The sequence below is a fragment of the Glycine soja genome, chromosome 2 (assembly GCF_004193775.1).
Source record: "Glycine soja cultivar W05 chromosome 2, ASM419377v2, whole genome shotgun sequence".
Lineage (NCBI taxonomy): Eukaryota > Viridiplantae > Streptophyta > Magnoliopsida > Fabales > Fabaceae > Glycine > Glycine soja.
This window is the reverse complement of record NC_041003.1, coordinates 31,948,216-32,020,304: the sequence shown is the minus strand read 5'-3', so window position 1 is coordinate 32,020,304 and position 72,089 is coordinate 31,948,216. Positions and strand designations below refer to the sequence as shown.

General features: G+C 35.4%; 2 protein-coding genes, 1 non-coding gene and 1 pseudogene across 8 annotated transcripts in view; 2 read left to right on the top strand and 2 right to left on the bottom strand.

Moving 5' to 3' along the window:
- The window catches only part of LOC114392543 (protein EMSY-LIKE 1-like), a 6,614-nt gene extending 2,053 nt beyond the window's left edge, over positions 1-4,561 (bottom strand). Inside the window, exons 1-8 of one of the 6 annotated variants that reach the window (XM_028353731.1) lie at positions 4,398-4,548; positions 3,565-3,702; positions 2,339-2,379; positions 2,184-2,240; positions 1,979-2,088; positions 1,752-1,872; positions 1,326-1,553; positions 861-929 (exon numbers count right to left, since the gene is read on the bottom strand). In XM_028353731.1, the coding sequence (XP_028209532.1) occupies positions 861-929; positions 1,326-1,553; positions 1,752-1,872; positions 1,979-2,088; positions 2,184-2,240; positions 2,339-2,379; positions 3,565-3,616 (678 nt within the window). In that variant the 5' untranslated portion in view covers positions 3,617-3,702; positions 4,398-4,548. Of the gene's footprint in view, positions 1-860; positions 930-1,325; positions 1,554-1,751; positions 1,873-1,978; positions 2,089-2,183; positions 2,380-3,554; positions 3,703-4,397 lie in introns of those variants that run through there. The other 5 variants (XM_028353716.1, XM_028353739.1, XM_028353723.1 and 2 more) reach the window with 5 other exon arrangements.
- Positions 4,562-22,597: 18,036 nt separating this feature from the next.
- On the bottom strand, positions 22,598-22,704 carry LOC114404555. Its single transcript, XR_003665036.1, has one exon. It is a non-coding gene; the product is annotated as a small nucleolar RNA R71 (small nucleolar RNA).
- A 30,034-nt stretch (positions 22,705-52,738) lies between these two features.
- Positions 52,739-54,157, top strand: LOC114375089. Its single transcript, XM_028332841.1, has 6 exons — positions 52,739-52,879; positions 52,957-53,224; positions 53,314-53,347; positions 53,550-53,677; positions 53,754-53,844; positions 53,944-54,157. The coding sequence occupies exons 1-6, from the start codon at positions 52,739-52,741 to the stop codon at positions 54,155-54,157; spliced, it is 876 nt and encodes a 291-aa protein (XP_028188642.1).
- Positions 54,158-56,803: 2,646 nt separating this feature from the next.
- Positions 56,804-63,024, top strand: LOC114375083 (annotated as a pseudogene).
- Positions 63,025-72,089: the final 9,065 nt, after the last annotated feature.

Below are 72,089 nucleotides of genomic sequence, written 5' to 3'. Positions count from 1 at the left end.
TCCCAATGCCCAAAGGCCCCAAATTCTCCCCTTCTCAACCCCTCTTTCTATTTATACACAGCTACTGATCTGCTAGCAAAAAATCACCCTTAATGGGTCTAATCAATTGCAACCCCATTCCCCTTCATTCAAACATAACCCCTTGTATTTCACCTAACTACTAACTGACCTATCAAAATCACTAATGGATGAAGTTGTAAACTTCATCTACCACAATCTTTGTTCAAGCAGTGTTCCTTAATCCTTGAAACAATATTACAAGCAAGACCAGAATGAGTTTTCACTTTGCATAGATAAGACAATAAATGTGGCACAAACAAGGAAGGAAAATGATCCATATCACTCTAATAAACACAAGAGAAGGTGCAAGTTAAACACCACCGAAGATAAGCTATTGGAGTATGATGGCCAGGGTACCAAGACAAGATAAAAGGAGCTAAAGGCCAATTGTAGGAACACGGATGAATGAAATAGCTTCAATGTTAAGTCATTATAACAGATAATTTGATAGAAGGATTCAAACTTCTTTTTATGAGGGACTGCTGCTGCAAATTCCATTCATCTTTCTGCTACCCTTTAATATATTCTCGGTGTCCTGCTGGTACTAAGACACATATAAAACTAGGCTTCTAAATTCATTTTAAAGGAAGGTGGTGCTAATGACCTAAAAATCATTTGCTAACTATCTATAGTCGCCATCTTTAAAAGTATTAGATTTTTTAGTCATTTCATATTATTTGATATTAATTTTTCCATTAACATATTTTTTACTAGGGCTTCACTCAATATAACTGTTAAAAGATTGAAACCTAACTAATTACTGCTCTGATATATGCAGCACAGCATAGGAAAATATATACCTCTTTGAGATCAACCCATTCCCAAGTCTCATTTACTTTATTAATATCATAAACCAAAGCATGCCGGCCCTGCAACACAATCCAAAAATTGGATGATTTTTTTGTTTGAAAAGTTATTTAAAAAAAGTCAATATAATGCTGCCATGCTCTTTCAAATTTAGGCCCTAATCGCATTTAAGCCTTTTAATTTCCATCTGGATGGAAGGGTGAATACTTTACTACATATACTTGAAGAGGTTACAGGCATTACTTTTCATTTTCTGTAATCTGTGCATTCATGGGGAAACCAAACCCCTGAAGGAAAAGGCATCTTAATGTGATAAAAAATATGATTAGACTCGTCTACACAAGTCACCTTAAACATCAAAAGACAATCAGTACAGGGAGAATTCAAAGGTCTTAACCTGGTAAAATGTAAATGTGATAATCAAAGATTTTGAGAGCTATTTTAAGATCTAAACATACATCAGCAGGGTTGTAATCAGTTACAACAGCCTCATAAAAGTGGTTATCTTCAGGCCACCGAGTCCAAACTTTCTTCCCAATCAATGGATCAAAGGCTGCTGCTTCGGTAGCAGATGCATTAGATGCAAGAGCACTAGAATTGTGATTTGCAAAATGCCTGCCTCCAGTAGGTCCAGCAGATGTATACTGTACAGACTTCACTGAAGATAAAGCAGGCAATGACTGACCCTGGTAGCAAAATTGGTGGAAATCAAATGGACATCAATATATCTTTCATTTTGTACTTCTCAAGTAAAGAATTTAAGTGCAATGCGATGATGGATTTTGGCATCTGGATCCTAAAAGCACCCCCTACAATTGAAGCACTGAATATGAACACAAAAACTGTGCTGTTAAAGTCATCACATAGTATACAAGAGGTGGTACCGAATGGGATGTCTTCTGCTTTTTTCGGGAAGCTGAAACAGTTGGACTAGGTAAAATGTCATGAAAAGTCTGAGATGTGCTGCGCCTTGCAGGTTGGTAACAGCCAGTTTGTCTCCACTCCCTGATGGCATTTTTCATTACATAACTTTATAAAAGTAGAAGCAGAAAAACTGTAGAACTAATATTTTTTTTCCTACACTGTTGCAACTATTCAAATAGTTCAATACCTAATACGGTGAATTATTTCATCAGAGTTAACCCTGGTAAGAAGCTCTCTGTGTTCATCATCTGAAACCCTCAACTCTTTTCTAAGCTCAGTTATCAAACCTTCCTTCTCCTGATGAATACAAAAAATAAAATAAGGGCGTAATCTTCAACACAGGAAAATACAAAGATAACAAAAAATACATGGAGGGAACTAAAGATATATACCCAAGTAAGAGCATCAGACTGAGCTTTGAAAGCACGCAAGACAGCAGAGTAAGCTTCCTGTTCAAGTAGATGAATTTGAGCCTCCATGTCACAATGCAATTTCAAGTGTGGAATAGAAGTTACAGAAGATTTTTCATTGCCAGTAACAATGCTACCTCTCCGAACTCTATTTTGATCTGAGGGAGAGAACCAATACCTGTAATCATTTTATGCAAAAGGAACTTGATATAAGAAACAATGATGAGATGTTTCCAATTTCCAAGTTCAAGTTTTGTTAAACAAATTGATTTCCACATTGGAAGAGAAGAGTTTATAAGTGAATGCTGGTTACACAAATTATTTCTTGATTCTAGAAACAGAGGACTCTTGACTTTTTAAATGTTCTTTTCCAATTTTGTCAATGGTCATGCACAATCAATTATCTTTCCCTCCCTCCACCTTTCCATCTATTCCATTTTCACTTTGAAGTTTATTTAACAATTTGAGCTACTCTAAAATGATTGATACTGGATTTCCAAGTTTTGACAAAGCCTAATTAACTTCGTACCCCATTGCCCAGAGGCTCTTCGTTATGCGAAGATATGGGGGAGGGATGTTGTACGCAGCCTTACCCTTGCATATGCAAAGAGGCTGTTTCCGGATTCGAACCCATGACCAACAAGTCACCAAGGCACAACTTTACCGCTGCACCAGGGCTCGCCCTCAAGTTTTGACAAAGCCTATTGTCTAAAAATATGATTCAATTTACAAGCATATGAAAAGCACTGCCAGAAAATTTGAGCAGGCTTCTATGCATTCAAAGTTCACTCACCACCTGCTTTACAATGAAAAAATGTTGATAGGGCGGAGTTCAAAAGATAAAAATATGATCCAAGAACAAGGTTCTGGAAAACATCTTTAGAAGTATCATGCATTAGGGTCGTAATAGCAGTTTGTAACTTCTAGTACCCTGCAGTATCTCAATTAAAACATATAGGAAATGATACCCAATGGCAAGTTAGCCTATCATAACCTTATTTTTATATTTAGCAGCCGTTTGTTTCAAGTTATCAAAAAAGATTCCCGGGAATGTGAACTTGGGAATATCACATTCCCATGTTTGCTACAAGTTTAGTAAAGATATTTCCATGAATAGTTGATTCCCAGGAATATGAAATACACGTTTTCTGTTACTTCTTATTCCCATGCTAAATGTTTGTTACTTCTTATTCCCATGCAAAGAGGCGGGATCCCCACTTCTTTCTTCACATTTCTTATTTCACTTTTGCTTTTATTTTTTCTAAAATTCCTAATGACAACCAAACATGTTTTATAGGAACAATATTCCCAGGCATAACATTTCTAGCAATATAATATAATTCCTGGGAATACAATATTATAACTTGAAACAAACGCCTCCTTAGTTCCTTCACGACACCTACAGCACCAGCCATAGAATTTGATCGGTCCTTTTTTCTGTCGTTAAGGTAGAAAACTGAACTGGCTCCTTATCAACTTCCTTGATCAATTAGCACACACACTGCATGCCACCAACACAAAAAAAAATGATCCCACTAAGAAATTCCTTTCCATAACCTATGCTAGCAAATTGCAATTTCATGAATTCATGTAAATATCAAGCAAATAATTCCTATTGATAGCACACTTAGTTCATGTTTTGTCCCTTCACCACCAACTAGCACAGTCTCGGTACCCCACACCACCAAAAACTGACCTCAGTAATAATTTATCCACAGTAATACAGGCTACCATGTTCTATCTTCATACATTTACAAATTAATTACATACCCAATACCAACAGAAGGGTCCCCATTTGGATTATTATCATCACAAATCTATACACATAATTGACATTAACAATTATGCACAAGCCAGAAGAAAAATCCACGCATCCTCTAACAGAATTTTGTTTCACCTTCTGAAAGTGTCAATGCAAGCAAAAGAAGAGGTTGAACTAAAACCCTAGCTGCACATTGCGTACATCAATGTCACAATACCCAATTTCAGGAAAGTCCCTAATACAAATTATCTTCAACATAAAACAACGACCAATTAAGAAACCATTGACCCCTCTCATACACAATTTCAGAATCGCTAACAAAATTAACCCAAAAAAATCAATTTTTATTCTCACAACATATCCGACAAGTGACAAGAAAAAAACCCTAAAACGTTGTTTCGATGGAGTACGAGGAAAAGGGCAGTGGGACTCACCAGTAGTGTCGGAATTTGATAGTGCGTGAAAGTTGGAGCAATGGAAGATGTGAGAGAGCGAAGAAGAAATGTTCCGAAGCGCGTTTCGGTTAGAGAAAAGTCGAAGGTTTTGGAGAAGAAAATGGGTTTTAGTTTTTAGTTTGGGAGAGAGAAAGGGACAGTGTGAGAGGGTGTTCTGTGTGTACCTCGTACGAGTTTAAATAGAAGGAAGAGTCGAGTCGAGTCGACACAAAAAGTGAATAGAGAAAGAAATAGAATCACTCTTGGTGCAAAGATTTTTATGTGTAAAGATTTTTAGTTTCTATACTATTACTTTACTAGAAATCATTTTAAATACAATTTTTAAATGAATTCTTACAAATGTCGTAAATCTTATTATATCTAATAAATTATTATTAGATGATAATGTAAAAAAATATTTATATATTTTATACATTTTAATTAAATTAAAAAATATTAGAAAAAAATATTAATTTTAATTATATAAAAAGTATTAATTTTAATTATACAATAATTTAAATTAAATGATAAATTTATTTTTTATACTATTAATGCATTTCAATTAAATTTAAATATATTTATAATTATTAATTAAAAAATATTTTAAAACATAATAAAATTAAATATGTATGTAATAAAATTTGTCATTGATTATAATATTTACTATAAATCTTTTGAATCGTATACTCTAGTTTCTAATGTGTGTTTAGAGTTCTGGTTTTCTCTCGTCATTGAAGTCTGTTAAGCTTGTTTGTGTAGTTAGTGCAAGAGTTTGTCAAGTTTTAGTGAGTGATACAGTGTGAGGTTTTGTGAGTGATACACTATGAGATTTTGTCTAATTTTGTAAGTGATACACAGAGTTTTTCTTTAAATATGGAGAATGTTATGGAAGGTCTCTCTCTGGTTGAAGAGGAGAAAGATGGTTTCGTTTTTAATTTATATGGAGGACGATAAAAGTAGTATTAATATTGATGTTGATCTATGCTTAGTGGTCCGATTTCTTACCGATAGACTTATTTGAAGTCAAATAATGAAGGATCACATGACGAGTATCTGGAAGCCAACAAAGGAAGTAGCGATAAAGGAAGTGGAAGGAGGTCTTTACCTGTTCTAATTTTTCCATAAAATGGATTTACAAAAAATTATGGTTGAAGGACCTTGGTCATTCGATAATAAATTAATTATTGATCCTTAGGAGATTGGTAGCTAATGATATTCCAAGCCAGGTTTGTATAATGTATCATTCTGGGTGCAAGTTCATAATTTGCCCAGAGGGTTTATGACAAAGGTAGTGTAAAGGTCATATAAAAGGGATTTGAAATTGCAAAAAAAAAAAAAAAAGTTTCTATTGTAAAAGGACAATTAATTAATGAAATATATAATGTATAAAAAATGTTATTAAATTAGTTACAAGAGTCATTGTTATAAAAAATAAATAAAATTATCTATACAAATAATAATAGAGTGACTAAAGATTACCTTTTTTACGCTCTTTCAATGACAAAATATTATAAATTTTATATACTCTTTAAATGAATTAAAATCTTCAACAATTAATAAATAAATAAATTTTTTAACGTGTAATAAATAAATAACTTTAAAGAATATTTAAGAGTATAATAGAAAATTATATTGATGTCAAATTAATAAAAAAAATATAAATAAATTTTAGGTTTAGTTATCATTTTTGGTACTTATAGGTGGCACATATGACATCTTTCATGAACAAGTTAAGACAACTGTGTTTGGTTTTTTTTTTCCGGTTTCACACTGCCAATTATAGTTTCATAGTAATTTTAAAAGATTTGAATGTAACTATTTCCCCTAAAAAAATTGTACTATTTTAGGGGACTTTACACAAAGAGGATCAAAAGAATTAAAGAAAAATTATAATTATAGGAATTAAAATAGAGTATCTTAAATTATAGAGACTAAAAAACAAAGTTATTATACTTATAGCGATCAAAATCATAATTAAACCTAATATATATATATATAATTTGAGTTTAATATTTATGTAAAATATTTTATATTATCAATCATAAAAAATATGATAAATATGTCTTTTAAGATTATTATTTAAAAATTAACAAATTTATCACACATCTTAATTTATAATTGAATACCAATACAAAAATCTTTTACATTATCAATACAATATAATTACTCATATAATTATATTTTGTAAAATAGTTAAAGGAAAATAGCTCATAGACGACTAAATACTAGATGACACTTACATAGAGAAAACAAATTATAAATGTAATAAGTAATATGATATAATAGTAAGGGATATTAAAATAATAGTTTATCAATAAAATGTTTTTTGGTTAAAAAATATTTCATCGAGAAAATATTATTTATTGATAAAATGTTGATATAATAAAAATTTTGGTATATCATAACTCATAGTTGAACTACCAAGACACATGAGTATTATAAATCCCTTGGTACTATATTCAAGTCCTAAAAAAAATAGTTCACTCTTAAAAAGTTTGACATAGTTGATTGAGTAATGTGTGTACTTATTGATATTTGAGTTCAATTCTTACAAATAAAAACTCTTAACTTGAGTTTATTTGGAGAGCTATATTTAATCTCTTTTTAAAATGAAAAATGATAATATGATATTAAATTTTTTAATTTTTCAATTATTCATTTGATAAGTCTTACTTCTCATCTAGTGAATCTCTATCATAATTTAGAAATAATTATTCAAAATTTATAATTTTCAATAAAATTAAGTCAATAATAAACAAATGTTAAAGAAAATATTGTTGTTAGTCCTATGTGGGGAAAATATTGGGTTTGCTACCACTACCACCCAAAAACCCCATGGCAACAGTCCTCTGATTGTTAGGGCGGTTACCATATTGCTTAGGAGGGGTCGAGTACGGTTTTCCCCGATGTTGAGGTTCATTCTTTTTGTTCTTCATTGGACCCGTACTCCTATAATAGCTTGCCCTGTCTCGAGAGTCTTCATCCCAAATTTGGCACATGTTAACCAAGAGTGGAAACTAACGAACACCCTGGTAATTCACAACTTGCTTCACTTCAGGTCGCAAGCCGTTCATAAACTTTACACATTTGGAACTTTCACCATCTCTTCCTCAAACTTGGCTGCATATTCAGCCACAATCATGTTTCCCTACTTAAGCTCCAAGAACTCTATCTCCTTCTTGTTCCTAACATCCTCAAGAAAGTATTTCTCCAAAAATACCCTCTTGAAGACATCCCAGGTCACATCTTGACCTTCAGCCTCTAGGCATTGGCGAGTATTCTCCCACCAATACTCAACTTCATCCACCAGAGTATATGTACCAAAAGCAACTTTTTCTCGATTTCCCTTATCCAATTCTGAGCACCATCAGGGTTGTATCCTCCATTGAAAGCAGAAGGATTGTTTCGTTGGAAGTGGTCCAACCCTTGGTACTCAGTAGCTCCAGCAGCTTCTCCTCTATTCGGATTCCTTATTGCTTGAGCTAAGGCTTGGAGAGCATTAGCTATCACACGAACATTCTGTCCAACCATCACTCCCTATACACCAGGAAGTGAGACATGGAAAGAATACACACAACAAAAAGAACAACACAAAAATCACAACTATCTCAAGTCCCTACTTGGTTACTTTTGAGAGTTGATGCCTCGAGAAAGTATTCCTCTAAACTAGTCCTCTCTTGAGACATTAACACTCACTTTCCATCATTTTTACTTCCTGATCCCTTGCCATATCATCCCATTGCACTTCATAATATATACAGATGGCCAGTCTGATAACTCATGACACGACATTGAAACTCATGGTAGAGCAGACATCAGGAGAACAAACATGTTATGACTACAACAATCAAATCTCTATAACTCATGGAAACACAACAAAGTGAGTAAGTTCCAATTGCAAACAACAAGCATCAAGCATTCAACAAGGCAACCACAAATTGCACAAAAAACATTGCAGACTCATAACTCACTGGCCAAAAAGGTTCGATTGGCTCTGATACCACTAATGTAACGACCCGCCTCGTCGCTACGATATCAACACTCTAAACCGCGAGAATTTCAATTTTTAAATGAAAAATCCATTAATTTGCTTATGAAAAATGAAAGTAATTTTTTTTTCTCGATATACATTCACTACACAACGCACCATTACTTAAGTGAATACATACACACACACACACACGCACACACATATATATAGGTATAGTAACTCAGTACACATCATTCACAAGATGGAAAGTAAATTTGTTCATACATATAATTAAATTTGTGATTTACATCCTCAATTCAACAAAAAGAATTATGTAACCAGCTATGGAGGAGTTGATTAACAAAACATAACTCTCTCCCAAAATAATGTTGGACAAATGACCTCAGTTATCTTAAAAGGGATAGGCTTAGAATGCAGAAGAAGCAACAATCAATTTAATAATGTTCTTTAAACATGAAAGACAAAATTGATTGCAACAAAATAAACGAGATAAGGGAAGAGAGAATGAAAACACATTTTTTATACTAGTTCGGAAAATTCCGTGCCTACGTCTAGTACCCAAGCAACCCTTGTGTTCAGGAATTCTTTACAACAAGAGACCCTCGGTCTCTTAATCCCTTTTCAAAAGTAAGAAGAAGAGAAGAATAAATCTCTCTTGAAAGAGAAAGATATTACAATTGAAGATCAATCAAGATTCCTTATTGAATATGCAAGTGTTTGACCAAGGAATCTTTTTGAGAGGATAAGACATTTCAGTTCAAAAAAACTCTCTACCAATTTCATCCCAAGGCACACATATATATAGGCCTTTGATGGCCATTCAAAATCCAAATGATAAGATGTGACTGTTGGTGATATTCCTTGAAAATCCTCTCTGGTAATCGATTACAGCATTAGTGTAATCGATTACACAGTTAATTTCTTGAACAGTTGTGACTCTTCATTTAAAATTTCAATTCCCAACGTTTAGAGTCTCTGGTAATTGATTGCATATGATGTGTAATCGATTATACACTTTCAAACCATTGGTAATCGATTACATGTATTGGTAATCGATTACATGTGCCTTGGATGACTTGAAACCTTTTGTTTTGAGGCAAGGCTTGATTTTGAAGAAATCATGAATCAAGGCTTTGTTTGTTGAAACAATCTTGTATTAATCTTGAAGCAAATGAGCCTTGTTTGATTCTTCTTTTGACATCATCAAAATCATGTATACATACATTCACATTCTCCCCCTTTTTGCTGATGACAAACATGTGATTTCTTCTCGACATCATCAAAGCTTGCATGATTTACATTCTCCCCCTTTTTGATGATGACAACCACCTGTAGGTTAGGAGCAACAAAAAAAGAAAATATCTATTTGCATATAGTTTTACTCCCCCTTGGTTTTGCAATGATTGCTTATATGAGACAATTGAAGATTTCATAGATTTCATATATAAAACATTGTCTCATAAAGAATAGATAATTTCCCTTACTATTTTATCTTCTATCTCTCCCCCTTTGTCAACATCAAAAACAAATCATGAATAGAAAGGAGAAAAATGTTATCACTTGTTGCAATGTATGAGAGTCAAGTGATACCAAAAGACATTAAAATAAACTATTTTACATCCACAAAAACACATATTCAGTATAAAACAATCAAAATAAAAAAATCATCAAAAGTAATCAATAATCAACATAACCTTCAATCATAATCATCAAAATCAATCATACTAACAAACATTGAATATCAATCAAGTAAAGTCAATCATAATAACACATCAATCAAACACAATCAAATACAATCAATCATCAAACATTTCAACCAAAAGCAATCATCAAAACACAATAAAAAACAATTATCAAAGACAATCATCAAATACAATCAAACAAATTCAATCACAATCATCAAGGACAATCTAACCTCAAGTAGAAAACAAGCATAAAAAATAATCAATCAAAGACAAGTGACATGTTGGTATCATTTGATATCACTTGTTGGGCTTGTTGATCAAGTGGCCTTTGTTGTCTCCATAAATCATATATTCACTTTTCTTGAGATTCACTTTTCTTGGGGAGAAATGTGGCCTTTGTTTGTTGTCTTCATAAATCACATATCCACTTATCTTGGGGAGAAATATGAATAAACTTTGATGCATGCCATGTGTTTGGAGAAATTGCTATCAATGTATCGACTTTGCTCTTCTCCGTTTCATAGTCTTTCATCATGATACCCAGACTTATGATTTTATTCTCTGAATCACTTGAAGAATTTATGACATTATCTTCCCAAGTGATGTATCATTTCTTTTCTTTCTTCTCTTTGAAATTCTTCTTGTCAAATTTTTCATTCTTCTTTTGAAAATAGGACAATTGAATCTCATGTGCCCAGATTGATCACATTAAGCATTTTGGGGCTAAGGAGGAATCTTCTTCTTTCTTCTTTCATCATCTTCTTTTTTCTCTAGTTTTTTTTATGTAGTTGCATTTCTCTCTACCATTGTAGGAATAAAGGAATCAAATTCAATGGCTTCCCATATCTTTAAATCTATGGCTTCTTTAAAGATCTGCATTCGGGTTTTCCAATAATGATAACCCTCACCATTGAACATAAGAGGCCTATTAATAGAATTTTCCTCAGGAAATGGAAAGTTAGATGAGGTCATATCTATTCTTGAAGTTTTTAAACTTTATACAAGAATCCTACTCTAATACCACTTGTTGGACAAATGGCCTCAGTTATCTTAAAAGGGATAGGCTTAGAATGCAGAAGAAGCAGCAATCAATTTAATAATGTTCTTTAAACATGAAAGAAAAAATTGATTGCAACAAAATAAATGAGATAAGGGAAGAGAGAATGAAAACACAGTTTTTATACTAGTTCGGAAAATTTCGTGCCTACGTCCAGTACTCAAGCAACCTACTTGAGATTTTCCACTCTCTTTGTAAAACTCCATTTACAAAGTTTGAACCACACAGGGACAACCCTTCCCTTGTGTTTAGGAATTCTTTTCAACAAGAGACCCTCGGTCTCTTAATCCCTTTTCAGAAGTAAGAAGAAGATAAGAAGAAATCTCTCTTGAAACAGAAAGATATTACAATTGAAGATCAATCAAGATTCCTTATTGAATATGCAAGTGTTTCACCAAGGAATCTTTTTGAGAGGATAAAACATTTCAGTTCAGAAAAACTCTCTACCAATTTCGTCCCAAGTCACACATATATATAGGCCTTTGATGGCCATTCAAAATCCAAATGATAAGATGTGACTGTTGACGATATTCCTTGAAAATCCTCTCTGGTAATTGATTACAGCATTAGTGTAATCGATTACACAGTTAATTTTCTTGAACAGTTGTGACTCTTCATTTAAAATTTGAATTCCCAATGTTTAGAGTCTCTGGTAATTGATTACATATGATGTGTAATCGATTACATACTATCAAACTATTGGTAATCGATTACATGTGCCTTGGATGACTTGAAACCTTTCGTTTTGAGGCAAGACTTGATCTTGAAGAAATCTTGAATCAAGGCTTTGTTTGTTGAAACAATCTTGTATTAATCTTGAACCAAATGAGCCTTGTTAGATTTTTATTTTGACATCATGAAAATCATGTATACATACATTCACAAATAATGCCAACGTCATCACATCGGCTTGGCAACTCCACAAAAGAATCTCACTTCTCATACTCTACTGTAGTCATTCTGCTCCCACAAACAAAGGTTTGTGATCATCACAGGTAACAACCACATGGTACAAAAATTACAAAGGGTGAGTTTATTATAAAAGAGATTAATAAAAAAATCAAATAACCATAATTAGTAAGAAAACATTCACAAATATCATAAGCTCACACAAACATTCATTAGTCCAACACACACTCAACAAATAGTCATCATCTGTCCATAGCTTCAATCAATCATGCTCAGTATGATGCATGCACCTGACCTCAACTCTCAAATGCAATGTGGTACTGTTCGCAACCGATAAGTATACCGGATCACACAAGTAGTATAAAACGGTAAGAACCGAGTATCGAACTCTCGGGGAACTTGCGTTATCTGGCAAGCTATTTCGATAAATAGGCGTCTGGTATAAAAATATGACTGTGGTTATGAACAGGTATTTAAACTATCTAGGCAAAAGGAAAGAAAATCATGAAAGAGAAATACTGTGTAAAGACAAGTAGAGAACACACAAAACATCATTACATAGATAGAAATATATTTACATCAAGTACCTACAAGAAAGATCCAACAGAGGATTTAGCTTTCCATCGTCCAGAAACCTCCTTTACAACAAAGAGAAGAACAAGATGAAAGACTGCAAAAACACAAGTGGTGAGGATGTCTCCTTCACCTCTAGGATCTCACAATCACTCACAAACTCATCTCAATCTCTCAAAACGACTTTCGCTTTGAACTCGTGTCTCTGCAGATCTTCACACAGCAAAATCTCTCAGAACTCTCTGGAACTTGGACCTTTCTCTCTCTAGAACTTCCTAAACATGCAAAAGCTTCAAGCCAAGGTCAGACTCTCATGCATGCAGAGGCTTCTTCAAGAAAAATGCCAAACTCCTTTTGCAAATCTGATTTCATGCTTAAATAGGTGGCCTTGTTCGTGCTCGTGTGCTTAGTGTAGATCTGGATCGCTTAGCGAGCATAAGTGGATTTTGGCTTAGCGCACTTGTTTCGCTTAGCGGATAAGCTGAAGCGGTGTGCTTGATGACCTGGAGCAGTGCGCTTAGCGAACTTGACAGCTCATCTTCTTCTAGATTCTTCCTCGCGCTTAGCCACTAAAGGTTGCACTTAGTGAATTCTCGCTAATCCAGCAGCTTCGCTTAGCGAAAAAGTGAAAAACAACATTTTGCCAAAGTTGCCTATTTAACCTGAAATTGAGAGAAATTGATTATTAAATGCACAAAACAAAAGTATAAATTATCTATTACCTATATTTAACAAAAAGTACTTATAGTATTACAAAACAACCATAAATTGGGAAAGTTGGATATAATATACACAGGTTTTATACACAAAATTTAGTCATATTCATCGACTAACAACTCCCCCAAATTTACAGTTTTGCTTGTCCTCAAGCAAAAGCGAACAACTCACTTGTCCTCGAGTGGTAAAACATGAAGTGTTTATGTATAAAGGTGTATGCATTAAAATTTATTGATTGCATGATGAGAAAGATGAAGCAATGTGTACCTATCACTTGTTTTCACAAAATATGCAGCTAGACAAATAGGAGAACAAAATGTGAACTATACAGTTAGATGAAGTTAATAATAAGACAGATATCAAGGAAAGTAGCTTAAACCACAGTCTCACAGCTACTGTTTCACTCAAGCACAAGTGTTTAAGCTATTCATTGATAACAACTAATAGGAGGTCCAATCTTTGCATTTCATCTCATGCCATCAAGTCAGAAATGTATAAACAGAATTAGAAGGACTTTCTCAAGCTTGTAGTGAGATTTGACTACTAAAAATTCATTGGTTTTTCTAGGATTCAAAAGTTTAGATTCTAAGAGAGCACAAGTCCTAGACTAATCCCAATGATCTTTTCTTGTTTTGTACAAATAGCCTTCCCACTATTCCCTTTTCTTAAGTTGTTTTCGACCTTTTTGTAACAGCACAACTTATTTTCTTTTTCTTTTTTTTAAACATACAACTTATTTGTTGTTTGTGCTGATGCTTAACCTTTTTGTTTTCATTCTAATTGACTTTTCACCCCCAAATTTAGAGTAAATTTGCCTTGAACCATATGCTCTCCTAGAATCTAAACAAGGTATTAGGAGATAATCATTTAAAGTTCAGGGTTCAATTCATGACAAATCAATAAGCTTTATACAAGGGAGCAACAGATACAAATATCATTCAAGGTAAGCTATTTGGTCAAAAGAGCTTGTGTCTATACAATTCATGGCCTTCATCATGTTCTGAGTTATACAAATCATTCTAGAATTCAGAGATTTATGCAAAGATCATTATTCACAGTTAGTAGTTCACTCACAGAGTAAGGTCACACTCTTACCGGTTTTGGTTCAAGCTTTTCTTTCACAATCAATCTGTCTACTGACTAAAAATTCTAAATGCAAGTTCACGTTCTTGTTCTTTCTTTGTCTAACATACACATTTTCTCAACTCATGAAAAGAAACACAAACTCCATCCAAATCATGCACTCAATTCAAAATAAAGACATACACCCATTTTCACAGAAAGATAAAAGTGTTTCACTACCATGTCATCAAAAATAAGTTAAACTGCTCAAAATGTTTCAGGATAAGCATACTAACTATTCATAGATAAAACTAACATGTAAATAATGTACTAAAACCATAATTATACTAATAGATCAAAAAGCACAAAAAATCAACAGGAATTTAAAGATCCTGTGATTGGTCCTGGGTGTCCTGTGTATGACCCTCTTCCTCTTCCAACAAATGAAGTACATGAGTAGCTATAGGAGAGGTGTTCGGAGACAGGACTGGGGTGGTTTGATCCTCAGGCATGGAAGGGTCTGCTGCCTGTTGTGGAGAAGTGGTATCTGCCACTGGTGCCGGAGGCTCTGGAGTGGCCTCAGGAGACTTTTCAGGAGTGGCTGCGGCTTCCTGAGTTACAACTACCCTCCTCTTCCTGATCAAGGGCTCAGGAGTGGAAGACTCTGATGACTTATCCGATGGCTGATGTGGTACCTGAGCGGCGGGATCCTCGTCGTCCCATTGAGGAGGAGGCTGAGTCCCTGGCCAGCCTACCCATTCATTAAATTGCTCTACTGTAGGGATGGAGTCTGGAGGTGCTACCAGCTGGAGACTTTGCAGCAAAATAATCTGCCCCTTATGTATGCTTCGAAGCATGGCTTCGAAACATTGAGAATCTGCAGGAGGTAGGGTAGAAGGAGCTGTTGCAATACGAGCTGGAGGAGGAGCTGCTGATGTAGAAGCTAGATGAGGAGCTGCTGATGTAGAAGCTAGATGAGGAGCTGTTGATGTAGAAGAAGCCTCAACAAGCTTTGCCCTTGGTCTTCTGGCCCCCCTAATAATAATTGTAGGATCATCAGGGTTCCAACAATTCTTCCTTATGTAGGCCAAATTAATGACCGGGCTCAAACGTTCAAAGACAAGACTGTCGGAGGCAACTCCTCTGGTCCTGCATAAAGCTGTGATAAGAGTAGGAAAACCAAGTCTTGAGGAGTTAGACTGGGCCATAGAAGTAATCTGCCCAGAAATGAGGGCTCCGACATTCATGTCCAGCTGAGTAACTAGGCCAAAGATTTACCTAGCTCGATCCACAGTCAGATTCGATGTGTGGGAGGTCAGAGCCAGGTTGGAGTAGGATAGAACACTCCAGACCTGAGCAAGGGTGGTTAGATCTTTTCTAAGGATCTTCCCTGGGTGACCCTTCAGCATTTAGAATAAACCCTCGGCTGGGTATGCACAGTGAAACCTCAATTTCTCTAATGTCAGTAGGGATCCTGCAATATCTTGAGTAGGTGGGCAAAGATTCACCCTCAGCAAGCACCACAGGTGTTTCTAGAAAGGAATTGAGGCTGTCTGCATCAATCCTTATTAAGTGGCCCCGGTTTCTGACTTGTTTAGGTGAAGGCCCCTCGAGACTGTAGAGGTTGGTGTAGAACTCCTTCACCAACGCGAGGTCAATGCTACTATCAGCTAAGTTGGTGAGGCACTTGTGAAAGTTATGCCTCTCCAGCCCGCCCTTGAATTCATCCAGCTCTGTGTGATAGATTTCCACTTTCCTTTCAGCTAATATGTGTCTTCCCAACATATTGTCAATATATCTGGTCCAGGCCTCAAAAGAGTGGAATCTTCTTGTATCATATTGAGTAGTGGGCCTTGAATTGCCACTCTTTCTTTTCCTGGAAGACATCTGCAGACAAAGGAATCAAACAATTAATCAGGACACAGATATTAAAATTTTAAAACTGAGAAATAAAACTGAAAATGACACTGGCCGCTTAGCGAGACAAAATTCACTTAGCGGGCCTTCATAAAAGACACACACCCGCTTAGCAAGATATGGGTCGCTTAGCGGGCTTCACAAAAAATGACACTGGGCTTAGCGACACAGGAGTGCCGCTTAGCAGAAAATGCTAAGTTACAGTGTCTGCAAAGTTGGCTTAGCTGGCAAGGAGCCCGTAAAGCCTAAGGTTAGCCGCATGGATTTGCGCTTAACCAAAGATAAGTTGTGCTTAGTGGCACTAAACTGAGCAAAAATTTCACTAAGTTATGGGAGCTTACTGAGTGAAGCTCACTTAGCTCAGTGGATGCCACAACCAATTGCGCTTGGCTCAGGAATGCTCAGCTTAGCGCGGCTATCACAAAAAAAAATGGTTAAGTTACCTGGGCTTAGCGATTCAGCCTCGCTTAGCCACAGGTAGTTCAGCAAGAGGATGAGTGTTCATCCTCAAAAGATGAACTCACTTAGCACGGTAAGTGTGCTTAGCAAGTTCTTCAGATAACGCTTATATACAATGAGTATTGATGAACTCGCTTAGTGCATCTTCTCGGTTAGCGAGTTCATCGCGTTTTCCAGAAAACACAGAAAACACAGCTCATTTTCTCGCACTTTTCAAGCCTCTAAAAGGCATATCAAACATGCAATGCGTGCGCCATACTCAATTCAGCATACAAGCTTACATAGCCCTAATCTTAAACTAATTCTAACAAAACATAAAAACCCTAAAAATCTAAAGCTACAATTAAAGTTTTCTACCCTAGAGTTAACACAAGAAAAAGAGAAAAAGGATCAAGGAACTTACTTGGATGGTGTATGATTGATGCTTCAAAGTAAAAAATGCACAAAGAGAGTACAAATGCAAAATGTGCAAATTTTTGGAGAGTGAGAATATAGATGCGAGGTTTCTGTAATCTGGCAAATGTGAGTGTAACTGTTGTTACACTCACTTAGGCAATTTTTTGATACTTTTGCTTAGCGGACCGTTGCGCTAAGCAAGCAACAGAGACGTTTGGTTTCTCAACCAGGCTTGCTTAGCGAACACGTGCACTTAGCCGATGTTTCAAATTTGAATTTTTTTTTGAACAGAAACTCGGCTTAGCGCCAGAGTATGTCCGCTTAGCGAGGTCTGCAGATTAGAAAAGCTATAACTCTCACTAAGCCTGGCTCTGGCCAGCTTAGCTAAAATGATGCATCCTAAGCACAGAGGAGCATGTGCTTAGCTGAGAGGTACTCGCTTAGTGCTCATATTGCTGCAATGAATCTCGCTTAGCTGCCATCATTGGCGCTTAGCTTCATCGACCTTAGTTATGGCCGTAAAGAGTTGCACTTGGCGACAATAGGTCCCACTTAGCCACGAATAAGATGTCGCTTAGCGATCAGGCTAAAGCTTAGCTGAATTCAGATGAAATTGAAGTTAGCTTAGCTCAACCTTGGCCAGCTTAGCGGACCAAATCAGCCTCAGATGCAAGGGTTGGACGCTAAGTGCGTGAGACTTGCAGCTTAGCGCATGAACAGAGATGCGCTTAGCGCGAGGCTTGCGCTTAGTGAAAGGACTATTTTTCAGAAAATGTTTTCTAAGTTATTTTTCAGTTCTTTTTCCACGAAATTAAAACCCTTATGTTAAATATTCAAAGATAGGCTGATATACTCCTATGTACAGATTATATAGCAGGTTCCAAATGATTGAATGCATGAAAGACAAAGATAACAGAAATTAAAAACTGGGTTGCCTCCCAGCAAGCGCTTCTTTAATGTGATTAGCTTGACGCATAGCTTACTACCTTCAAGGTGGCATGAAAGTCACAAAGAACACATCTTCCTTGAAGTTTCACCTTTTAGCTAGAAATTTCATGAACTTCATATAATCTGGAAGGACATTCCAAATAATTTCAAGAAAGGTGTTAGTTATTAAAGAAAGAATGACACTTAAGGTTTCCTCATGCTCTCCTTGCCTTCCTTTCTTGTCAATCAGTTGATGAGGAAGGTTATTGCTTTGGAGAATATTTTCTTGTTGGTTTTCTACTATTGAGTACTTCTCCCATTGTTGTTGTGCTTGTTCCTCATCTTTCTCCTCATCTTTTTCTCTTGACTCATGCTCTTTTACAGGGCTTTTCTTTTGAGCTTCAACCTCTACAAAGGATTTTTCTTGTCTGACCATAAATTGAGTCACTGCTTCTGCCAGCTCACCAACCTGGATTTCTACACTTTGGAGTGCTCTTTGAGTTGATTTAGTTGTTTCCATGAATTGCATCAATAATTTATCCAAATTGGATCCTCTTTCTGCTTCATTTTGATGGTAAGGTTGTAACTTTTGTCCCCCGTGAAAGTTTTCTATTGAGTAGCTCTTACCAAAATGAATTTCATGATTTTTCATTAAGTTTTGATTAGCTTTTGAGCTGGCATGGTATGCCATGAATTCCTCAAACACACTTTCAAGATTAGGAGTTCTTTCTTCTTCATATTGATTGTAAGGACTTAACTCTTGTTCCCACTCTTGATCGTGTGCCGTCAAGATATTCATTTCACCCATTAAAAAGCTCCAAATCTCATGGAACTAAATCATCTGCAGAAGATTTGCTATGTATACAAAGCACTAACAAGAGTAGCAGTCATCAAGTCAAGAGAAAAACAAACATAAAAACAAAAATTCACAAAAACAATAAAAGAATAACAAATAAAGAATAGACACCTAAAAACGAGCTAACTTCCCAAATAAAAAGAAGTTCCCCGGTAATGGCGCCAAAAACTTGTTCGCAACCGGCAAGTATACCGGATCACGCAAGTAGTATAAAATGGTAAGAACCGAGTATCAAACTCTCAGGGAACTTGTGTTATCTGGCAAGCTATTTCGATAAATAGGCTTCTAGTATGAAAATATGACTGTGGTTATGAACAGGCATTTAAACTATCTAAGCAAAAAGAAAGAAAATCATGCAAGAGAAATACTGTGTAAAGACAAGTAGAGAATGCTTTGGTCTTCCTCATAGGTTCCTGATGCTAAAAAGGATGTTCTCTATTTAACAATGCTTATGCGCTCCTATGTTGTCTCTTGGGCTGCTAGACCTTGATTCGTCATGATAGCCTAGCCTAGTCCTGATCAAGCCTCGTCCGCAGATTCCTCTTGTAAGACTAAACTCAACCAAGACCGCATTAAGACACACATACACAACTAAGTTCTTGTACCCCGATTCCTTGTGATAGCACAACAACTTAGTCCCGTACTATCAAGGACTTTAGAATCAGACCAGTTCCCACTGTTGAATGACCCTAACAAAGCATGCATCTACGTGATCAAGGTAAAAGCACACTGGAATGAAAAGCAGATAGCACAGAGAACACACAAAACATCATTACATAGATAGAAATATATTTACATAAGGAACCTACAGGGAAGATCCAACAGAGGATTTAGCTTTCCATCGTCCGGAAACCTCCTTTACAACAAAGAGAAGAACAAGATGAAAGACTGCAAAAACACAAGTGGTGAGGATGTCTCCTTCACCTCTAGGATCTCACAATCACTCACAAACTCATCTCAATCTCTCAAAACGGCTTCCGCTTCGAACTCGTGTCTCTGCAGATCTTCACACAACAAAATCTCTCAAAACTCTCTGGAACTAAGACCTTTCTCTCTCTAGAACTTCCTAAACATGCAAAAGCTTCAAGCCAAGGTCAGACTCTCATGCATGCAGAGGCTTCTTCAAGAGCAATGCCAAACTCCTTTTGCAAATCTGATTTCAGGCTTAAATAGGTGGCCTTGTTCGTGCTCGTGCGCTTAGCGCAGATCTAGATTGCTTAGCGCGTGATGTGCCATTATTTTCTCCTATTTCTTAACCCTTTTTGCACCATTTTAAATACTGATTAGTCTTAATTGTCAAATTTATGAAGTAGTTTTATTATTTGGGCCCATTCAACTAATTTGATGTTTTTAATCTAATTTCAGGAATTAATGAAGCATTGGGCTTGAATCAAGAATTGGGCTTGGACTTGAAGAGGGCAGACTAATTTATTCTACAAAATTAGATCTTATCTTATCTAGATATTATTTAGATTTGATCTCATCTAGATATTATTTCATCTAGATTTTATCTTATCTTATCTAGATTTGATTTGATTTTACTTATGGGTTTGGATTTAAAACAGATTTATAAGCTTTGGGGCTGAAAAAACTATATAACAACACCAAGGTTCTAGTGTAGGCCCTTCTCTCCTCTCTCTCCTCTATTTTTTGTTTTTAGTTTTAGTCTTTCTTCTCTTTCTCTTTTATTTTCGTTTTTTACAATTCCAGTTCAGACTTTTAGTTTTATCAATAAAATTTCATTCTCTATTTGATTAATGGAAGGCTAAGTCCGCAGCGTTGTTTTCTCTTGAGGATCAAGCACAGTTCTCTTTGAGGTTCTATTATTACTGTTAAATTCTGTTCAGTTTTTCCTCTTCACTAATTACTCTGAATTTGTTGCTATTAATTCATGCATGCTTAGTGCTTTGATTAATTGTCTCTGCGCTTAATTTACGTTCATGCTTAATGATCATTTATGTGTAATTGGTGTGTGTGATGCTTTATGTTAAATTTCGCTTAGTAATTTAATTTAGGGTTGGATTAAGTGGTTGAACTGATAAAGGATAAATTCTGATAATTTCTAATTCAATTTTACTCGCTGTTTAATTTACAAAAGCAAACAACCCCCCCCCCCCAATTTGTTACTATTTCCTACTATCTGTTATGAACATTTGGTGTATCATTGCTCATTGGGAAATGACCTAGGATCACTTCCTAGTTACTACATTTTAATATTTATTTGATTTGGGTACGGCCTCGATCAAATTTGGCACCGTTGCCGGGGAGCAGTGTCCAAAGGTTCATAACAGATAGTGTCGTGTTAGTGTTTAATTCTTTTGTGTTTTATGTTTAATTGTTAGTGTTGTGTTAGTGTGTGTGTTAGTATTGTTTAGTGTCTAGGTATTTTGTTTAGTGTGTGTTCTGTTTTAGTTTTTCTGTTAAGCGTTTCCCCTGTTTCAGTTTTGGGTGTTTTGCTGTGAATATTTGCGATGAATTTAACGACCACTTTTGCTTGCGGCAAAACAGAGTAGTAGTGGAAATCATGTAGCGACGGATTTTAGCGACCACCCTTGCTGAATTATTTTGGATTTTTTTGTTTTAGTAGCTAGAGTTGTTATTTTTGGCTGAATTTTTTTGTGGTAACTTCTTTTAGTCTATATTTTGTGGGAAAAATAGCTAGAGCCTTTTGTTTGGTCAGATTTGGAAGTTCCAAAAAAGTAGCAAATTTGATTTTTTTCAAAACTTCAAACGGTCATAACTTTTGCTCCGGTTATCAGAATCACAATTATTATGTATGTATTTGGGGTAGAAAAAAATTTCTTACACCATGGCAGCCTGCCATAGGCTGGCTGATGTCTCCATCATCCAAAAAAGTGATTCTATATAAAAAAAATTATTTTCCAAGTATTATTCTCTTATTTTTCTTAACTTATCATTTTTAGTTTATATAGTTAGACTTTGAATTTTCGTTTGAAATTTTTTGTGCTATCTTCTCATCATTTTATAAGGTTTCTCACAAAATTTAAAGTCATTTGGATATCATTTAATGGTAGTTGTAGTTCAAACCTACACTGTTACTTGCATAAGAAGGCAACTAATTGTGCATGCTGAATTTAGTGTATGACTGAAGGCAATCCATCTGACTTACAACCATTTGATCCTGAGATAGATAGGACATTTCATAGATTATTTAGACATCATTTAGTACCTTTTGAGCATCCTGAGCATTCTGTTATTGGTGATTTTGAGCATTATAGTTTTGAGCATTCTGATTTTGAATATTCTGAGAACATGGCACAACCTCCACCCCGTGAGAGGACTCTAAGGGAAATGGTTGCACCTGATTTCACCTACGAAAGCTTGTGCATCCAATACCCTCATGAGGATGTCCCATATGTTCTTAAAACTGGACTGATCCATTTGCTTCCAAAGTTTCATGGCCTTGCAGGTGAAGACCCACACAAGCATCTGAAAGAATTCCATATTGTTTGCTCCACCATGAAACCACTAGATGTCCAGGAGGATCAGATATTTCTGAAGGCCTTTCCTCATTCTTTAGAGGGAGTGGCAAAGGGCTGGTTATATTACCTTGCTCCAAGGTCCATCACGAGCTGGGATGACCTCAAGAGAGTATTCATAGAAAAAATTTTCCCTGCTTCTAGGACCCCGACCATCAGAAAGGATATTTCAAGTATTAGACAACTCAATGGAGAGAGCCTATATGAATACTGGGAGAGATTTTAAAAATTATGTGCCAGTTGCCCTCACCACCAGATTTCAGAGCAGCTTCTTCTCCAATATTTTTATGAAGGACTCAGTAACATGGAGATAAGTATGATAGATGCTGCCAGTGGTGGAGCCCTTGGAGACATGACCCCTGTTGAAGCCAGAAATTTAATTGAGAAGATGGCTTCCAACTCCCAACAATTCAGTGCTAGAAATGATGCTATTGTCATTAGAGGAGTGCATGAAGTAGCCACGAATTCATCTTCATCAGGTGAGACTAAGAAGCTTGAAGGTAAACTAGATGCCTTGGTTAACCTGGTAACCCAACTGGCCATGAATAAAAAATCTGCACCTGTCGCCAGACTCGGTGGTTTATGCTCCTCTGCCGACCACCACACAGACCTTTGCCCTTCTATGCAACAATCTGAAGCAATTGAACAGCCTGAAGCTTATGCTGCAAACATCTACAACAGACCTCCTCAACCTCAGCAGCAAAATCAGCCACAACAGAATAATTATGACCATTCCAGCAACAGGTACAATCCCGGGTGGAGGAATCATCCCAACCTTAGATGGTCGAATCCTTCACAACAGCAGCAACAACAACCTTATTTTCAAAATGCTGCTGGCCTAAGCAGACCATACGTTCCTCCACCTATCCAGCAGCAACAGCAACAACAACAACAACAACAACAACCCCAGAAACAGCAAACAGTTGAGGCTCTTCCGCAACCTTCCCTTGAAGAACTTGTGAGGCAAATGACTATGCAAAACATGCAATTTCAACAAGAGACCAGAGCCTCCATTTAGAGCTTAACTAATCAGATGGGACAGTTGGCTACACAGTTAAATCAACAACAGTCCCAGAATTCTGATAGATTACCTTCTCAATCTGTCCAGAATCCCAAAAATGTGAGTGCCATTACATTGAGGTCAGGAAAGCAGTGTCAAGGACCTCAACCAGTAGCATCTTCCTCATCCGCTAATGAACCTGCCCAACCTCACTCTACTCCAGAAAAAGATGATGACAAAAATTTAAAGAGTAAGTTGCCTAACAATTTCTATGCAGGTGAATCTAAAGAGAAGCAGCATATCCCTCTTCCATTCCCTCTAAGAGAAATTTTCAACAAAAAAATGGAAGAGGCAGAGAAGGAGATCTTGGAAACATTTAGGAAAGTAGAGGTAAACATACCTCTGCTGGATGCAATAAAGCAAATTCCAAGATATGCTAAATTCTTGAAGGAGTTGTGCATTAATAAGCGGAAGCTTAAAGGAAGTGAAAGAATTAGTATGGGCAGAAATGTCTTCGCATTGATTGGTAAATCTGTTCCCCAAATCCCTGAAAAATGTAAAGATCCAGGTACATTCAGCATACCTTGTATTATAGGGAACAATAAGTTTGACAATGCCATGCTAGATTTAGGAGCTTCTGTTAGTGTTATGCCTCTGTCTATTTTTAATTCTCTATCTCTAGGTCCTTTGCAGTCAACTGATGTGGTAATTCATTTAGCTAATAGAAGTGTTGCCTATCCTACTGGTTTCATAGAGGATGTCTTAGTTAGAGTTGGTGAGTTGATTTTCCCTATTGATTTTTATATTTTAAATATGGAGGAGGAATTTTCTAAAGGATCAGTTTCCATCATTCTAGGCAGACCTTTTATGAAAACTGCTAGAGCTAAGATAGATGTATATGTAGGCACACTATCTATGGAGTTTAGTGATATAACTGTTCATTTTAATATTCGTGATGCTATGAAACACCCATCTGAAGATCTTTCTGTATTTCGTGTTAAAATAATTGACCTTATTGTTGATGAATACATGATTGATCTTCATTCTAATCTACCTGCCTATCACTCTTCATGCATTGAATCTGAATTTGTACTTGATCATATGTCTGAATTTGATGCTGAGAGTGAATCTGGATTTGATATTGATTACATGTCTTCTGATGTTTTACCTCTTGAGATTGATTTTATAAAGTCAGATAGAACTAACCATGTTTCAGGAAGTACACATACTTCTGACTTTCTTTATAAGGTACAGGCTGAGAAACCATATCTTTCTACCACTATCCAGCCATCCACACCAGAATTGAAGCCTTTGCCATCAAATTTAAAATATGCTTACTTGGATGATAGCAAAAGTTTTCCAGTAATTATATATGCCTCCCTTGTTGATCAGCAAGAGGAGAAGTTGTTATCAGTTCTCAAGAAGCATAAGAAGGCTATAGGCTGGAACCTGGCGGACATTCCTGGTATTAGCCCATCGACATGTATGCATCGAATAAATTTAGAAGATGGGGCTAAACCAGAAAGACAACCAGAGAGAAGACTCAACCCGGTGATTCTTGATGTAGTGAAGAGGAGGTAACAAAGCTTTTACAAGATGGAATCATTTATCCTATCTCTGACAGCCAATGGGTGAGTCCCGTCCAGGTAGTTCCAAAGAAAACCGGCCTCGCCGTGATAAAAAATGAGAAGGATGAGCTGATTCCTACTCGAGTGCAGAATAGTTGGAGAGTATGCATCGACTATAGGAGGCTGAACCAGGTTACCAAAAAGGACCATTTTCCACTGACATTCATTGACCAGATGCTTGAACGCCTGGCAGGTAAATCTCACTACTGTTTCCTTGATGGTTTTTCTAGTTATATACAAATCACTATTGCTCCTGAGGATCAAGAAAAAACCACATTCACCTGCCCCTTCGGCACTTTTGCCTATAGGAGGATGCCTTTCGGCCTGTGCAATGCCCCTGGTACCTTCCAGCGGTGCATGATTAGTATTTTTAGTGATTTTTTAGAAAATTGCATAGAGGTGTTTATGGATGATTTCACTGTATATGGATCCTCTTTTGATGTTTGTTTGGATAGTCTGGAAAAGGTTTTGAATAGATGCACTGAAACTAACCTTGTTCTAAATTTTGAAAAATGTCATTTTATGGTTGAGCAAGGTATAGTTTTAGGCCACATTATTTCCAATAAGGGCATTGAAGTAGATCTTGCAAAAATTTCTGTTATTTCACAATTGCCTTACCCCTCTTGCGTGCGAGAGGTGCAATCTTTTCTTGGTCATGCAGGATTCTACAGGCGCTTTATAAGAGATTTTAGCAAAGTAGCCCTTCCACTATCCAACTTGTTGCAAAAGGAGGTAGAGTTTGACTTTAATGATAAATGCAAAGAGGCTTTTGATTGCCTCAAAAGAGCACTGACTACCACCCCCATCATCCAGGCACCCGACTGGACAACCCCTTTTGAGCTTATGTGTGATGCATCAAATTATGCATTGGGGGCTGTCCTTGCTCAGAAAATTGATAAATTGCCTAGGGTGATATATTATGCTTCTAGGACTTTAGATTTTGCCCAAGCAAATTATACTACTACTGAGAAAGAGCTACTAGCCATAGTTTTTGCTCTTGAAAAATTTCGTTCTAATTTGCTTGGTACTCGCATTATTGTTTATACTGACCATGCAGCTTTAAAGTACTTGTTGCAGAAGGCTGATTCAAAGCCTAGGTTGATCCGATGGATGCTCTGGCTCCAAGAATTTGACTTGGAGATCCGTGATAGGAACGGAGCACAAAATTTAGTTGTTGATCATTTGAGTCGGATCAAACATGTGTCTGATGAGGACTCACCCATTCGGGATGATTTCTCGAATGATCATTTATATATATTGTATAGTATTTCTGATTCTCTTTCTACTCCCTGGTTTGCTAACATTGTCAATTATTTAGTTGCTTCTGTTTTTCCTCCCTTAGCATCTAAGGCCCAAAAATATAAAATTAAAAGTGATGCTAAGCATTTTATTTGGGATGACCCCTACTTGTGGAAATTGTGCAGTGATCAAGTCATTAGACGATGCATTCCAAATCATGAGACTGACTCAGTCCTGCAGTTCTGTCATTCTTCCGCACCGGGAGGTCGTCTGGGTGTTCAAAGGACAGCCCGCAAAGTGCTTGACTGTGGCTTTTATTGGCCCACCATCTTTAAAGATGCGTGGAAGATTTGTAGCACTTGTGAGCAGCGTCAGAGAGCAGGAAATGCACTTACATGGCGACAACAAATGTCTCAGCAACCTATGCTATTCTATGAGGTGTTTGATGTCTGGGGTATAGATATTATGGGCCCTTTTCCTGTATCTTTTGGTTATGTTTACATTCTCCTTGCAGTTGATTATGTTTCAAAATGGGTGGAAGCCAAGCCCACTAGAACTAATGATGCTAAGGTTGTCGTAGATTTTGTCAGATCTAATCTGTTTTGCAGGTTTGGAGTACCTAAAGCAATCATTAGTGATCAAGGAACCCATTTTTGCAACAAATCAATGCATGCCTTGCTTAAAAAGTATGGGGTTGTCCACAGGGTATCCACACCATACCACCCCCAAACCAATGGACAGGTAGAAATTTCTAACAGGGAGATTAAGAGAATTTTAGAGAAGATTGTGTAACCAAGCAGGAAAGATTGGAGTACCAGGCTAGATGATGCTCTTTGGGCACATAGGACTGCCTACAAAGCACCCATAGGAATGTCTCTTTATCGGGTTGTCTTTGGAAAGGCTTCAAGTGGAGATTAAGCACAAAGCATACTGGGCAGTGAAGACCTGCAACTTCTCTATGGATCAAGCTGGTGAGGAAAGAAAGTTGCAACTGAGTGAGTTAGATGAGATCCGCCTAGAAGCCTATGAGAATGCCAAGTTCTACAAAGAAAAGACCAAGAAGTTCCATGATATCATGATAATTAAGAAGAACTTCATGGTTGGGCAAAAAGTGTTATTGTATAATTCTAAGCTTGGACTCATGAGTGGTAAGTTGAGGTCTAAGTGGATTGGTCCTTTTGTTGTTACTAATGTTTTTCCTTATGGTACAGTTGAGATCAAAAGCGACTCCACAAACAAGAGCTTCAAGGTCAATGGACACCGACTTAAGCCATTCCTCACAAACCCTTCTTTAGTGGACGTAGTGGTGGAAGAGACTTCCTTACTCCACCCTACTCTTCCTCTACCATGACTTCGGGAGTTTTTCTTTCCTATCTCCTTCTTTACTTTTATTACATTTGTCTGATTCTATTTGGTGGTTTAATTGCTTTTAATCTTTTAATTGTGCCACATTGACGACAATGTGTTGTTTAAGTATGGGGGGGGGGAGTGTGTTCTTTGGTTTTGGTTTTGTTAGTTGTGTTAAATTAGTTTAATTTTGTTAGTTTTGTTGGGTTCTAGTTTAATTTTGTTAGTTTTGTTGTGTTAAATTTGCATGTTTGTCTTTGAATTATAGGATATGTTCAAGTAATGGGTAATTGTTCTGAAAATAAAAGTCTCTTGACATTTTGTGACTTGAAATCCTTGTTTTTCCTTTACATGTCATGATAGTTTTGAAAGCTCAATTTGAAAGTGATAAGTTTACCTTTGTGAGAATTCGAGCCATCCATCATCATAATCTTTTGGTGTGTTTTGCCCCATTGATTGCTTGCACAATAGCTTTGGCTTGATTCTTGTTGATGCTTCTAGCCAAATGGACTTACCTTGAATTAATTCCTTTGATAGCCCCTTTGAGCCTATTTTCCCCTTTCTTTGTTTTGAAGCTCATTACAAGCCTTAAGTGAAAAACCATGATATCACCTTACCCTTAAGGAATTTTGTAGCTTTGGAATTGTTTTGGGAATAAGTGTGGGGGGTATGTTTCATTAGAAGATATGATTTTTGGCCATGCTTAATGTTTTATTTTGGCCATTCTTGATGTATATATATATTGCCTAGTTCTTCCTTTAATCTTCAATTTCGTACTATTTAATAAAAAAAATCAAAAAAATTCAGTTGCTGCAAATTCTGCAATTTCGTACTATTCAAAAAAAAGAAGAAGAAGAAGAAAAGAAGTGAAGTTGAATAAATAAGGTCTTGATATGAGAACTTGATTTGGGAGCCTTGGTTGATTTTGTTGATATTAGAGGGTTTGGGTTTACTACTTGTGCTTAATTTCCACTTATTCCCCATTGCTCCTCTATTCCTTTGGGATTTAACTACTTATTCCATATTTTTTTCCTACCTTGTCCTTGGCCCCATTACAACCTTTAAAGGCCTTTTGATCCTCATATGCATGTGTTGTCAAGTCGTTTGTCAATTTTAGAATTTTGCCAAGTCTATGTGGTGTTTGTATTCATGGGTGCTTCGAGAGTATACAGTATGTGGCGTCCCCAAAATAATGACTGGTTTAGTAGTAATGATTTAATTAACAAAAACCATGGTAAATTTTTTTTTTCTTTTTCATTTCTTTCTCTTTTCACCAAAACAAGGTTTAGAAGGAAAATCCTCACTATAGAGTCCTGAATGGCCAGTTCACAACTCTATTCGGAGTCATTTCTTTCTTACCGCTCATAATCTCTAAACTATTTTGCTTTTTCAAAAGGAAGAATGTACCAGCCATTACTTTAGGTCGTCACGTGAAAATAAAAGAATAAAATACGGTCGATAAACTCTTTTACAAATAAAGTTGCTAATGCTTTCTTTTCAAATAACCAGATCGATCATAAATGCGTTCATCATTTAAAGCTGTCCAAAATATGGGAGTTTTACAAAATATATAGTGTCATCCAGAGCAAAGGTGTCCATAGTGGTGGCTTCAGCCACATGTATACAATTATCAAATTCCTATACATCAGGTCTACCCATACAAAAACAAAAGAGTAAACCTAACAGTCAGTCCTAGATATGTCCACCCTAAAAAATATACAAAACTAATCCAAGGAGCTGTCCACTCCACCGTGCGCTGAAGCGTCCGTGCAGGTTCATCTGGATGCACCAAAGAAGTAGCCGTGAATCGAATGGTGCCCCGAAATCGGCACCTCGTGTTGCCTTCGAGGGTCTCCCAAGCTCCCTCTAGGCACTCCATCTCTACTCGTTCACGGATTAGCTGCGCCGCCATCACGATCTACAAGAAAGAAAAGAAAGGGGTAGACTCTTTCACAAGAATCTAATTGTGCCGCCGCACAATACGTTTCATAACCACTACATGCAATTAAAAGGAGTATCTTAAGGCTTTTCATCTCTGGTAATCGATTACACAACCTTGGTAATCGATTACCAGAGGCTAAACTTGACTTACACAGCCTCAGGACATGAAATATGCAAAAATGCACTGTGTAATCGATTACACATACCTGGTAATCGATTACCAGTGACCCATCCCTCTGTGTAATCGATTACACAGGCTGGTAATCAATTACCAGAGGCCTCCACAATGTTCCAGTCCCCTTTCTAAGCCTGGTAATCGATTACACTCCCTTGGTAATCGATTACCAGAAGCCCTCATGGCTTCCTGACCTCGTTTTCAAGCCTGGTAATCGATTACACCCCGTGGTAATCGATTACCAGAGACCATCTTGGCCTCCTGTCTTCATTTTTAAGCCTTGTAATCGATTACCCACCCTTGGTAATCGATTACCAGAGACCATACCTCACATACCAATCAAAGTTCACAGCTGGCCAGCCACCACAAGCCTCCTTGCTTTGTGGTCTTTGTTCCTTTTATCTGTTGACTGCCAGGAGCTCGCCTGTTTAGGTACATCACAGGTTCTCACTGACCGACTATGCCCGGGTTGGGTCGGGATTGGTCAAGCTTGGTTTTGGGCAATAGCACCCCACCTGACGTCCCCAAGGTCTCCTGACCCCCGCGACATATCTCCAGGTACCACTCTGTGGTCAACAATAAAAGCAGGAAGTTTCACCCTTCAACCCTTCCTCATCTCAAGCTTGTAGGATTATGGGGTACCCATCACATGTGGTACTAGGTGGCGGTCGGGCGATGGTGCACAACAAGTTTTCCACATCCACAAAGCGCGCATAAACCCACCATCCCCTGTTGCCCACCTCCAACTGAGCTCACGTACTCCCACGTAGCCCATATCCTCGTTTCTCTCAACACCGGGTCCCCATCAATCCTCCCAAGCTTCCACAACATCCAAGAAAAACAACATTCAAACATCACAAGCTATCACAGCCAAGCAAAACAGAGCAAAGGCAGAAAACTCTGCCAAAACACCAACCAAATCACAGCTTTTCTCACTTAAAGACCTCAGTAACAATTCCTTCAATCCAATTCGTTAACCGTTGGATCGACTCCAAAATTTTACTGGAAGTCTATAGTACATAAGCCTACATTTTGACCGTTGGGATCTACTAGCAAACATCCAGAACTCATTATACATTACTCTTTCCACAACCAGCAAATACATGGATTTTTCTGCACTTGTGCAAAATTCTGCTGCACAATTTTACAGCAAAATCTGCACAAAGAGCATATTTCGAAAATCACACTTCCCCTCATCCGATCTTGCCCAAATCAAATCCTACAAGTCCCAAATCATGTATCAATCATGTCTAAACCAAAGTCAAGCTTCAAACCACAACAACACAAAATCTAGGTGTCCAAAACCCCACATTTTAATGGATTTTCAAGGTTTGAAAAGTGAAATTGAGAATGAGGTAATTTTGGAGCAAACTCTCACCTCACACAAATCCATAACCTCAATCTAAACTTGCTCAAACTGAATTTACACCTAAAATTCCACCGAATCAAAATTTGACTCTTCAACACCCAATTTTGCCCTAGAAATGGCTCTTTATTCACTTTGATCATTTGTTTTTCTCTCTAGCACAGTCCAAGCTTTCTCCCAAGTCCTAAATGACATTTCAAGCTAGTATTAACTCACTTTAACCTCCATTTACCACAGAATTCAGACTTAGCCTTTCAACCCTCAAAGCCTCACTCTTTTTTTCACTCATAACATCACATTCTCACTTTCTAACCCTAGGTTAGTTCTACCCTTCATCTCTAACAGTTTTCCATCAGCAATTTCAGCATATAAACATCACAAACATCATCAAAAAAACCCTAAAACAGAATGGGTATGTTTAACTCATCCAACATGGCGATTTTCAACAAGCTTTCAACAAATGTCTTCACAAATAATCATCACACAGCAGAAAACTAACAAATCTACCCATCATATCTCCCAAAACCCCATACCCACGAAAATCAAAGGAGAAAGAAGTCCACCCAAACCTGAAGTTTCGAAGTCCCACTCGTAGCCACGCACTTCACGACTCCGGAAATGCCCTCCTTTTGCGATTTGGAGCGGAAATGGGCACCAAAGGTTGAAGCTTTGTGTGGAGCTTCAATGGTGGATGAAGAAGAGAGAAAGCTACGTGAGAGAGGGAGAGAAAAGGCTTCTGAACTTCTTTCTTTTGGCTGAGTGAGGAGAGAGAACAGCTTTTTTTTTGGTTTTAAATAAAGGGTTTTCTCTTTTTCTATTATTTTATTTGAGCAATGCCACATGTCTCCATTTGAGTGGAGCAAAAAGGGCCCACTTTCTCTTTGGATTGTGACCCATACTCAGCCACATAAGTGAGGAAAATCTGACCTTTGAAACGCTAAAATCCTGCCTCGGTTTGCATGCCGTTCCTCTGGTTCCAGTTCCTCGCGTTTCTCTGCGTTCGTCGGGGCCAGTTTTTGAAAGTAGGCAATATATATATCAAAACGCTCAGAATAAAACCCCGAGCGTGGTTCAGAGGTTGGTTTCGTTAAATTCTAAGTCGCATGCAAAACGATGATTTTTAAACTAATTAATTAAGAATTAACCCACAACCTCCCAGTTATGGATTTCTCTTCCTTAATTAGCCTAACCCGCGTATCTTGCCCCCACTATTCCTACTTCTACCAAGAACATATAGGCATATACACTGAATAATACATATATATATATATAATCATTCAAAATACATCGTTTTCAAAAATTCCGGGTAGAAATTTCCAGGATGTTACACAGTAGCCTAGACACTTGAGAGATAGAGTGTATATCTTGTGAGGCTTAATCATTTTTCATTATTGAGTTGATTAACTATTTTGCCATGATTGGGTTACTTGGATGATTTTCACGAATGTCTTGACTCTTTGGATTTCTTCATGTTAGATGTTACCCATTCCTTTCATTCCTTGATGTTCATTGAGAAATATGTAAATGTTTTTGTTTGTCTCTCTTTGATATCCTTGGATTTTGTTCTTTATTTCATTTTGCCCAGGAGTGCAAAAGGCTAAATATGGGGGGGGGGGTTTGTTGTGCCATTATTTTCTCCTATTTCTTAACCCTTTTCGCACCATTTTAAATACTGATTAGTCTTAATTGTCAAATTTATGAGGCAGTTTTATTATTTGGGCCCATTCAGCTAATTTGATGTTTTTAATCTAGTTTTAGGAATTAATGAAGCATTGGGCTTGAATCCAGAATTAGGCTTGGACTTGAAGAGGGTAGACTAATTTATTCTACAAAATTAGATCTTATCTTATCTAGATATTATTTAGATTTGATCTCATCTAGATATTATTTCATCTAGATCTTATCTTATCTTATCTTATCTAGATTTGATTTGATTTTACTTATGGGCTTGGATTTAAAACAGATTTGTAAGCTTTAGGGCTGAAAAAACTATATAACAGCACCAAGGTTCTAGTTTAGGCCCTTCTCTCCTCTCTCTCTTCTATTTTTCGTTTTTAGTTTTAGTCTCTCTTCTCTTTCTCTTTTATTTTCATTTTTTACAATTCCAGTTCAGACTTTTAGTTTTATCAATAAAATTTCGTTCTCTATTTGATTAATGGAAGGCTAAGTCTGCAGTGTTGTTTTCTCTTGAGGATCAAGCACAGTTCTCTTTGAGGTTCTATTATTACTGTTAAATTTTGTTCAATTTTTCCTCTTCACTAATTACTATGAATTTGTTGTTATTAATTCATGCATGCTTAGTGCTTGATTAATTGTCTCTGCGCTTAATTTATGTTCATGCTTAATGATCGTTTATGAGTAATTGGTGTGTGTGATGCTTAATCACATAATGAATGCTTTATGTTAAATTTCGCTTAGTAATTTAATTTAGGGTTGGATTAAGTGGTTGAAATGAAAAAGGATAAATTCTCGCAACCTAGGATAAGAGACTTGCTTATGAATCAAGGGGAAGCAACGTATTTTAATTATGATAATTTCTAATTCAATTTTACTCGTTTAATTTACAAAAGCAAACAACCCCCCCCCCCCCAATTTGTTACTATTTCCTACTATCTGTTATGAACATTAGGTGTATCATTGCTCGTTGGGAAACGACCTAGGATCACTTCCTAGTTACTACATTTTAATATTTATTTGATTCGGGTATGGCCTCGATCAGCGCGCATAAGTGGATTTTGGCTTAGCGCGCTTGTTTCGCTTAGAGGATGAGTTGAAGCGGTGCACTTGATGACCTGGAGCAGTGTGCTTAGCGAACTTGATAGCTCATCTTCTTCTGGATTCTTCCTCGCGCTTAGCCACTGAAGGTTGCGCTTAGCGAATACTCACTAAGCCAACACCTTGGCTTAGTGAAAGAGTGAAAAACAACACTTTGCCAAAGTTGTCTATTTAACTTGAAGTTGAGAGAAATTGATTATTAAATGCACAAAACAAAAGTATAAATTATCTATTACCTATATTTAACAAAAAGTACTTATAGTATTACAAAACAACCATAAATTGGGAAAGTTTGATACAATATACACAGGTTTTATACACAAAAGTTAGTCGTATTCATCGACTAACATGTACCATCCCTAAGGAAATAGCCAAAGCGTGTCCACACGACACTCTCACTTAGGAAAACTAGCCAGTAAGTATTGAGGTCACCCTGTCGTGCACAAGCAACTCCCCCCCCCCCCCCCCCACGGTGATCAACCTGAGTCTCAAGGGAGTTCCAAACCGAGTGACATGCCCCCAAGTACAAGTATTCCTTCTCATGAGAAACTGCAAGTACTTACTGACAAAGTTTATACTATTTCCATATCATATGAAGTATGAAACATGGACACCATTAATACACTGACCGTGGATAATTAAAGATTCTAAGTCATCCCCCTCCAGAGATGCTTAAAACTCTTTAATCACTCTATTTCCCCCATCAGAGATATCCAACAAGGTCACTGCAGCCCCCATGTACATTCACAACATACAACGTATGAAACATGGACACCATCAATGCACTGACCGTGGATAATTAAAGATTCTAAGTCATCCCCCTCGGGAGATGCTTAAAACTCTTTAACCACTCTTTTTCCCCCACCAGGGATATCCATCAAGGTCATTGCACCCCCCATGGACATACACAACATACAATGTATGAAACATGGGCACCATTAGTGCATTGACTGTGGATAATTAAACATTATAAGCCACCCCCTCCAGAGATGCTTAAAACTCTTTAAACACTCTATTTCCTCCACCAGGGATATCCAACAAGGTCACTACACCCCCCATGTACATACACAACATACATCATCACAATCACATTTTCAATATCATCAACATCTCACCTCAATATCATTATCTACATCAGCATTGCCTCATCTCATTTCAATGACATTATCAACAACAACAACATCATATCATATTAACATAATCATCAATAATAGCATAAACTCATATCAACATAATCATCAATGACAACATCAATTAATATCCTCAATAATAGTATCATTAGTAAGTCACATTCCGCATATACATACATGTATAGTTCATGCCTGAGATTCACACTCCCCAGGTCTTCAGACCATACAAGTATAATAGAAACAATAATGTTATTCATCAATAATAGATATATCACATCCCATTAGTCAAAAACATTGTTTTCTTGAAAACCAGCATGCAATAGGGACATGCATACATCCCCATAGTTAGGTTCCCTGACCCCCAACTATGGTATTAAAAACTGTAAATGATAATAAACTCCCTTCACCTATTGTGAGCACTATGTTAGTTCCTCTTTGCATCGCTCAAAGACCTCTCTCGTTCACGTTCATTAGTCCAAATGCAAGGTTCTATATACCAAATTGAAGGAAATTTAGTATAGATTTAAAAAACAGGGTTAATAACAATATTCAGAATCAAATACCCCTGTCAAAACTTAGAGGGTTGAGGGGTGTTTCAGATTCTACTAAAAGGAGACATCATTTTAAAATTCTGATCACGCCAATATGACCGGGGTTCAGTGAAGGTTACGAAAATAACATCAATGTTATAAAAAGATAACTTTTACAATGTCTCATTTTCAAGGGTTTTTAAAAGGAAGTGTAAAAATACCCTATTACAATACCCAAAACATAAGAGACACTAAGAGAAACTCAAATTAACTAAGAGAAAGACTTAGAAGTCAAGATTACCTCAGAGAAGCTACAAAAGGAAGGATTGAGGGAGTTTTCTCCACCGAATCCTTGAGGTGGGTTATGAGAGTTCCACTCCGATTAAAATGTTCCTCTTGGTGTGAGGTTCGGCGGCAAGCAACGACGGCTCGTGGTGGCTACCGGTGGTCGTGGGTGGTGGAGAAGAAGGTGTTAAGGTTTGGGTGGGCATTTGGAGAGGAGGAAAGGGGAAAATCATGTTTTTCACGCTGAAAAATGTATTTATAATCTACAAATCTCGCTTAGCAAGCTCGTCTCGCTAAGCGGGAGTCCACTTTTCGCGCTTAGTGCGACAATTCGCACTGAGCCCAACTCCCTCTGCACTAATTCTCACTTAGTGCACTAATTCTTGCTCAGCGCAATTCCCTCTCGGGTTGGAATTGCACTTAGCGCACTAATTCTCGCTCAGGGTAATTCTCTCTCGGGTTGGAATTGCGCTTAGTGCGTCCCTTACACTTAGCGAGACATCTAAAGTTTTTATTTTCGAAATCCCAACGGTCAAACTGTGGAGGGTTGTCTTAGGAAGCTTCATCCAAAATTGAAGACGATCCAACGGTTAATGAATCCAGGATCGCAATTTTACTGAAATAGGTTTAGGTAAAATTTGAAATCTCATAATTTCAACTTAGCTCAACAAAACTCCATATAACTCAATATCCACATCAAGAAATTCACACGTGACATATTCAAGCCATACCTCAACTCATTCAAGTCAACCATATAGTTAAATAACATGATAAATACAATTACACTTCGATTTATAATTAGTAGTATTTCAGGGTGTTACAAACCTACCCTTAGCCTAAACTAGAAACACCTATTCTAGCATGCCTTCAGAAATTCATGCACAAATAAGAGATGTGTAAAACCATACACGAAAAACTAGAGTCAAAGATAGATACAACCTGATCAATCCTTTCAACAAAACCTTGCTTTGACTGAAGGAGGTGTATTCTTGAACTCAAGAAAGTAACACAACTCACTTATTACAAACGATCTTCATGATAAAAAAATTTGAATTTGTGAGTTACTGTTTCTAAGCATTTTTCTTCTCTTCTTTCTTTAAATAATAACAACATGTGATCCTAGCTCAATTAGAAGCTTAAAAAGTTATGTTATTAGAGAGAACATAAGGTGTCTATTTATAGAGAAAACAATTATAACTGACTGTAATTGATCAAATCTACAAGGTAATCAATTAGTTCAATGAAGTAATCGATTAGATTATCTTTTTAATCGATTAAAGTGTTCTTCCCAAAAACTGGAAATAGCTCAAGAACAATGTAATCAATTATATACTCAAAGTAATCGATTAAAGTGTTCTTGTTTACTTCTAAAGCACTTATACAAAGAGAAATAATCAATTATATCACATGATAATCGATTAAAGCAAAGACTCCTAAATAAATCAGTCATTGTCTAAAAAACAACTATGTAATAGATTACGATAAGGCTGTAATCGATTAAATTGATATGAGACATAACTCTGCAAGCTTGAGACAACTTATGCAATCAATTGCGATAAGGCTTTAATCGATTAAAATAGAGAGGTTTTGCCTTCTGAAGAAATTTTATAACTTTAGAAATTTTCTTCTCACTCACACATGATGATGCATGATGCACAAAAGATATGATATGGAATAAGATGCAACAATCAATATAACAACTAATACAAATGCCACTCAAGAGAGTTGGGCATGTAAAAGACAAATTTTTTTCAAGCTTCAAGCTTAAGTCTTCATGTTGCTCATGTTGCTCCCCCTATCTCTAAAAACAGTCATTCTAGAAAGCCCAGATGAAGTAAACCTACAACAATCCCTACAGTTCAAGTTCGAGACAATGAACAATCAAGCCAAGTATGAAGCCCTTTTAGTCGGCCTGAGATTAGCAAAAGAAGTAGGATCCAAGCACTTGAAGTGTTGGAGTGACTCCAAACTTGTCACTGGTCAACTAAATGGAGATTATTAGACTAAGGATCCTCAAATGACAAGGTATTACCACATAGCTACCTGGCTTAAGGGGACATTCACCAAGTTTGAGCTTAGACACATTGTAAGAGAAAAAAAATGAGAGAGACAACTTGCTATCAAAGATCACTAGTACAAATAAGAAAGGTCAATATAGAACAATCATCCAGGAAACAATCTTAGTACCAAGCATGGACAAGGTGGAGGCAAGTGTAACGCCCATCGATCGAGAATGGATGACTGAAATTTGGGTATTTCTAGAAAAAGGCTCACTCCCAGAAGATTCAACAACTACAAGAAAGCTTAAGAAAAATGTCAACTACTATGTTATAGAGGGAGGAAACCTATGTAAAAGAGACTTCACAACCTTGCTATTGAAGTGCCTAACTTGGGATTAGGGTGAGTACATGATGAATAAGATGCATAAAGGCATTTGCGGAATGCACTCAATATCTTAGTCAATGACTGCCCGAGTTCTCAGGGATAGATATTATTGGTTGATAATTAGAAGAGACTACACATAATATGTGAAGAAATGTGAAGAGTGCAAAAAATTTGGCAACATATCTCTCTTACTTGCTAAAGAATTACACAACATAGTGGTTCCATGGCCCTTTGCTACTTGGGGAGTAGACATACTTGGACCTCCCCCCTCCCCCCCGACAAAAGGACAAGTAATGTTTCTCCTAGTTGGTATAGATCATTTCACACAGTGGATTAAGGTCGAGCGTGTAGCAACCATTTCAGCAACCAATGTTTAGAAATTCATTTGGAAGAACATTGTATGCCAATTCGAAATTCCTAATACTTTGATCTCTGATAATGGAAAGTAGTTCATTGGCAAAGGATTTGAAGAGTTTCTTACAAATTTAGGAATTAAGCATAGACAAACTTCAGTAGAACACCTACAAAGCAATGGACAAACTGAAGTAGCCAACAAGGTCATAATTGAAGTAGTAAAAAGAGAGTTGGAAAAGCTAAAGGCAATTGGGATGAAGAGCTTCCTGCCATCTTGTGGACTTACCATTGCACTTCATAGTCAAAAACAAGTGAGACTCCCTTTTGACTCATACAGATCAAATGCCATTATACCAGTAGAAGTCGAAGAACCCTCATTGTGAAGGGTGAATTTCGTAGAAGAGAATAATGGGATGCTTAGTGAAACACTCAATTTAGTTGAAGAGACAATCAAAGAAGTCCACATGAGAGTCGAGTAGTACTAAAAAAGAGCTAACAAAAGATATAAAACTTGGGCCAAGCCGAGAAACTTTTACTCAGACAACTTGGTGTTGAGAAACTATAGAGAAGCCCAGAAAGATACTAAGGAGGGCAAGCTTGCTAAAAAATGGGAAGGTCCTTTCAAAGTTACTGAGTCACTCAGAAACGGAGCCTACTGACTAGAGCACTTATCCGACAAGGCGATTCCAAGAACTTGGAACCTCACTCATCTTAAATTTTATCACAGTTAAACTTATAAGTGGTGATGTACTCTTTTTCCTACTCTAACATTTTTTCCCATGAGGTTTTGTTTAGAGAGATTTTAATGAGGCACACCAAAATTTTACATTGAATAAAAGCATTATTTCCATCATTATTGACTTGTTAGATCTGAGTAGAACGATAGATTTCTTCGACTAAAAGACCTAAATAGAGGTATAGAGAAGTTCAAATAGAAATTGGCTTACTAATAAACTGACAACCACAGTTTGCAAAATACATACTATAGATAACTTAATTATTTGGTTAAAAGAAAGACCAAAGAAACAAAGTTACTCGGTTAAACACAAGACTTAAAATAACTAAGTCAATTGGCTAAACACCGACCAAAATAAACGAAGTTACTCAGTTGAAATTAGAGAAAAACTTAACCTATTTGGTTAAAAAGCATAACAAAGAAACTAAGTTCTTCAGCTAGGTGATTGAAATAGACCGAGTTATTTAAATCCAAATATTTGGCTAACAATGATTATATCACTAAGTAATTCCTATAAAGTAGATGATGAAAAAAGTAACAAACTCAGTTCGACACTTTGAATAAAAAGTGTTGATTCATTAAGATAAATGAACCTATTAGATTGGCCGGGTCCAAGCCTTTTACAAAAAGGAAATTAAAACTACTAGGTTACAGGCTGAGTAGGCTCTTCAATGGCACCCTCTACTTCAGCTTCAGAAAGCAACTCGTCTTCATGATTTATGCCCTTGTCGATGTCGAAGAGAGAGGTCGACTTCCTTGAAGAAGTATTTGGCTTAACGGGTAGCCTTGAAGAAGTTGACTTCATGAGTTTTAAGGATCTTGGCCTTAGCTTTGCCGATATCACTCTTTAACTTTTCTTCAACCTTCTCTGCATTCATCTTGAAAAGAGCAAACTCCTTGTTGAGACACTTAATCTCTTCTTGGAGAACTTTAGCAAAAGACTTGGTTGTAGTGAGCTTGGACTTCAAAGCCTCCTCCTGGGTCTCCGCCTTTTTTAACTTAGTCTTTGTATCCTTAAAAGACTTCCAGGAATCCTCAGCCAATTACAGCAATGTCTCGCTGGCCTTGGTAGCTTCAACCAAAGCTTGCTCGATCTTGACGCACTTAGCAAGAGCCTTTTGTGACTTGGTGTCAACCTTCTCGATTTTGTCAGCCCAGAATTACGCAATCCCCCATTGATGCCCAGGGACCAACTTCCCTCATCATGTTCCGGTATGATTGGCTGAGCATAGAAGAGACCGCATCCTTAATAGATAGGAAATGGAGGTGTCTCTCGATAACATAAGGAGTAGCAATTCGCATTAGCTCTATCCTTGGCCTTGTTGAAGGCCTTTCATTTTAAGGACTTGGAATCGCTATAGCGATAGTCGGGCTGGACGTAGGATGAGGAGGAGGAGCCCAATCGTCTTTAGGATGCTCTTTTTGTTGCTCTTTTTCTTCTCAACTTAAGCCTTTTTCAACTTTGGCCCTCTTAGCCTTCTCGGCTTGAGCCTTGATGGATTGGTAATGTAACTTGACCATAATTTCTATGTAGAAAAAAGAAGAAAGGAAAGGTTAGAAACAAACATAATCATAAGGAAAATAAAAAGTCTAAATGAAATAAACTCATGATCCAAGTCCTCTTTTGGAGTGTTGGGAAAGGGGAGATCCACCAACGTTTTACAATGAAGACCCCTTGAAAACTATAGAGTACATTCATACCTTCTTGATCAGAAGGAAACATGTATGAAACAGGTTTCCAAATATCTTTGGTGGGGGGAAAAGGTCTAATAGAAAAGAAATTGAGGGCTCCACTATCAGGTAAGATAAATCAGTTTTGACTGGGCTTCAGGGCACACTCGGAAGAAGTGACCCTTGAAATCCTTGTAAGAAGTGGTGAAGGGATCGATGATGCCTTTATCAGTAATGCCAGTAAGGGAAATCCAACCACCCTTTTCATTTTCTTTCATGCTATAATGGTGAAGAAATTTAGGAGCTATAGGAATTATGAAAAACTCATAACATAAAACCCTAAAGACACACATGGCCACCTAAGCATTCAAATGCAACTAGGTAGGGGCGACATTCAACTCTCAAAGAACATTGACCTCAAACTTGTCAAAAGTGAGAGTGAGGTGAAGATTAGATAAGAGAGTGAAGTACATATACATAAAAGAAGTCTCACTCGGAGAAGCACGCATAAAAACATGTTCATCCTTTAAGCAAGACTCAATGATCATCATGACAGAGCTCGATGAGTATGACCCAACTTCAGCTTGAAATCAGGTGTAACCCGAAAAGATGACATGGGAAACATCTTTTGGTCTTACTAGGTTTTCTAGATGGAGGAGGAAGAATGAAAGGATGGGGTACTATGACTTGCACAATAATAGCCTCTGAGTCCAAGTTGATGACATTATGAGGAGGATTAGGCAAACGTTAGAGTTTGGGCAAATCCCTTCTTCAACAGCGACGACACCACCAACAGGAATGTTGGAAACATGGTCATTAGAAGCATTGAAGTCCCTGTGACAGTGGGAAGGATTGTCATTATAACTTTCCTCGATTGGATGAACCTCCAGTAGAAGCATCTTACGCCCGTGGGAACGCTCAGAACCCCCATAAAAAAAGACATAATGAAGAATTTAAGGGGGTTGAGAAGCATACCTGGATGGAAAAGGGAGATGAACAGAGAAATGATCAGAAGAAGGGAGAAGAAAAGAAAAAGAAAGGAATAAAACTCAGAGACAAAAGTGAAGATGGAAAATGAAAAGATTTTCTTTCTTATAAGTTTCTGGAAGCTTCTGAGGACTAAAAGGACACGTCCATTTGGACCGTTAGATCTCTCCTCGAAGAGACAAATCAAAGGTTAGGAAATGTGTGACTTTTGGTTATCATGAAAGTGTTGTGAAATTCAAAGAACATAATCATTACACCTTTTTCGAAAACACGTAAAGGCATTTAATGTGCCTGAACAAATATAATAGTTGACAATATGTCATTTCAAATACTATGTCATTTGGACCCGATAGTGATTGAACAAAACTTATCTCCTTTTACGACTAAGTTAAAAACTTGACAAAAAAGGAAATCCCTCTTGGACTTGACTAAACTAGACCAATGATACTTGGACTTGGCTGGTAGATAGCAATGCTAAGGTTGAGGGCTTAAGATCATCTTTCACAAAGCTCTTATAGCCAACTTCATAGCTTGGAGAATATATGTACTACCCAAACTCAACAAGTCTCCGTACTCAGTGGTCACCCGAGTAGCTTACTCGAAATTAAGAGAATCTGGAAGATATAATTAAGATAAGAAGGAAACTCTATCTTTTACCAAAAAGATAGAGATATCTCCTAAAACCAAAAGTTATATGTTATTAGCGAAAAGATAAGATAAAAGGAGATCATCAAGGTTTAGGTAAAATCTCACTCCAACCTTCTTTCTGATACTTGCATACCTCTGTACCACTAAATTGAGCATTGGAGTGTTTTCGTTGGTACATTCCATTACCGTTCGTAGAGGAGCTCACAGAGGAGCATCACCATGAGGAGGTTCTGCCATATTCGATAAGAACACCAACAATGTTAGATGGATCCAACTGCGTGTTTACTATAATTATCAAATTGATTCAATGCTTGAATTATACCCTATCTATTCTATTCTGGTGTTGTATCTTCTCATATGCACCATATGTGTGTATAGTTTAAGATTGAATATGTTTATTGGGGTGGGATCTGTATATATTCATAGACCTTTATGCTTGTCTCGGTGAGATATTTGTACAAAGTACTGGTACAAGGCTTATCAGGGTACATGTGTGTATTTTGGTGAGCACAACTTGTGCATTTTATTAATCAATTATTATTGCCAACAAAAAAATGAACCCTCCATTATTTTAAACAATCCACCATCACCTTCCATTTCTATCTATCTCTCTTTCTATCACATCATAAATTCTAACACACACACACACACACACACACACACACACACACACACACACACACACACACACACACACACACACACACACACACACACACACACACACACACACACACACACACACACACACACACACACACACACACACACACACACACACACACACACACACAAGATGTTGGATATGCATCAAATATTTTCCTAAAAAATATGTTAGAAGATGTTAATTCCTTATATAAATATTTGTGCCTCAAATGAAAGCCTTGGGAATTAGGAAAGCTTCACACTTCGTTTGGTAGCAACGAAATAGGCGAGAAATGGCAGGGAAGGCAAATAAATAAGAGTGAGGTGTATATTTTCACTTCAATTAGTAGCGATGAAATAGAGAGGAAGTGAAGTTGTCTTCTTCACTTTACTAAAATAACCTTGTCTCTTTCACTCATGGTGTTTGTGCGGCTTGCTCCATGGTCATTTTATTACTACGATGTTGGCTGGACTTGCTCACTCATGACCGTGTTAGGCAACAAACACAAATGAAAATATTCAAAATATATAATCAATTATGTTTGGTCATATAATCAGAGAAATTATATCATGGTTCTGAACCACCATGTCAATTGTGGTCCTATCCAATTAAAATGTGACATGTGGACAACTAGGTTAGTAATTTGTACTCGCTAACAACTTCCAACTCTAGGCAGGTTAACAACGGCATAGTGGGAGAAATTATATCATGGTTCAGGACCACAACGTCAGTTGTAGTCCTAGCCAATTAAAACACGACACAGGTACAACTAAGTTAGTAATTTGTACTCACTAACCCCTTCTAGCTCTCATATAATCGACTATAACAACATGACATTATTAATTGTCATTTTCATATAATTAATTATATTGAAATTATAATAAATTGTATTTTTTTTGCTAACTATGATATTGGTAGGAAATAACCTCCGCCAAAAGTAGTAACTAATCTTCGTCAGGGACCGTGAGCACACACAATGTGAGTTTTTTTCTCCCAACACAATTTATTCCATTTCCAAAGGTCAGCCAGAAATTGAACCATAGACCATTTGGTTAAGGGACATAAGCCACTATGTAAAAAATTCAACCTTGTTGGTTATATAATCGATTATATGCCATAACATAATAGAGAAGTGTGAAGGACAAAAATTTGCTGGCTATGTAAAAAAGATATTAGAGCAAATAAAAATCAGAGAAACGCTGTAACTGTTTTTGGCCTTTTGTTTTTACATCCCACTCCCACATCCTAGTTACAGGGATCGTCACATGAAACCGAAAAAAAAAGGACAAATATTATAACTGTAATCCTAAAGCAACTTGTAAATACACGGTATACACTGCCACTAAATTTTCGACAAACTAAGCTGTTTTGGCATTTCATGGGGAAGATTCTCCATCTCAAAACAACCCCTCTCAGAAACAGAGGTAGTTTCCTCATTCAATTCTGCCATTTTAAGTTCATTTAATAAATATAAAAGGATAAAACGGTATCTTTTTTAATATTCTAATTTCTTTCCTTTCTTTTCTTTTAAACCAAAATCCTCATAATTTTAGTTTTACCTTTTTTTTAATTTTTTTTCTTAAATCAGACAACTCATATTTTCACCTTTTTTTTTATCTATTTCTCTCTTACCTATTTTTACTTTCTCTATTTCTTTCCTCTCTTCTGAACAGACTCAAATGTTACATGAACCGTATTGGTCTCCAAGATCCGGCGAGAACATGGACCAGTCAAGTATCAACCATATATGCAGCTACTAGTTTTAAACATTATTGTAGCATTGTAGGATTTTGACTAATCAAACTAATTAGCGTCTTATCTTTCTCACTAGGACTTAGTAGCAGGAATCTTCTACTTCAAATTTTGGTTAGGGATATATATATATATATATATATATATATATATATAAAGAAAATCATATATTTTTGAGGAAGGGAATCATATGAACATTTTACCATTGATTGTAATAACTAACAAGTATAGTTGTGCAACTCTGGCAGTATTTCCTTTTGATCCCAGTTATAATATATACATTCTGGGGCAAATGGAGCTCTGTCATGTGAGAGGACTAAATAAAAATCTTCCATATTGCTGAATTTCTTAGTTTATACTCATCCAATCTTCTAATCTCAGGAAAACAAGAAGAATCTTGAGTACAAAGAAACATGGAAGAAAACAAAACTTGCCAAGTTTAAATATTAAGGGAGCAACAGTATTTTCAAACGCCTCTGACAAGCTAGCTAAGTATAGTCGGGTTAAAAATTGAAACAAGGCCCTATAGTTTATTGAGCAAGATCTTTTAGGTAATAATATAACTAATTAAGGTGTAAGGTTTTCCCATGATTGTACTGAAAACATGATGGCCTTTTAAAAATGGTAAAAGATGACAAAACAGAAAGGATTAGTCATACAGTATACTCAAGAAAGGTATTGCTTAGGGAAAGGAATTCTACTCTGCTAAATATATATGGTCCAGGTTGAAGATAAAAAAAAATATTTAATTATTTATTTAGTTCTTATAATTTTTAAATTTATTTCTTTTAGTCCAAGTGAATTTTTTAGTTTCAAAAATTTATATTTTTAATTTTCAAGAGTTATTGTCGTTAAAATTCTTTAACTGACGGAGTTAAAAAAATTTAATGGAAGAAAACTTTTGAGAATTAAAATGTAAACTCCATGAACTAAAAAATTCGCTTATTAAACTCTAGGAATTAAAAAATCCACTTATTAACTATAAAGACTAAAAGGAATAAGTTTAAAAATTATAAAGATTAAATAGGTAATTAAACCAAAAAAATATATTGAAGAATGCTTGCAACTCTAACACTATCTTTTTAATATTCTCTTTACAATTGGCTGGAATTTATTAGAATTCACAAATTTTAGTAAGTCTTACTTCTCTTTTAACGTTTTTTATCTTAATTTAGAAATAAGTCATACAAAAATATGTAATTTTTAATAAATTTTAACCAATAATAAAGTATTAGAAAGATAAAGTTAGAAAAAGTGTTGTTAACATTTATTGATTAAATTAAAGTGGTTAAACCACAGTTTTGAATGACAAATCTGCAAACTTGGATTTAGAAGGTAATTGGCTCAGATTCACATGTCATATCACATGAATATGAATAGTTTAATGACTGTTTGAATATTGCAACATAGTCATGAACAACATTAGTCAATTGTCAATTATGCTCCACATGGTAGTTTGCGTGTGTCTTTGCTTTCCCTCCAACCCCACCTATCAAATTTTTCTTACCAGTTACCATTCACTTGATAATGGTATAATGAAAATTATGATAATCACATCATTAATTGAAAACTAACACCATTCAAAGCTGAACCCTTGACCCTCCCAAGTTTTCTATACGAACGTGCTTGTTGTCTAAGCAACTATATGTCTTTTCCCCCTGCAATATGATATATAATACTATAATGCAAGTACTGGTGAACCACGTGCATAAAGCATGCTCATGCCTTTTCATATATAACCCTGATCCAACTCTTCAAAATTATTAGTACTCTTGCATCTTACACTGCTTCTTGCTGAAACCATTCTCAATTTCTCATGAAGATCATCAGCTTCAGAATTTTGGCTGCTGTGTTGGCCTTGGTTCTTGTTCACTTTCTTTTGTTCTCTACTTTCTGTCTCCACCATGAACTAGGATTTTCAGGAAAGACAATTCTGTCAAAGAAGTTGCTATACTCATCTTTTGATTCTGTTTCCACAAGTATTAGTAAACTAAGCGGAAACAAGAAACAGACCAAGAAAGCTGTGGAGCCAAGCTTGAGGAAAGCACCAGCAAGTGTTCCAAATCCCACACAGAACAAGTAGGATTTGAAATTTCTTCTGGAGATCTTGTCAAGGAAGATTCATTGCTAGTTTATGTGATTTGATATTGTTTCTTTTACTTTGGCCTTTTTATTATGTTATATACTATTTTGCAAGGTTTTTGGCTCTTTTAGTGGTATTCTTCCTTTTTGTAAGGTTTGATTATAGCAATGCTGAAGGCTTTAGGGGATCAGGATGCTGGAAATGTACATAAGTGCTATAATTAAATAAGTGTAGTGAGAAGCATTTTGCTTTGCAAAGGGCAGAAATTTAATTCCTGGGTTGTAGATGTCAATTTTGATTTTAATCAAGAAAATGTAAGACTTCAAATTTGTTGATTTATGATTTTTGATCTAATTATCTCTTCCTTCTTTCATAAAAAATGTAACCAAATTGTTAGCCAAGGATTGCCTAGCCTCGCACCCTTGCTCCAGTTTGGTGCATGATATAAAGGATTTTGGTCTGAATGGAGGTGTGTAAACTTGGTCTTATACCTAGAGGGAGGGAAACCAACTTACTGACTTGCTTGCTACCTACGGGTTACAGCTTCAGGAGCAATTGAGAGTTTTCGAGTTTGTTTCATCTTTTATTTTTCTCACTGTATTAGCTGATGTGAACTCAACCGTGTTCCCACGGGGTTTTAGTTTGTTGCTTTGGGGCTTAAGCCCCATTCATTAAAAAAAAATAAAATCACATAGTATAATATTCATAATGATAACAAAGTTTTTTCTTTAAATATTTAATATAATTATATATTTATATTTAAATTTAAAATACTGGTTAAACTGAAACAATCAGATACTTGAATATCCATTCATAATAGTAAATTCTTTTTAGTATTTACTATTTCCATCGGTCTCTTGAAATATAATATGTCACTAAAAAAATGCTAGCTTCTTATTTAGTGTTATGAGGGGAGAGATATTTCGGGCTAGCATTCACATTTTGTGATGTAGCTTCTTATTTAGTATTATGAGGGGAGAGATATTTCAGGCTAGCATTCACATTTTGTGATGTAGTGATTCATGTGGAGCTTGTAAGCCTTGGATCTTCTTCATCAATGAAGTTTTTTGCTTCTTGAATATCAATGACAGCAGAATGGAGAAGGAAGAAAGATGATTGGAGATGCCACTTCAGGGAGAAGATGAAACAAGAACAAACTCACCATCATAAGAAATCATGGATAAGAGTTTGAAGGTAGGAAATGAATGGAGGGAAAAACAGAGAAGGAGCACAAAATTTTGTGCCTCAATTGAGGTTTGAACTTTGAAGTGTAATTCTTAAATGATCAAAGTTAAAAAAAATGCACACACATGACTTCTATTTATAGCCTTAAGTGTCACACAAAATTGGAGGGAAATTTGAATTCTATTCAAATTTCACTTGAATTTGAAATTGAATTTGTAGAGCTAAATTTTGGAGCCAAAATTTCACTAATTATGATTAGTGAATTTTAACTATGGTTCATCCCACTAATCCAAGATCAAGTCCAAGATTCTTCACTAAGTGTGTTTAGGTGTCATAAGACATGTAAAGTATGAAGGACATGCACAAAGTGTGACTATAAGATGTGACAATGAGGTGTAGCAAGAAAATATCACCTCCCCCTCTAAAATTTAATTGGATTGGACTTCTTCCAATTCAATTAAATTTATTTCCCAATACACATATCAAATATTCACTTAATGCATGTGAAATTACAAAATTATCCCTAATACGAAAACTAGTCTAGGTATCCTAAAATACAAGGGCGGAAAAATCCTATATTTCTAGGGTACCCTACCTACATTATGGAGCCCTAAATACAAGGTCCAAAAATAATGAAACTTTAATCTAATATGTACAAAGATAAGTGGATTCATACTTAGCTCATAAGTTCAAAATCTACCCTAAGACTCATGAGAACCCTAGGGCTTTTTCTTGCATCTCTGACTCAATCTTCTTAAAGTCTTCTATCCAATGTCCTTGGGGGATAGGATTGCATCATTTCACATGAACTATTTTTCTTTTAGGAACATATTTTATTTAAGTTCTTGGCTTCCACGCTTCACTAGTGAGGATTCATGGTACCAAGAAACGCCAAAGTCAAAATTAGCAGTGAGAACAAATGGAAAAGTAAGGAATGCACGTTTGATTATTGGCTAGTGTGTTGTTTGATCGTCTAGCCATGAACCTTTTAGGTACGAAAGTTGGCTTTACAACCCAAAAGATTGAAACATTTTGGAGTTTATAAGAAGCATTGTTTGGACGGCTTCATAAATTAGCTGGGATGGTAGGATCCAAAAGCTTGGATGGTCTTCTTCCTCCACTATTCATCATTTGAAAGTTATTCATGGTGAAATGAAGGAGGCAAAATTTGTCTAGGATATATGTCCATACATTATCTATTTTTGTCTTTTTATTTTTTATTTTTTCTGTTTTCTTTTTTAATGTGGCTATTAAGCTAAATTAAGTTTAATGTTATGTCATTAAAAAGTGGGAGAGGAATCTTTAGTGTTAGATGAGATGGACACGGTAGTCTGAAATGAATGGAATGAGCATAATTAATTTGAAGGACAGAGAATCATACTAAATTAATGTTTTGATTTTTTTTCTTTTTCTAGTATTTTTTTCCTTTTGTTTTACAATTCACTAGCCAGGAGGAATATTGAAGACTAGATATAAACTATAAGAAGTAATGATCGGGTAAACCTGGCCTCATTTGCATTTATTATATTGGATTAATGGTATATTTTATTATTTAACTATATTATTTTATAAATTTCATCCTTAATTTTTTTTGTTGCAAATTCTACCATTAAAATTTTCAACTTTTATACATTTTCGATCATATTGGTAGAAAAACGGCTTTGTTTGGCAATAGTTTGTAACTTTTTTTAACAAACACATTAGCATCAATAAAATGTACAAAAATTAAAAATATTAGTGATAAAATTTGCAAATATACAAATTAAATGATAAAATTAACAAAAGAATAAAAAATTGGTAATAAAATGTATAATTAAATCTTTTTAGATTGAATTAGTTTGAGCTAATTAGGTTACATGCATACTGAAAATTTATTATTTTACTTCCACCCTTTCCGGGCCAAGGACCAATAGATGCACACATAGATTCACTTTTTCTATTTTTTTTCAAGTTTAATTTACAACCACAACAATAATAAAATAATTAACAATTATTTCTAATCATCATAATATTGATGTGAAATAATCAATATCTATAAAAAATATACCTGATTATTTATAGTGAGACCTTCATTTTTAATCACTCATTATTTAAGAAAACCATATTCAATTTTATTAAAACCAACATTTTGATAATAATTAATGTACAATATTATTAAAATTATTAGTTAAAAAAAATATTAATTTTTTATTATATTTTGATATTATCATGCTATTATGTTAATATATTAACATATTTATAACTTATGAAGCTCATCACGAATATGATGTCTTAAATCTTTTTATTTACGTTGGTAAAAAAATCATTTTATTTATGATTTTTAACACAAGAATATAGTTCGGTGTGAAAGAATTTTTTGTTAACGTTTTAATAATAATAATAATAATAATAATAATAATAATAATAATAATAATAATAATAATAATAATAATAATAATAATATTATTATTATTATTATTATTATTATTATTATTATTATTATTATTATTATTATTATTATTATTATTATTATTATTATTATTATTATTATTATTCAATATTGAGTATAATTTTCACTGGGCTTTTACTTTTAGAAACTTATACTTTCTAATGAATATTTTTTTTACTTATAATTATAATCTATCTTGTGCATTTGCTTAAAAATAATTCTTTTCTAAACATTAATTTTCAAATATATTAAGTAGATATTCTAAATTTTATTTTTCAGAATATATTAAAAATATTTCTGAAATTAAATTCTGAAAGCATATTTTAAAAGTATTAAAATTTTAATATTTTGAAAACTTAATTTTGAAAATTTTAGGTCGTATTTAGCTGTATATGTAAAGGAGGTACCGATTGACTATCTTTTTTATTAGGAATAATATTGAGTAGGTTTGGATAAGATACTATATAACATGACTTTCTTATTTGACAAAAAAAAAATTGTACCTGAACATACCTGTGCAAATAGTAATCTTAATATTTATTTTTTTGTATACACACTTGTTATCTACACGTTATCAATATCTATATACTAAAATTGAAGTATGTGGAAAATACTAAAATATCCATGACTGAGAGGTTGACAACTGTCCAAAATTTTGATTTTTTGGTTAAAATACCTATAGCTGAGAGCTTGACACCTGTCCAAGTTTTTTGTTTTTTGGTCATTTATGCCCTTCTAGGTTGGGTTGATTTTCTGCCACCTTGCTGCCATGTGTTATTTTATGGTTCTATGATTATGATTTTAAGCCACGTAGCTTGGTGTGTTGTTGAGTGATTAGATTGTCGTTTGCAGTTTTGGTGGTTGGTGGTGTACGTGGCTTCTTTGTAGCGTTTTTTACTTCTTTCACTAGCAAGTTCCAAGCTGCTGATTGCATTTGTTTCACTTTTTTCATTTGTTTTTAGTTGGCTTCCGTCTTCAATATAGTTGTTCTATTATTTAGGATTTTGGCGTGAGGCTGTGGTTTTCAGTTCGTGATTTCCGTTCTTCTGTGGTTGAAGGTTCGAGTGCATGTTTATGTTCTTCTAGCACGTGTTATGTTCTATTCTTTATTGTTCACAAATTCTTGCTTTTCTTTTAGTTGGCCTGCATTTGTCAATTGTTCTTTGGATTGCATTTACATGGTTTTGGATTGATCGTATTATTCCTTTAGAGCTATAATTGTTTGGTTCTGTTTTTTTGTTGTTTTGCTGAGTTGGCTTTTTTGTTTTTTGTCTCTTATCACTGGCTTCAATGGTTGGATTGTATTTACATGGTTTTTGGTTAATCATATTATTGTTCGTCTGTTGTGCATGTGTGTTTTTTGATTAACCATATTATTGTTTGTGTTGTGCATGTGTGATTTTGTCTGGTTTTTGTTGTTTGGTGATTTTGGTTTCTGCATGTTTATGTTGCTCTGGCACGTGCTCTGTTCAATTTTTTATTATTTACAAATTTTTAGTTTTCTTTTTGTTGGCTTCCATTTGTCTGTTATTGTTCGTTGGATTGATTGATAGTGTAATACTTTTTGTGGTATGTTGGCATTGATGGAAATATTATTGCATGTGTGGTTTAAGGATGGGTTGGTATTCTGTTTTCCAAAAGCTGAACTTTGTTGTGTTTGTTTTTGGCATTTCTATTTGTTTGTTGATGGTTGTAATATTATTTGTTCAGAGATATAATTTTTGTTTCTGCTTCTCTGCTATTTGCTGATTTGGCTTTTCTTTTTTGGTTCAGGTTGTTGCATGTATTGGCTTAGTAGTTCAACGAATAGTATCATAGTTTTTATGGTATTTTGTCATTCATTGAAATGTTATTGCATGTGTCATTTGAGTCTGTGTTGCTATTCTATTTTTTGTTAGCATTATTTTCTATTCTAAATTGACAATCATTCTTTACATAACATTTGCATGGTTTTGGATTGATTACATTTTTCATTTAGAATTGGCAGGTCTATGTAATTTTATGGCAAGGATTCCTGACAAGATTAGGTCTATTGATGGATCAAAAGAAACGCTTAAGCTTGCTGTTAGGATCACCGATCTTTGGTTCGTTGGGACTCCTAACAAGTCTGAGCAAGCGGAAATGGTTTTTGTTGATTCAGAGGTATATTTTGTGCTCTCTATTTGATTGTTGGATTTTTGTTCATGTCATTTATTGATAATATAGTTTGCATATTTCAGGGTGATCAAATTCATGCTATTTGTAAATCGGACCACCTCAAGTCTTGGAAAGTTGATTTAAAAGAGAATTGCACTTATGTTATGCATAATTTCAAAGTTGTTAAGAATGATGGTCAATTTAGAGTGTGCGAACATGAGTACAAGTTATTTTTTATTGGAGTGACGGTTGTTAGAGAAGCTAATTTGCATGAACTGCCTTTTAAGGAATTTAGATTTGTTGAATTTGCAAATGTTGTTGCTGGCAATTTTGTGTCTGGCCTGTTGGTTGGTGAGTACAGTCACAATTTGTGCTTTCATTTTGATCATAACTTCTTTGGGTTTTTTTCGATGACCTATTTTCATTTCTGGTGGTTTAAGATATTATTGGGGTCGTTGATATGGTGGTCTTTCGGTATGTTTCATCGAAAAATACCAGGGTTGTTTTTAGAATGAATGATTTGAGGTTATGGTTAATCACAGTTTTTGCTATCTCCTGTGTATATTTGGTTATTTAGAGTTTATATTGTCGAGAATTTTATTTTTCATTTTGCATGGTGCTTATGTCTATCTTATCCTTATGAGGTGATGGATGTAATGTTGTTTCTTTGTTGTAGTGGTGAAATTTTGTCTTGCACACTTTGGGAGAATTACTGTACTCAGTTCCTATCCTATTTGAATGAACGTGGGGATGATGGGCCGATGGTTATTATATTGACACATGCCAGAATAAAAGATGCACAGGGTAAGTATGATATTTTATTTGCTGATTTGGATACTCAATAGCTGAGTTTTGTTGTTGCTATTGTTGGCATTTACAGGAAGTTATCCAGCTTCAGTGAGCAATTCCTTCAAGGCGTCAAAACTATTGATTAATGATCCTATATTGGAAATTCAGGAATTTAAAGAGAGGTATTTTGTTTATCATCTTTGCTCTGTGGTTGTTAAATTCGTGTGACAATCGTCTTGACTGTTTTCTATTGCTTTATTCTATTTATTCGATTGGCTTAGGCTTTTAGATTTAGGTGTTGAGGTGAGTCGAGTTTTGCTACCTGGCGATCAAGCAAGCTCACAAGTTTCAGGGGGAAGTCAGCTATCATCAAAGGATTCGTTTCTTTCAAAGGCTGAAGCCAAAACTATTTTAGAAATCAATGCCATTTCTGAGGTGGACTTGTTATCTGTGTTTATTTTATATTCATTGCAGTTGGAAGTCAAATTTGGCTAGATTTGTTCGCATTCATATATTATAGCTAATGTGTCTAACAATGGCATTTTATTGTTGGCAATTTGATTGTTATGGCTTTTTAAAAGGACGTTGTTTGTGTTACGGTGGGGACTATTAGAAAAATAGTCATGGATAACCATTCATGGTGTTATCCAGCCTGTGCTCAATGTCATAGGAAAACTGACATCCAAACAGGACCATTCACATGTGGATGTGGCAAGGATAATGATCAACCTGTTCTGAGGTAATTGGAGTTTTAGTCCATTAACATGTTTTATTCAGTATTTTGTTTTTGACTGGCATCTAAATTGGTAGGTATAGAGTTGAAGTCATGGTTACCCAAAACAATGAGAGTAGCAAATTTTTGCTCTGGGACCGTGAATGTGCTGAATTGATTGGTGAAACAGCTGATGATGTGAATAGGGTCAAGATTGAAGTATGTTCATGCTTTATCATATGCTGCTTCTCATTTTATGTATTATATTTTGTTCTTCGAGTTGTAACTGGCAGCTGGTGAATTTGTGTTGTTTCTGGCAGGATGGTGATCTTGATTTGAATGCTTCCCCTCAAGCACTTGACAAATTCTTGGGTCATGTGCTTGCTTTTAAGGTCAGGATTCAATCAAAATTCAAAAATGCAGTTGTACTAAGATACTCAAAAGACCTGGATTTGATCAATGCTGTTCTCGAGATGCTGCCTGATAGTGAGGTGTTCTTTTCTGATATCTATTTTAGTCGTTGTTGTCATGATGATATGATTCATGAGTTTGACTATCATAAACTTATATATGGTGCAGGCATGTTCCAAAATAGATCCTTCCAATGTTGATTGCAATGATGCTGCACATGCTGAATGTGTGAGTTAATGTTGTTGTCATGAACATTGATATCTTATATTTTTTTTATTTACCAGTTTATGCTTTATGCAGCAATCTCTGTCTGTCACAGCTGACCATGATCCGGTTGCGGGATTGCCTTTAACACCCAAAAAGCGGATGTCATCTGATGAAGCCGATGATGAGTTAGGGAGCTCTCAAATTTCGCCAGCCTAACTATCGTCTAACAAATTAACAAGACATTCTCATAAGAGCTAATTTAGCTGATTCCATATCCTTATTGTTGTGTTTTCACGCTGCTATTAAAATATTGGCATATTGAACAGACAATTATGTAGTTTTTGTTATCACTGCATTTGCACATTTGAAAATTGGTTTTTTTGGATTCATGCTTTTAGACGTTCTAAATTGAGATTTGTCCATATTGTGTTCCTGCTGTAGTATTGCAAGTTTTCTTATATTAAATATGGCATTGAAAACAATTGATTTTCCCAGTATTCTTTGTTTGGTTGTCCTCGATACAATTGAATTGTTGTTTATCATACCTTTGATGGTCTATATGGTTCTAACAAATTAATGGCGGAGTTAGCCTAAATAAAAAAAACAGTGAAGGAGATAAATTGGTGTTCAAATAACATCAAATATTAAAAAACAACCAAGGAGGAAAATTTATAGCTACGTTGGCGATCATGTTGCTACTCGATATTCTCACGTTTTTAATCTGTTTCTTGATTAACTGCTTAATGAATTCCATTCCCATCTGAATTGCGTGAAAATAATAGGAAAAAAACTAGATTAAGAAAAAAATAGCATGCAGAGGATTGTGTTAAATTTTTAGTTTCAGTTTTCCTTCTCAATCGAGGTGCTATTTAAATTAATCAAAGTTTCTATCCTGACATCATATTTCCTTATTTGGAATGTGTTTGCCATGAATGTTATCACTCCATTTTTGTAGCAATCACTGCTTTGCTAAAATCATGTGTTCGATATTTCAGTTGCAATTTTTAACTTCATTGATGGCTTACACAACTTTAATCTTGATTTTAACTACAACAAAGTAGAACTATATAAAACAGGTCTAATCTATGGCGAAGAGAAATCAAAGAAAAATTTGTGATGTGCTGGACAAGGTTACATAATGCCAAATAAAAGATGTAAAATAGAAATTTCATATTTCAAATTGAACACATGAGCTAATAGATTTGAGCGTACAAATTAAACAAATTTGTGTTAGTGAATGGAAAATTCATCAACATATATACAATGTCTTCGATTGCAAGCTTAGTAGCAGTTACAGAAGTCAATATTTCCGCCAATAACTATGATCATTTCTACCTTACCTATTTTCCATCATGGCCTTGGTTTGTGTGTTTAGATTGCCACCAGAGTCCTAAATAGACAATATCTTTCATTGCAAGCTTAGCAACAGTCCCAAAACCCAATTTTTGCCGAAACCAAGTGTCATGATTTCTATATTACCAATTTTGCTAGCTGTTGATGTTGCATCATAGTTTTGCTATGTCATCTACCTTTGGTCTCATCTCTTTACCTTACAATTCAGGCAATTATATCATTACCCTTTTTCAATATATAGAATTGGCAACATGCAAACATATCTAATCCAGGAAATTCCACCACTAATAGTCAGCCTATAATCCATAACCAATGAAGTCCCCCATCTCCAATTTATTTCATCATCTAATTTTATTGTAGTTTTTGCAGATTTAAAATAAGCATTTGGTCCTTCATTTCAACATAAATCTATTGTTTAGTTTATAATTCACCCAATTCTGCCTTTAGTCATTTTCAACATGCAGAACTATCAACATGCAAAGAGATCTGATTCTGCAAAAGCCAGGATCAACAGAAAACGTATTATGCAACAGAAGCGACATGGTCATGCTCAGTCATCTTCACAACCAACACTTAACTGCACTTCAGAATATAATAGTGAGACATCTCATATAGCATGTTCTGCAATAAATCAATTTACTTAGCTGCCTTAATCATATTTTCTTTTGTTTTTTCTCTATTTTTTAGTGATTGCGTCTGATTCATCAAAAAGTGAAGATTCTGAATCCACACAAGGTACTGAAAAAAAAATGTGTCATCCTCTTTTTTGCTATGGTTTACACATTGCTATTATATGTATTTCTAATTTATGTCACCACTAATAGTCAGGCTATAATCAAGAAACAATAAAATGCTTCATCCTCGATTTTTTCCATCTTCTAATTTTATTGTAGTTTCAGCACATTTAAAACAAGTATTTGGATCTTCGTTTGAATGTGAATCTATTGTTTAGTTCACAATTAACTCAATTCTGCCTTTAGTCATTTTCAACATGCAGAACTATCAACATGCAAAGAGATGTGATTCTGCAAAAGCGAGGACCAACATAAAACGTGTTATGCAGCATAAGCGACATGGTCATGCTCAGTCATCTTCACAACCAACAGTTAATTGCACTTCAGAATATAATAGTGAGACATCTGATATACCATGTTCTGGAAGAAATGAATTTACTTAGCTGCCTTAATCACATTTTCTTTTGTTTCCTCTCTATTTTGTAGTGATTGTTTCTGATTCATCAAAAAGTGAAAATTCTGAATCCACACAAGGTACTGAAAAAAAAATGTTTCCTGCTCTTTTTTGCTGTTTCAAATATTGCTATTATATATATTTCTAATTTATGCAGGTTCATGCTCTAATTTTATGACTCCCTTCGAGGATTGTCAATCTCCAACTAATCAGCCTGTAATCAACACTGAAGGTAATGACTATAATTCGGATTTCCAGTTTCAGATGCTACTGTACATGTTCTTAAATTAATATTCAAAATTCTGATCATGATATTGTACTATGATATTGAACAATTTCAGGATATTCTGATCTTGGTGATCAACTCATCCAATGTAGATATTGTAATGCATAAATGTGGTATGATGAAAAAATATCAAAAAATAAGAATTGTCAGAATCCAAGGTTCAGTTTATGTTGTGGAGATGACAAAGTTGAATTGCCATTATTACAAAATCCACCCCAATATCTGCAACAACTTTTATTTCATGATGATACAATTGATAGTAAAAATTATCAACATAACTTGCGAGCATACAACATGATGTTTGCCTTTACTTCTGCTGGAATTAAGCTAGATAAAACAATTAATAATTCAAGAGGACCTCCTACGATCAGAATACAGGGGCAACCATGCCATAGAATAGGCAGTCTATTACCAATGCCTGGGAAAAAACCCAAATTTGCACAGCTATATATCTTTGACACAGAAAATGAAGTGCAAAATAGAATTAATGTCATGAGGTAGAAGTTCTTTTATTTCTGTTAGTGAGAAAATTATTCATTCACTTACAATAGTTTGTGCAGTTATGAATATTTTTAAATATTGTTTTTTCAGTCAATATTCCGGAATTCAGAATCATATTGTTTCAGCTTTAAGTCACATGCTCGATCAACACAATTCTCATGCTAAAAGTTTTAGAATAGCCAGAGATAAATTGGCAGCTGATCAAGCCAATAATATCAAATTGCAACTCATAGCTGCTCGGGGAAAAGATGGCCGTGTATATAATATGCCTAATGTTTCGAAAATTGTTGCACTTATTGTTGGCGATTTTCATCCAGGCTAAAAAAAGAGACATTATTGTTGAAACTAAAAAATGGAGAATTACAAAGAATCCATGAACTTCATCCTAGCTATCTACCACTACAGTATCCTCTACTCTTTCCTTATGGAGAAGACGGACATAGAGCTGACATACTTCATCGTTGTACTTCATCCAGCAAAAAAAGAAAGCAAAACCGTCTGACAATGAGAGAGTGGTTTGCTTATAGACTTCAGTCTAGGTCAAATGAAGCACAGACTTTATTGCATTCACGAAAATTATTTCAACAATTCATTGTTGAAGGTTATACCATGGTGGAATCTGAAAGACTTAGCTATATCAGAAACAACCAAAAGAAGCTTAGAGTTGATAAGTATTCTAGCTTACAAACTTCATTGGATACTGGAACAGCTAAAGGCTTAACCAAGGGAAAAATAGTCATCTTACCCTCAATGTTTGTTGGGAGCCCACGTTATATGGATCAACTTTGCTTTGACGGTATGGCAATATGCAGTCATGTTGGTTTTCCAAATCTTTTTATTACTCTAACCTGTAATCCAAATTGGCCTGAAATTCGTAGATTACTTTCACCTTTGAATCTCAAACCGACAGACAGGCCAGATATTGTATCACGAATTTTCAGATTAAAATATGAACACATGCTGTCAGACTTAACAAAGGGTCAATTACTGGGAAAAGTGGTTGCATGTAAGTTGATCGTCATTTTTATACTTAAATACAAATATAACTTGGTCGTTTGGTCATTTTTGTTTGTTGTATAACGCAGATATTAATGGCTAAAATATTACAATTTAACCAACGCTTTTACATATATGAAATACAGAATTATACTTACCATCATAACATTATCTTTTGTGAATCACAGATATGCATTTTATAGAGTTTAGTTGATCATCAGTTTTTATACTTAAATTAAATACAAATATTAGTTGGTCATTTGGAGATTTTTCTTTGTTCTATAACGTAGATATTAATAACTAAAATATTACAATTTAACCAACACTTTTACAGATATGAAATACAGAATTATACTTACGATCGTAACTTTATCTTTTGTGGATCACAGATATGCATACTATAGAGTTTCAAAAGCGAGGACTCCCTCACGTGCATTTATTACTATTTCTACATCCAGACAATAAATATTCATCTTCAACTGACATTGATCAGATAATATCAGCTGGAATACCTTCCCATCAAGATGACCCAGAACTCTACAGATTGGTGGAGAACCATATGATACATGGCCCATGCGGAATTTTACAACCCAACTCTCCATGCAGTCGTTTTTATCCTAAACAATTTCAGCCTCAGACTCTTTTGGATTCAAACGGTTATCCAGTCTATCGTAGAAGAAACAATGGTCATTCAATTTCAAAGAATGGTGTTATCATTGATAACAGATATGTAGTACCTTACAATCCAAAATTACTGAAAAAATAACGGGCTCATATAAATATTGAATGGTGTAATCAAAGTACTTCAATCAAATATTTATTTAAATACATAAACAAAGGCTATGACAGGGTGACTGCTGTTATGCTTTCTGATAGTGATAACGCAGCTCAAAATGTAAATATTCAAAATGATGAACTTAAAGAATATCTAGATTGCAGGTAATGTCATCTTAACCTGCATAATTTATTATCTCACTATTATTTTTACTAACCAACCTATATCATAGATACATTTCTCCCTGTGAAGCTGCTTGGAGAATATTTGCTTTTCCAATCCATGGCAGAAAGCCTGCTGTTGAGAGACTGTATTTTCATCTTCCAGATCAACACAACATTATTTATGAAGATCATGATGATATAGACGATGTACTATCGAAACCAACTATTTTAGATTCAAAATTCCTAGCTTGGATGAACACTAATGAAGATTTTGATGAGGCCAGGAATATAACTTATTCGCAATTTGTGTCAAAGTTTGTATATAATAAAAGAAACAGACCATGGCAACCCAAAAAAAGGATATACCATTGGAAGACTCATATGGGTACCACCAACAACATGAGAATTCTTTTATTTAAGAATGATGCTTGGCAGCTGCAAAGGACCTACTTCATTTGAGGATATCAGGACTGTTGCGAATATCCAATATCCAACATATAGAGAAGCATGTTTTGCAATTGGCTTTCTACAAGATGACAGAGAATATGTTGAGGCAATCAAAGAGGCCAAGGACTGGGGCACAACGAATTATCTAAGGAAATTGTTTGTATTAATTCTGTTAACAGGTGCCATGAGCAAACCTGAAGAAGTTTGGAATCAATGTTGGCATTGGCTAGCTGATGACATCGCATATCAATATACTAAATCAACAATCAACTCAGGTAGGCTGTAACAGTTTTTATGTTCCACAGCAATGGTCACAATCATTCACTACCAACTTAATTTTTATTTTTTATGGACTAACAACTTGCTTTTTTTTCTTAGAAGTACAGATCAATGATGATACTCTTAGAAATTTGACATTGATTGAAATTGAACAACTATTGCACATAAACCAAAGATCACTAAAAGACTATCCTACAATGCCATATCCTCAGGATATCAATCTCGCATCCTACCTACAAAACAACTTGGTATTATCAGAACTCGACTACAACCATGATGAAACGAGATCAGAATTTGAACATCTTTTTGCATCCATGACAGGCAATATACCTATTCATATATTATAAAATCTATTAATGACAGTTAACATCTTATAAAAAATGGTCATTGCGAATTATAAATTATATTGATACTTTTAATATTCTATTAATAACAGGAAATCTACCCTCACGTAATTGTTTCCATCAATGACTAAATTAATCTTCATTTCAATATAACATCAGCTTACCTATCAATGCAGATGAACAAAAAACAATTTATCATAGAATTATCCAAGCTGTCAACAACAATGAAGGTGGAATGTTTTTTCTATATGGATTTGGAGGCACAGGAAAAACATTCATATGGAGAACATTAGCAAGTTCATTGAGAGCAGAAAATCAAATTGTAATTATTGTTGCTTCTAGCGGAATAGCCTCTCTATTATTACCAGGAGGCAGAACTGCACATTCCAAATTTAAAATTCCTGTACCAATTTTTGAAGACTCTACATGTAATATCCATCAAGGCATCGAATTAGCAGAATTATTGAACCAGACAAGCCTAATAATTTGGGATGAAGCACCAATGGCCCACAAATTCTGTTTTGAAGCGCTTGATCAAAGTTTAAGAGATATTATCACAGATAAATCAAAGTCAAATCAAATATTTGGAGGCAAAGTTATAGTATTTGGTGGAGATTTTCGCCAAATACCACCAGTCATCCCAAGAGGAATGCGCTCAGACATTGTAAATGCAGCAATCAATTCATCCTATCTATGGGATTCGTGTGAAATATTGACCTTGACAAAAAACATGCGCTTACACAACAATCTAGAATCAGTTGATGAACAAGAAACTGCCACATTTGCAAAATGGATTCTAGACATTGGAGATGAAATTATAGATGATGAAAATGATGGTTATGCTACAATTCAAATTCATGCTCATCTACTCATTACTCAATATGATGATCCAATCAGTGCTATAGTCAAATCAACATTCCCAGACTTAGATCAGCACCACAATAATCCTGAATTCTTTAAATCGAAGGCAATACTAGCTTCAACAAATGAAACGGTAGAACAAATCAATGATTACGTGCTATCCTTCATTCCAGGTAATTATATCATTACTTATTTAATTGTCACTTGCTCAGACAAAAATATAACCATTGAAATTGTAATTTTGCAAATCATAGGTGACCACATGGAATATCTAAGCTCTGATTCCATTGATAAATCAGAAACCAATGAGAATTCGTATTTCTAATCAATTACTACTGAATTCCTTAATTCATTGAAAACATCCGGTTTGCCAACTCATTCTATCAAACTTAAAATTGGAAGTCCTATAATGCTGTCAAGAAACCTCGACCAAAATCAAGGTCTATGTAATGGTACTAGATTAGTGGTAACAAAGATGGCAAAACATGTAATTACAGCTGAAATTATCTCAGGTAAAAACATTGGCCTCGCTGTTTATATTCCAAGAATGTCAATGTCTCCTCGACAATCACCCTGGCCGTTTAAACTATTAAGAAGACAATTTCCGATTATGCTATCTTATGCAATGACAATAAACAAGTCACAGGGACAATCACTATCCATGGTTGGACTTTATTTGCCGAAACCTGTATTCACTCATGGCCAATTATATGTTGCATTGTCAAGGGTCAACTCAGCAAAAGGATTAAAAATTTTGATTCATAATGATGAGCAGAAAAGCATGAATTCCACCACCAATGTAGTATACAATGAAGTGTTCAGAAACATTAAAAGTTAAATTTCAGTTGTTTAATATCATATTCAATTCTATTGTCATGCTTTTTAAAATAGTTCTATTCTTTAATAATCAATTGTTCAATATTATGTTATCACTGCATTATATAATTTGAGTTATTACAGCCTTCAATACAATTCAATTGATATTAAATATTGAGAATTGACAATCAATTTCAATTCTTTTCTGATGCTTTCTGAAACAGTGCTACTCTTTTGTGATCACTTCTTGCAGACAATTCCATTGATTTTAAATACTAAGAATCCACCAAGAATAACAACAACCAATCTATAATTTTTTAAATAACAGTGACAATTCCATTCATATCAACACTTTCACACAGACACACATCGAGAAAAATACATATATATATACACGTGGTTTTATTAATACCAAAATATGCTAGATCAGTTAAACATCTTATCTTTTAAATCACATTATAAATAAAAAAAACTAAGGATAAATAAGGCTGACTAAGTAGCGGTAGTAGTAGTTAGTGGACTACAATCCTTTGATCTGTCCGGGAGAATTAGAGTCCTCACAGAAAATCCTTTTCATTTTGTTTTAATTTATTTCAGTTTGAATTTCAATTTTTTTACTCTATCTTGCCTATTCTTCTCTATTTTCTAACGTGCCTCCATTTTACTGATTTTTTAGAAACTGCGCACACAACAGTTTCACAGGGGCATTAATTGAGAAGATATGGGTGATGGCAGAGTTGATACTACAATTACTTCAAGCACGGGAACGTGTAAAATACTTTAATGATTAGGTGAACTTTACATTATTAATCTATTAAGTCGAAAACCTCATGGAAAAAATTAACGAATTTAAGGCTCAACTATTATATGCACACCACAAACAGCACTAAAGTCCAATCACTTCTGAAACCATTCAGAAAAAACCGTTCGGTTACTTCCACAACTATTCACGTTGAGGTTCTTCATATCATCACTGCCTTTCACATTCAAGAAGCAACTATTCACTTACACCATTTCCAACATAAACCTATTGCCACTTATGCCATCGAAAAGATAAATCAATTAATCAAGTGCACTCAACTATTAACCCATATTACTCGTTCCTCTGCAAACATCATCTTAACATCACATCACCATACTTTTACTTCAGAAAAACCCAAGATGAGTACCTCATCCTCCACCGCTTCAACCAAAGTAAGGAGCCACTCTTACAAAGTTTATATCTTCCAATGCATTATTTTTTCAGTTTAAACTTTTGACATTAGCAAATCTTTTGTTTATGCAGATCAGATATCCAATTGTGAGACCACCTGCAATCATGCAATTCAGAGTAGCTTTCCACAATGACCAGGTTATAGTTTAAAATACAAAAATCTTTTTTTCCTTCCCTTGCATCTATTGGTTATTGCTTACATTCCATTTGCATGGTTTTTGATTGATCATGTCATTTCTCTTTGTTCTGTTTTTTCCCTGTTTCCTGCCTTGCGTGTTCTGTTTTTGCCTATTTCTGCTGACTTCCATGCTTCCATTGCATTTGCATGCCTTTCAATTCACCACATTACTACTTTAAATATATAGCATTTTGCTTTGACTATGGATTTCGTGTGGAAGTTTATATCATTTTCATTTAGTTCCTTTAACTTTTTTCATTTTCTCTTTTGACATATTATTTCTTTTCATGCATTTTCTTGCTTTTTATATTCAGACATTCATAGAGATACCCCCATTTTACCATGAACAATGGGCACCCAATTACCTACACGAAGTTTGGTTCAAATACAATGGAGCAACCTACCCAATACGGGTCCAACAACACCGAGGCAGATATTTTTTTACAGATGGACTCTGAGACGTCAGGGCAGATTTAAAAATCTACGAGTCTATTATCATCAACTTCTTTGCCTGCGATGATAACACCATCTTTGATCTACATTTTACACCTCCCCTAAATCAACAGACATGTGGTAGACCAATACTTCATTCCCGTGTACATGCCTGGAGAACTGAAATTACCCAATGTATACTGGGTGCTCCCCAACCACTGGTAATATACAATCACATTAACTTGCATTATTATGAGAATTTCAATAACATTATTAATCACTATAAATGATCCGCAGGAAATCCCATCACATGCAAGGAAATATCTGAAACAATGTGAGAATCACTTGACAATTTTAAGGAAGAATGCACCTCCTTTGCAACGGGACGTCGTTACACTTGACCGCGGCAATAAAGATAAAAGTATCGTCCGACCATGGTACAAGTTTCTCAGGGAAAATGATTTCCATCATGGAGACGAGGTATCATTCTATTACCGGCCACATGAAAGAATTTGGGAAATAGTCATCAGAAGAGAAAGGAAGTGGCTATAATTTTTGCTTTATATGTGATTATATTTTGTTTTATATGTAATTATGTTTTGTTTATTTTCTCTGAACAATCTCCATTTCATCAACATTATAATTATATATCAATTTAATATTCAATTATGCTCCTATAATTGCAATTTTATTAACCAAGTGACCCATGCGTATGCACGGGTTATAGACTAGTTTAAGTATAAAATCAATAAAAAAAATACTACAACTGATATAAAACAATTTTTAAATCCTCCAAACATAATCTTAAGTCATCCAAACAAAAATGATACAACATAATCAATGTTAAATATGATGTTGTTGCATTACATTCATACCAAGATAGATGTGAAGGCCTGCGTTTGATTATACATAACGAATACACGTTCAATTGTAAAATAGAAATTTGAGTTTTATAAGGACTAAAATTTAAAATTTGAAAAATGAAATTCTGCATAAACTATAAACTTATTTAATCCTAAATTTAATTTTTTATGTTAAACATAAACTAAACTATGTACCAAAAAAAAAACTTAAACTAAATCAACGCATGACACCTACTATTAGGGAGTTGCTACGTGCACCCAGCAAAATTGCTGGGGCACCCAGCAAACAGTGAATGGGCAATTATGCCCTCTGAGAAGGCTATTTCTGGAAGAACTTTCTTCCGGAAAACTTTCAGAAGACTGTGTTTCTGGACAAGTTCCAGAACAACGTTCTTCCGGAAGATTTCCGGAAAAGCAGTCTTCCGAAATACTTCTTCTTCCGGAAGAACGTTGTTCCGAAAGTTTTAATTTTTTTTTTGGTTTGTTTAAAATGCTGTATTTTCCTAATTATTTGATTTTAATAAATAAATTAAGTTACAAAATAAATAATATTATTATACATAAATTATTATTAGTGAACATAATTATGACTAATATTTGTAATTCCTTTTTTACGCGCATGTAAATGTAAATAATAATTTGTGTGACAATTTAGTATAATTTAAAGCATAAAAATTAATTAATTTGTATATTTTATAAAAAAAATAATTATAATTTGTATTGCAAAACTTAATATATAATAAAAAATAATTATAATTTTATAACAACGTGAAGTAAAATAAATTTCATTTTATAATAATAACTAAAAATAAAATAATATTTAATGTATATGTAATGACGATTTTGCCCCTGGTTGTTTTCTTTAAATTTACTGCGCTTTCACCTTCATGTCCGTCTTCTTGCTATTGTTATCCTTTTCTGTAAAAAGCTTTTGTGGTGGTCCCGTGAAAGACGTTCCAAAACAAGCGATTTGGTGGTCCCGTGAAGCAGTTGTTCCGTGTTTGAAGTTGTTTTGGTTGTTGCTGTACGTATTTTGTCGGAGGTACGCATTTATCGGTTTTTTTTTCGTGTTTTCTGGCGAGTTTTAGAGAAGATGAACAGTAAAAAACTATTTCCGAAATTACTTTTTACTGCCAAAGGAAGTAGTTCCGAAATGAGAATGTTGAACTTCCGGAAGAAGTTCTTTCGGAAGTTACCATGCTCAATTCCGGAAGAAGTGCTTCCGAAAGCCTCTTCCGGAATTGAGCATGGTAACTTCCGGAAGAACTTCTTCCGGAAATTCAGTTTATTAACAAATTTTTTTAATTGTGCTTTAAAATTTATATATATATATATATATATATATATATATATATATATATATATATATATATATATATATATATATATATAAATGAATATTATCATTTATAATATCTATATTGTGGATATAATTGGTTTAATTAGGTATAATGATTTTGGTATAATATTAAATTATTTAGGTAACATAATTGTATTTTGTTGTAGTAAAAAAATATTTTATTAGTTGTTTAATATAGTGTTAAGTTTAGTTTAAGTAAATAATGTAGTTATAAAGTTAGAATATATTTGTATTGGTTGTTAATATGTTTGTTAGTTAATATATAGTAAATTTTTGGATGTGGTTATATGATAATTTGAATGCACTTATGTATGATGCATATGTCCTTAAGATGGACGAAGATCAATGGAGGTATGACTTTGCGATGTCACAAGAAGTTCGTATGGATTATAATTATGATAATGAAGAAGAATGTGGGGTGAATGAACCACATGTGGATTGTTCAAATGCTTTTAATACGTCTCAGGTAATCATAGATAATTTGAGTCATTTGGTTGAATTGATGTTTTGTATAAAAAATAATATGTTTGGGTTGCGTTGTAGGTATTCGGTACTCGAGATGATGTTTTGCAATGGGTTCGAACAGTTACCCATGAAAATGGATTTGTTGCAGTCATTATGAGGTCTGACACAGAGACCGGTAGTAGAGGAAGAAGTTCATTCGTCTTAATTGGGTGTGAAAGGAGTGGTACATACAAGTGCAGGAATAAAGAATTCGTTAGAAAAGATACTAGGAGTAGGAAATGTGGTTGTCCCTTCAGGCTTCGTGGGAAACCAGTGCATGGAGGGGAAGGTTGGATGGTGAAGTTGATCTATGGGATTCACAATCATGAATTGGCCAAGTCCTTAGTTGGACATCCATATGCTGGGCGATTGACTAAGGAAGAAAAGAAAATTATTGCTGATATGACAAAGTCGATGGTGAAACCAAAAAACATCTTGCTAATGTTGAAGGAACACAATGCCAACAATTGCACCACGATAAAGCAAATTTACAATGCAAGAAGTGCATATCATTCTTCAATAAGAGGAGCTGATACCGAAATGCAGCATCTGATGAAGCTTCTCGAACGTGATCAATACATTCATTGGCATAGATTGAAGGATGAAGTTGTGGTGCGTGATTTGTTTTGGTGTCACCCAGATGCAGTAAAGTTATGCAATGCATGTCATCTGGTGTTTTTTATAGACAGTACCTACAAAACAAACAGGTACAGACTCCCACTATTTGACTTTGTTGGAGTGACACCAACGGCGATGACATTCTCTGCTGGGTTTGCATATCTGGAGGCTGAGCGTGTTAATAATATTGTATGGGCTTTGAAACAATTTCGATGCCTATTTTTAAGAAACGATCGCCTCCCTGTTGTTATTGTCACTGACAGAGACCTAGCACTGATGAATGCAGTGAAAACTGTGTTCCCCGAGTCTACTAATTTGTTGTGCAGGTTTCATATCGATAAGAATGTGAAGGCGAAGTGCAAATCTTTAATCGGTGAAAAAAATGTGTGGGACTATGTAATGGATAACTGGGGTACTTTGGTTGATTGTCCGTCCAAACACCAGTTCCATGAGTCACTTCAGAAGTTTCAAGTTGCTTGTTCGCCTTGGCCGATGTTCACTGACTATGTTAACGACACATGGATTATCCCCCACAAGGAAAAATTTATTACAGCATGGAAGAATAAGGTCATGCACCTAGGCAACACAACAACAAACAGGTATTAAGAACTGATTTTATTTGTTAGTAAGGATTAGTAATAAATGGTATTTAATTGTTGTATATTTTGATGTTTGTTGTGTATTTTAAATGTAGGGTTGAATCAGCTCATTGGGCTCTCAAAAGAGTACTACAAAATAGCGTTGGAGACCTATGTAGTGTTTGGGATGCCATGAACAACATGATCACGCTGCAACACGTCGAAATTAAAGCATCCTTTGAAACCATTATGTATGTGGTTGGGCATGTATATAAAAAAACCTTATACAAGAGGCCTCTTGGGATGGTTTCAAGGGACGCTTTAAATCAGATTGCTTCTGAGATTGACCGTCTACGTTATCTCGGCAACAATCCCTCTTCTTGTGGTTGTGTGATGAGAACCACGCACGGTCTTCCTTGTGCATGTGAGCTTTCTAGGTATACTGCTGGCAGCATCTCATTGGAGTCAGTCCATATGTTCTGGAGGAGACTTTGCTTTTCAGTCCATATGTGTCTGGCAAAGTAACTCTGAAGAGTAAACACTGAGAAATTACATACCCTGATCATAACTCTATGCACCCTCCTCCGTCAAAGGTCAACACTAAAGGTGCACCGAAGAAACCGATGAAAAGAAGTCAAAGATCCACAAAGCGTGATTCGTCTTACTGGGAGTATGTTGATGCTTTTCATTCTGTTCAAAGCAGCAACTCTCCAGTCAAATGCAGTGCATCATGTTCTGAACCGCCTCAGCCAACAAGGATCATCCCGATGTTGGATCAATTTGCGCCATTCATTCAAGGTTTCATTCGTGACATTGTGGATGTGAAAGCGGACGGTAACTGTGGATATCGGTCCATTGCCGCTTTATTAGGTATGTGGGAAGATTTGTGGCCGTTAGTGCGTAATGAATTGATTAAAGAACTTGGCAGGTGGTTGCATGAGTACATGAACCTCTTCGGTGGCACAGAGAGATTTGAACAATTAAAGTTGTCCCTACTTGTTGATGGGTTTTCGAAGGTATGTTTTTAGGTTAATTTTTTTAATAACAAACTTTAAATTACTTACATGTGTATGTTTGGTTGATTCAGGTTAGTGTGGACAAGTGGATGGATATAACGGAGATGGGATATGTGCTTGCATCACGGTATAACGTAATCCTTGTATCGTTGTCCCGACAACAAAGCATGACATTTTTTCCTCTTAGAAGTCAACCACCACCTGATTCTTCTGGGCACCGCATGATATGTGTCAGTCACGTGTTTGGAAATCATTTTGTTCAGGTACATTGAATATAGTTAGTATAACAATTATGCAATGACTTCGCTGGTTCATTTGACACGGTCACTGCATGATATAATCTTTGTTCTTGTAAATTATGATCGAATCATAATTTATTATATATGATAATTACTTTAAATATCTTACTAACACATAATTATGAATTATGAATGATTTTAAAAACATTTATTTTTAATGTAATTCTTACGAACAAAACTCATGATTTTAGGTTCCCTTTTTTTAAAAATAAATTTAAAACACTCGAAAACTTCGCTTAAGGACCACGATCCGAATCACAATCCATACGTCAGTTAATATCATAAAATAATAAACTGTGCAAAACAAGTCAACTATATTAAACAAAAAACTGTAATAATTACAATTATTCATGTCAACTACAAGACAAAAAATAAATACAATAATCAATGGTCCGTGCGGCATCTCTGACGAGCCCTGACACTTCCATCATGAAATTCTGATACTGGGGACAGATGTCGTACAGGATGTCACGACATCACGCTTCAGAACATGCAGATTGTATTTGACTGTATGAACAGATTAAACAAGTAAATAACACAAGAGAATTGTTAACCCAGTTCGGTGCAACCTCACCTACATCTGGGGGCTACCAAGCCAGGGAGGAAATCCACTAAAATAGTGTTAGTTCGAAGATCTAACAGCCACTGTTTACAACCTTCTCACCTAACCACTACCCGTGCGACCTCTACCTAAGAGCCACTCTTAGATATGAGAACCCCGCTCACTCCCTCTCAATCACACTCCCGTGTTTACAATTAAATCAAAGACACACCAGAGATTGCTCTCTGAACAATAGAGATCAACTCTACACAAACTACAGAGATCAACTCTACACACTATAGAGATCAACTCTACACACTCAGGTCCAACACTTGATGTTAGAGTAACATCAAGGTGGCTCACAAAACACTCAAGTCCCAAACCTCACAAAATAACTCTTCAATCCCGGACTTGGTAGAAAACTCGTGCAGCCTTCATGTTTATATAGCTGTGTGCGTATCTGGGCTGCAACATCTTGATGCTGGATGAGATCTATCATTTTCCTGAAAATCTGCACTTAAAGATCTAAAAGATACAGTTTGATCTTTTAGTTTTTATCTTTAATCTTTAATCTTTAATCCCTGAACGAACTATTCAAGTTTGTAATTCGAACTTTAATTATCTCTTAATTCGTTCCTAAAGATAGATCGCCAAATCTGTTGCTAACTGCACATTAATCTGTTAAAGATATAACAGATTTATGTGTCCAGTATTTTCGGGCCGGATGTCAGGACATCGTGGATCCTGCAGCTTCAATTCTTCATTTGACTTTTATCTTGCCTTGTGCATTGTGCAGCTACTCCAGTATTTTCGGGCAGGATGTCCTGGACATTGTATCCGACATCGTGGATCCTGCAGCTTCAATTCTTCACTTGACATTTTATCTTGCCTTGTGCATTGTGCAGCCCGATCTTATTCCTTGACATAACGTTGGACATCATGTGCAGCAACTCCAGCTTTCCTTCATTGTCTAAGTGCTTATGTTTTAACAAAATCTTAGCCAATCTTTTAAAACTCAGTAGAGCTAAGCACTAACAATCTCCCCCTTTGGCAAATTTTGTCTAAAACATACTTAGACACTTCCTGAGCAGGTACGAGCAGTTATGCAAGTGGGATCAGCAACTTCCATTATCAGAGTAATCAAGCACAGCGGAATTTGTAGAGGCGACAGCAAAATTCTGCAAGTTGCAAGTCGTTTCCAGGATGTCAAGACATCTCACGTGACATCAGCTTTCTGCTCCCCCTGTCTCCATGCTCCTACTGCTGTGAAGCAGTTCACTGCAGCATCTTTTATCAGCTACTAGTCTTTTCCAAGATGTCAAGACATTTTACGTGACATCACCTTTCTGCTCCCCCTGTCTCCATGCTCTAGCTGCAGTATCTTCTATCAGCTACTCGTAGTTACAGTAGCTCACATCAGTCGTCATCAGCAGCAGCAGTCTCCCCCTCAAAATCATGAATCATGCATACATCGTATCATACAAC

Excerpts from the sequence above, each read along its gene's own strand:
- LOC114375089 (XM_028332841.1), top strand. The coding sequence starts at position 52,739 with ATGGCAAGGATTCCTGACAAGATTAGGTCTATTGATGGATCAAAAGAA. Across the intron at positions 53,348-53,549 it reads GTTGATATGGTGGTCTTTCG|TGGTGAAATTTTGTCTTGCA; the intron begins GTATGTTTCATC and ends TCTTTGTTGTAG. Across the intron at positions 53,845-53,943 it reads ATTCAGGAATTTAAAGAGAG|GCTTTTAGATTTAGGTGTTG; the intron begins GTATTTTGTTTA and ends CGATTGGCTTAG.